We start from the raw sequence: 69660 nt of genomic DNA on the forward strand, positions 1-69660 counted from the left end.
TGACTTTCTGCAGAAGAGGCACAGCTCAAGTTTTTTGCCCTGGCTCTTCGGCTGTGGGAGCAGAGGCCAACCGTTCGTGCTCTACTGCCTGGGATGCTGGGCAACCGAGCACGGGTGCCAAAGAGGTTCCATTGTAATGGACTTTGAGTTGGGCAATGGAGGAGCGACAGCAATGCGGATGGCACCGTTGCATAGCTGAATTTCTGCAGAAGAGGCACAGCTCCAGTTTTTTGCCCTGGCTCTTTGGCTGTGGGAGCAGAGGCCAACCGTTCGTGCTCTACTGCCTGGGATGCTGGGCAGCCGAGCACGGGTGCCAAAGAGGTTCCATTGTAATGAACTTTGAGTTGGGAAATATAGGAGCGACAGCAATGCGGATGGCACCGTTGCAAAGCTGACTTTCTGCAGAAGAGGCACAGCTCCAGTTTTTTGCCCTGGCTCTTCGGCTGTGGGAGCAGAGGCCAACCGTTTGTGCTCTACTGCCTGGGATGCTGGGCAGCCGAGCACGGGTGCCAAAGAGGTTCCATTGTAATGGACTTTGAGTTGTGAAATGGAGGAGCGACAGCAATGCGGATGGCACCGTTGCAAAGCTGACTTTCTGCAGAAGAGGCAGAGCTCCAGTTTTTGCCCTGGCTCTTCGGCTGTGGAAGCAGAGGCCAGACGTTCGTGCTCTACTGCCTGGGATGCTGGGCAGCCGAGCACGGGTGCCAAAGAGGTTCCATTGTAATGGAGTTTGAGTTTGGCAATGGAGGAGCGACAGCAATGTGGATGGCACCTTTGCAAAGCTGACTTTCTGAAGAAGAGGCACAGCTCAAGTTTTTTGCCCTGGCTCTTCGCCTGTGGGAGCAGAGGCCAACCGTTTGTGCTCTACTCCCTGGGATGCTGGGCAGCCGAGCACGGGTGCCAAAGAGGTTCCATTGTAATGGACTTCGAGTTGTGAAATGGAGGAGCGACAGCAATGCGGATGGCACCGTTGCAAAGCTGACTTTCTGCAGAAGAGGCACAGCTCCAGTTTTTTGCCCTGGCTCTTCGGCTGTGGGAGCAGAGGCCAACCGTTCGTGCTCTACTGCCTGGGATGCTGGGCAGCCGAGCACGGGTGCCAAAGAGGTTCCATTGTAATGGACTTTGAGTTGGGAAATGGAGGAGCGACAGCAATGCGGATGGAACCGTTGCAAAGCTGACTTTCTGCAGAAGAGGCACAGCTCAAGTTTTTTGTCCTGGCTCTTCGGCTGTGGGAGCAGAGGCCAACCGTTCGTGCTCTACTCCCTGGGATGCTGGGCAACCGAGAACAGGTGCCAAAGAGGTTCCATTGTAATGGACTTTGAGTTGGGCAATGGAGGAGCGACAGCAATGCAGATGGAACCGTTGCAAAGCTGACTTTCTGCAGAAGACGCACAGATCCAGTTTTTTGCCCTGGCTCTTCGGCTGTGGGAGCAGAGGCCAAACGTTCATGCTCTACTCCCTGGGATGCTGGGCAACCGAGCACGGGTGCCAAAGAGGTTCCATTTTAATGGACTTTGAGTTGGGAAATGGAGGAGCGAGAGGAATGCGGATGGCACCGTTGCAAAGCTGACTTTCTGCAGAAGAGGCATAGCTCCAGTTTTTTGCCCAGGCTCTTCGGCTGTGGGAGCAGAGGCCAAACGTTCGTGCTCTACTGCCTGGGAATCTGGGCAGCCGAGCACGGGTGCCAAAGAGGTTCCATTGTAATGGACTTTGAGTTGGGCAATGGAGGAGCGACAGCAATGCGGATGGCACCGTTGCATAGCTGACTTTCTGCAGAAGAGGCACAGCTCCAGTTTTTTGCCCTGGCTCTTTGGCTGTGGGAGCAGAGGCCAACCGTTCGTGCTCTACTCCGTGGGATGCTGGGCAGCCGAGCACGGGTGCCAAAGAGGTTCCATTGTAATGAACTTTGAGTTGGGAAATATAGGAGCGACAGCAATGCGGATGGCACCGTTGCAAAGCTGACTTTCTGCAGAAGAGGCACAGCTCCAGTTTTTTGCCCTGGCTCTTCGGCTGTGGGAGCAGAGGCCAACCGTTTGTGCTCTACTGCCTGGGATGCTGGGCAGCCGAGCACGGGTGCCAAAGAGGTTCCATTGTAATGGACTTTGAGTTGTGAAATGGAGGAGCGACAGCAATGCGGATGGCACCGTTGCAAAGCTGACTTTCTGCAGAAGAGGCACAGCTCGAGTTTTTTGCCCAGGCTCTTCGGCTGTGGGAGCAGAGGCCAAACGTTCGTGCTCTACTCCCTGGGATGCTGGGCAGCCGAGCACGGGTGCCAAAGAGGTTCCATTGTAATGGAGTTTGAGTTTGGCAATGGAGGAGCGACAGCAATGCGGATGGCACTGTTGCAAAGCTGACTTTCTGCAGAAGAGGCAGAGGTCCAGTTTTTTGCCCTGGCTCTTCGGCTGTGGGAGCAGAGGCCAACCGTTCGTGCTCTAGTCCCTGGGATGCTGGGCAGCCGAGCACGGGTGCCAAAGAGGTTCCATTGTAATGGACTTTGAGTTGGGAAATGGAGGAGCGACAGCAATGCGGATGGCACTGTTGCAAAGCTGACTTTCTGCAGAAATGGCACTGCTCAAGATTTTTGCCCTGGCTGTTCGGCTGTGGGAGCAGTGGCCAAACGTTCGTGCTCTACTGCCTGGGATGCTGGGCAGCCGAGCACGGGTGCCAAAGAGGTTCCATTGTAATGGACTTTGAGTTGGGAAATCGAAGAGCGACAGCGATGCGGATGGCACCGTTGCAAAGCTGACTTTCTGCAGAAGAGGCACAGCTCAAGTTTTTTGCCCTGGCTGTTCGGCTGTGGGAGCAGAGGCCAACCGTTCGTGCTCTACTCCCTGGGATGCTGGGCAACCGAGCACGGGTGCCAAAGAGGTTCCATTGTAATGGACTTTGAGTTGGGAAATGGAGGAGCGACTGCAATGCGGATGGCACCGTTGCAAAGCTGACTTTCTGCAGAAGAGGCAGATCTCCAGTTTTTGCCCTGGCTCTTCGGCTGTGGGAGCAGAGGCCAGACGTTCGTGCTCTACTGCCTGGGATGCTGGGCAGCCGAGCACGGGTGCCAAAGAGGTTCCATTGTAATGGAGTTTGAGTTTGGCAATGGAGGAGCGACAGCAATGCGGATGGCACCTTTGCAAAGCTGACTTTCTGCAGAAGAGGCACAGCTCAAGTTTTTTGCCCTGGCTCTTCGGCTGTGGGAGCAGAGGCCAACCGTTTGTGCTCTACTGCCTGGGATGCTGGGCAGCCGAGCACGGGTGCCAAAGAGGTTCCATTGTAATGGACTTCGAGTTGTGAAATGGAGGAGCGACAGCAATGCGGATGGCACCGTTGCAAAGCTGACTTTCTGCAGAAGAGGCACAGCTCCAGTTTTTTGCCCTGGCTCTTCGGCTGTGGGAGCAGAGGCCAACCGTTCGTGCTCTACTGCCTGGGATGCTGGGCAGCCGAGCACGGGTGCCAAAGAGGTTCCATTGTAATGGACTTTGAGTTGGGAAATGGAGGAGCTAGAGGAATGCGGATGGAACCGTTGCAAAGCTGACTTTCTGCAGAAGACGCACAGCTCAAGTTTTTTGTCCTGGCTCTTCGGCTGTGGGAGCAGAGGCCAACCGTTCGTGCTCTACTCCCTGGGATGCTGGGCAACCGAGAACAGGTGCCAAAGAGGTTCCATTGTAATGGACTTTGAGTTGGGCAATGGAGGAGCGACAGCAATGCAGATGGCACCGTTGCAAAGCTGACTTTCTGCAGAAGAGGCACAGCTCCAGTTTTTTGCCCTGGCTCTTCGGCTGTGGGAGCAGAGGCCAAACGTTCATGCTCTACTGCCTGGGATGTTGGGCAACCGAGCACGGGTGCCAAAGAGGTTCCATTTTAATGGACTTTGAGTTGGGAAATGGAGGAGCGAGAGGAATGCGGATGGCACCGTTGCAAAGCTGACTTTCTGCAGAAGAGGCACAGCTCCAGTTTTTTGCCCTGGCTCTTCGGCTGTGGGAGCAGAGGCCAACCGTTCGTGCTCTACTGCCTGGGAATCTGGGCAGCCGAGCACGGGTGCCAAAGAGGTTCCATTGTAATGGACTTTGAGTTGGGCAATGGAGGAGCGACAGCAATGCGGATGGCACTGTTGCAAAGCTGACTTTCTGCAGAAGAGGCACAGCTCCAGTTTTTTGCACTGGCTCTTCGGCTGTGGGAGCAGAGGCCAACCGTTCGTGCTCTACTCCCTGGGATGCTGGGCAGCCGAGCACGGGTGCCAAAGAGGTTCCATTGTAATGGACTTTGAGTTGGGCAATGGAGGAGCGACAGCAATGCGGATGGCACTGTTGCAAAGCTGACTTTCTGCAGAAGAGGCACAGCTCAAGATTTTTGCCCTGGCTGTTCGGCTGTGGGAGCAGTGGCCAACCGTTCGTGCTCTACTGCCTGGTTTGCTGGGCAGCCGAGCACGGGTGCCAAAGAGGTTCCATTGTAATGGACTTTGAGTTGGGAAATCGAAGAGCGACAGTGATGTGGATGGCACTGTTGCAAAGCTGACTTTCTGCAGAAGAGGCACAGCTCAAGTTTTTTGCCCTGGCTCTTCGGCTGTGGGAGCAGAGGCCAACCGTTCGTGCTCTACTGCCTGGGATGATGGGCAACCGAGCACGGGTGCCAAAGAGGTTCCATTGTAATGGACTTTGAGTTGGGCAATGGAGGAGCGACAGCAATGCGGATGGCACCGTTGCATAGCTGAATTTCTGCAGAAGAGGCACAGCTCCAGTTTTTTGCCCTGGCTCTTTGGCTGTGGGAGCAGAGGCCAACCGTTCGTGCTCTACTCCGTGGGATGCTGGGCAGCCGAGCACGGGTGCCAAAGAGGTTCCATTGTAATGAACTTTGAGTTGGGAAATGGAGGAGCGACAGCAATGCGGATGGCACCGTTGCAAAGCTGACTTTCTGCAGAAGAGGCACAGCTCCAGTTTTTTGCCCTGGCTCTTCGGCTGTGGGAGCAGAGGCCAACCGTTTGTGCTCTACTCCCTGGGATGCTGGGCAGCCGAGCACGGGTGCCAAAGAGGTTCCATTGTAATGGACTTTGAGTTGTGAAATGGAGGAGCGACAGCAATGCGGATGGCACCGTTGCAAAGCTGACTTTCTGCAGAAGAGGCACAGCTCGAGTTTTTTGCCCAGGCTCTTCGGCTGTGGGAGCAGAGGCCAAACGTTCGTGCTCTACTCCCTGGGATGCTGGGCAGCCGAGCACGGGTGCCAAAGAGGTTCCATTGTAATGGAGTTTGAGTTTGGCAATGGAGGAGCGACAGCAATGCGGATGGCACTGTTGCAAAGCTGACTTTCTGCAGAAGAGGCAGAGGTCCAGTTTTTTGCCCTGGCTCTTCGGCTGTGGGAGCAGAGGCCAACCGTTCGTGCTCTACTGCCTGGGATGCTGGGCAGCCGAGCACGGGTGCCAAAGAGGTTCCATTGTAATGGACTTTGAGTTGGGAAATGGAGGAGCGACAGCAATGTGGATGGCACCGTTGCAAAGCTGACTTTCTGCAGAAGTGGCACAGCTCAAGATTTTTGCCCTGGCTGTTCGGCTGTGGGAGCAGTGGCCAAACGTTCGTGCTCTAGTCCCTGGGATGCTGGGCAGCCCAGCACGGGTGCCAAAGAGGTTCCATTGTAATGGACTTTGAGTTGGGAAATCGAAGAGCGACAGCGATGCGGATGGCACTGTTGCAAAGCTGACTTTCTGCAGAAGATGCACAGCTCAAGTTTTTTGCCCTGGCTCTTCGGCTGTGGGAGCAGAGGCCAACCGTTCGTGCTCTACTCCCTGGGATGCTGGGCAACCGAGCACGGGTGCGAAAGAGGTTCCATTGTAATGGACTTTGAGTTGGGAAATGGAGGAGCGACAGCAATGCGGATGGCACCGTTGCATAGCTGACTTTCTGCAGAAGAGGCAGAGCTCAAGTTTTTTGCCCTGGCTGTTCGGCTGTGGGAGCAGAGGCCAACCGTTCGTGCTCTACTCCCTGGGATGCTGGGCAGCCGAGCATGGGTGCCAAAGAGGTTCCATTGTAATGGCCTTTGAGTTGGGAAATGGAGGAGCGACAGCAATGCGGATGGCACCGTTGCAAAACTGACTTTCTGCAGAAGAGGCACAGCTCAAGTTTTTTGTCCTGGCTCTTCGGCTGTGGGAGCAGAGGCCAACCGTTCGTGCTCTACTCCCTGGGATGCTGGGCAACCGAGAACGGATGCCAAAGAGGTTCCATTGTAATGGACTTTGAGTTGGGAAATGGAGGAGCGACAGCAATGCGGATGGCACCGTTGCAAAGCTGACTTTCTGCAGAAGAGGCAGAGCTCCAGTTTTTTGCCCTGGCTCATCGGCTGTGGGATAAGAGTCGAAGTGTTCGTGCTCTACTGCCTGGGATGCTGGGCAGCCGAGCACGGGTGTCAAAGAGGTTCCATTGTAATGGACTTTGATTTGGGAAATCAAGGAGCGACAGCAATGCGGATGGCACCGTTGCAAAGCTGACTTTCTGCAGAAGAGGCACAGCTCCAGTTTTTTGTCCTGGATCTTCGGCTGTGGGAGCAGAGGCCAAACGTTCGTGCTCTACTGCCTGGGATGCTGGGCAGCCGAGCACGGGTGCCAAAGAGGTTCCATTGTAATGGACTTTGAGTTGGGAAATGGAGGAGTGACAGCAATGCGGATGGCACTGTTGCAAAGCTGACTTTTTGCAGAAGAGGCACAGCTCCAGTTTTTTGCCCTGGCTCTTCGGCTGTGGGAGCAGAGGCCAGACGTTCGTGCTCTACTGCCTGGGATGCTAGGCAAACGAGCACGGGTGCCAAAGAGGTTCCATTGTAATGGACTTTGAGTTGGGAAATGGAGGATCGACAGCGATGCGGATGGCACCGTTGCAAAGCTGACTTTCTGCAGAAGAGGCACAGCTCCAGTTTTTTGTCCTGGCTCTTCGGCTGTGGGAGCAGAGGCCAACCGTTCGTGCTCTACTGCCTGGGATGCTGGGCAGCCGAGCACGGGTGCCAAAGAGTTTCCATTGTAATGGACTTTGAGTTGGGAAATGGAGGAGCGACAGCAATGTGGATGGCACCGTTGCAAAGGTGACTTTCTGCAGAAGAGGCACACCTCAAGTTTATTGTCCTGGCTCTTTGGCTGTGGGAGCAGAGGCCAAACGTTCGTGCTCTACTCCCTGGGATGCTGGGCAGCCGAGCACGGGTGCCAAAGAGGTTCCATTGTAATGGATTTTGAGTTGGGAAATATAGGAGCGACAGCGATGCAGATGGCACCGTTGCAAAGCTGACTTTCTGCAGAAGAGGCACAGCTCCAGTTTTTTGCCCTGGCTCATCGGCTGTGGGATAAGAGTCGAAGTGTTCGTGCTCTACTGCCTGGGATGCTGGGCAGCCGAGCACGGGTGTCAAAGTGGTTCCATTGTAATGGACTTTGAGTTGGGAAATCAAGGAGCGACAGCAATGCGGATGGCACCGTTGCAAAGCTGACTTTCTGCAGAAGAGGCACAGCTCCAGTTTTTTGTCCTGGATCTTCGGCTGTGGGAGCAGAGGCCAAACGTTCGTGCTCTACTCCCTGGGATGCTGGGCAGCCGAGCACGGGTGCCAAAGAGGTTCCATTGTAATGGACTTTGAGTTGGGAAATGGAGGAGCGACAGCAATGCGGATGGCACCGTTGCAAAGCTGACTTTCTGCAGAAGAGGCACAGCTCCAGTTTTTTGTCCTGGCTCTTTGGCTGTGGGAGCAGAGGCCAAACGTTCGTGCTCTACTCCCTGGGATGCTGGGCAGCCGAGCAAGGGTGCCCAAGTTGTTCCATTGTAATGGACTTTGAGTTGGGCAATGGAGGAGCGACAGCAATGCGGATGGCACCGTTGCAAAGCTGACTTTCTGCAGAAGAGGCACAGCTCCAGTTTTTTGTCCTGGCTCTTCGGCTGTGGGAGCAGAAGCCAACCGTTCGTGCTCTACTGCCTGGGATGCTGGGCAGCTGAGCACGGGTGCCAAAGAGGTTCCATTGTAATGGACTTTGAGTTGGGAAATGGAGGAGCGAGAGGAATGCGGATGGCACCGTTGCAAAGCTGACTTTCTGCAGAAGAGGCACAGCTCCAGTTTTTTGTCCTGGCTCTTTGGCTGTGGGAGCAGAGGCCAAACGTTCGTGCTCTACTGCCTGGCAGGCTGGGCAGCCGAGCTCGGGTGCCAAAGAGGTTCCATTGTAATGGACTTTGAGTTGGGAAATGGAGGAGCGACAGCAATGCGGATGGCACCGTTGCAAAGCTGACTTTCTGCAGAAGAGGCACAGCTCCAGTTTTTTGCCCTGGCTCTTCGGCTGTGGGAGCAGAGGCGAAATGTTCGTGCTCTACTCCCTGGGATGCTGGGCAGCCGAGCACTGGTGCCAAGGTTGTTCCATTGTAATGGACATTGAGTTGGGAAATGGAGGAGCGACAGCGATGCGGATGGCACCGTTGCAAAGCTGACTTTCTGCAGAAGAGGCACAGCTCCAATTTTTTGCCCTGGCTCTTCGGCAGTGGGAACAGAGTCGAAACGTTCGTGCTCTACTCCCTGGGATGCTGGGCAGCCGAGCACGGGTGCCAAAGAGGTTCCATTGTAATGGACTTTGAGTTGGGCAATGGAGGAGCGACAGCAATGCGGATGGCACCGTTGCAAAGCTGACTTTCTGCAGAAGAGGCACAGCTCCATTTTTTTGTCCTGGCTCTTCGGCTGTGGGAGCAGAGGCCAACCATTCGTGCTCTACTGCCTGGGATGCTGGGCAGCTGAGCACGGGTGCCAAAGAGGTTCCATTGTAATGGACTTTGAGTTGGGAAATGGAGGAGCGACAGCGATGCGGATGGCACCGTTGCAAAGCTGACTTTCTGCAGAAGAGGCACAGCTCAAGTTTATTGTCCTGGCTCTTTGGCTGTGGGAGCAGAGGCCAAACGTTCGTGCTCTACTCCCTGGGATGCTGGGCAGCCGAGCACGGGTGCCAAAGAGGTTCCATTGTAATGGATTTTGAGTTGGGAAATATAGGAGCGACAGCGATGCAGATGGCACCGTTGCAAAGCTGACTTTCTGCAGAAGAGGCACAGCTCAAGTTTTTTGCCCTGGCTCATCGGCTGTGGGATAAGAGTCGAAGTGTTCGTGCTCTACTGCCTGGGATGCTGGGCAGCCGAGCACGGGTGTCAAAGTGGTTCCATTGTAATGGACTTTGAGTTGGGAAATCAAGGAGCGACAGCAATGCGGATGGCACCGTTGCAAAGCTGACTTTCTGCAGAAGAGGCACAGATCCAGTTTTTTGTCCTGGATCTTCGGCTGTGGGAGCAGAGGCCAAACGTTCGTGCTCTACTGCCTGGGATGCTGGGCAGCCGAGCACGGGTGCCAAAGAGGTTCCATTGTAATGGACTTTGAGTTGGGAAATGGAGGAGCGACAGCAATGCGGATGGCACCGTTGCAAAGCTGACTTTCTGCAGAAGAGGCACAGCTCCAGTTTTTTGTCCTGGCTCTTTGGCTGTGGGAGCAGAGGCCAAACGTTCGTGCTCTACTCCCTGGGATGCTGGGCAGCCGAGCAAGGGTGCCCAAGTTGTTCCATTGTAATGGACTTTGAGTTGGGCAATGGAGGAGCGACAGCAATGCGGATGGCACCGTTGCAAAGCTGACTTTCTGCAGAAGAGGCACAGCTCCAGTTTTTTGTCCTGGCTCTTCGGCTGTGGGAGCAGAAGCCAACCGTTCGTGCTCTACTGCCTGGGATGCTGGGCAGCTGAGCACGGGTGCCAAAGAGGTTCCATTGTAATGGACTTTGAGTTGGGAAATGGAGGAGCGAGAGGAATGCGGATGGCACCGTTGCAAAGCTGACTTTCTGCAGAAGAGGCACAGCTCCAGTTTTTTGTCCTGGCTCTTTGGCTGTGGGAGCAGAGGCCAAACGTTCGTGCTCTACTGCCTGGCAGGCTGGGCAGCCGAGCTCGGGTGCCAAAGAGGTTCCATTGTAATGGACTTTGAGTTGGGAAATGGAGGAGCGACAGCAATGCGGATGGCACCGTTGCAAAGCTGACTTTCTGCAGAAGAGGCACAGCTCCAGTTTTTTGCCCTGGCTCTTCGGCTGTGGGAGCAGAGGCGAAATGTTCGTGCTCTACTCCCTGGGATGCTGGGCAGCCGAGCACTGGTGCCAAGGTTGTTCCATTGTAATGGACATTGAGTTGGGAAATGGAGGAGCGACAGCGATGCGGATGGCACCGTTGCAAAGCTGACTTTCTGCAGAAGAGGCACAGCTCCAATTTTTTGCCCTGGCTCTTCGGCTGTGGGAACAGAGTCGAAACGTTCGTGCTCTACTCCCTGGGATGCTGGGCAGCCGAGCACGGGTGCCAAAGAGGTTCCATTGTAATGGACTTTGAGTTTGGCAATGGAGGAGCGACAGCAATGCGGATGGCACCGTTGCAAAGCTGACTTTCTGCAGAAGAGGCACAGCTCCATTTTTTTGTCCTGGCTCTTCGGCTGTGGGAGCAGAGGCCAACCATTCGTGCTCTACTGCCTGGGATGCTGGGCAGCTGAGCACGGGTGCCAAAGAGGTTCCATTGTAATGGACTTTGAGTTGGGAAATGGAGGAGCGACAGCGATGCGGATGGCACCGTTGCAAAGCTGACTTTCTGCAGAAGAGGCACACCTCAAGTTTATTGTCCTGGCTCTTTGGCTGTGGGAGCAGAGGCCAAACGTTCGTGCTCTACTCCCTGGGATGCTGGGCAGCCGAGCACGGGTGCCAAAGAGGTTCCATTGTAATGGATTTTGAGTTGGGAAATATAGGAGCGACAGCGATGCAGATGGCACCGTTGCAAAGCTGACTTTCTGCAGAAGAGGCACAGCTCAAGTTTTTTGCCCTGGCTCATCGGCTGTGGGATAAGAGTCGAAGTGTTCGTGCTCTACTGCCTGGGATGCTGGGCAGCCGAGCACGGGTGTCAAAGTGGTTCCATTGTAATGGACTTTGAGTTGGGAAATCAAGGAGCGACAGCAATGCGGATGGCACCGTTGCAAAGCTGACTTTCTGCAGAAGAGGCACAGATCCAGTTTTTTGTCCTGGATCTTCGGCTGTGGGAGCAGAGGCCAAACGTTCGTGCTCTACTCCCTGGGATGCTGGGCAGCCGAGCACGGGTGCCAAAGAGGTTCCATTGTAATGGACTTTGAGTTGGGCAATGGAGGAGCGACAGCAATGCGGATGGCACCGTTGCAAAGCTGACTTTCTGCAGAAGAGGCACAGCTCCATTTTTTTGTCCTGGCTCTTCCGCTGTGGGAGCAGAGGCCAACCATTCGTGCTCTACTGCCTGGGATGCTGGGCAGCTGAGCACGGGTGCCAAAGAGGTTCCATTGTAATGGACTTTGAGTTGGGAAATGGAGGAGCGACAGCGATGCGGATGGCACCGTTGCAAAGCTGACTTTCTGCAGAAGAGGCACAGCTCCAGTTTTTTGTCCTGGCTCTTTGGCTGTGGGAGCAGAGGCCAAACGTTCGTGCTCTACTGCCTGGGATGCTGGGCAGCCGAGCTCGGGTGCCAAAGAGGTTCCATTGTAATGGACTTTGAGTTGGGAAATGGAGGAGCGACAGCAATGCGGATGGCACCGTTGCAAAGCTGACTTTCTGCAGAAGAGGCAGAGCTCCAGTTTTTTGCCCTGGCTGTTCGGCTGTGGGAGCAGAGGCGAAATGTTCGTGCTCTACTCCCTGGGATGCTGGGCAGCCGAGCACTGGTGCCAAGGTTTTTCCATTGTAATGGACATTGAGTTGGGAAATGGAGGAGCGACAGCAATGCGGATGGCACCGTTGCAAAGCTGACTTTCTGCAGAAGAGGCACACCTCAAGTTTATTGTCCTGGCTGTTCGGCTGTGGGAGCAGAGGCCAAACGTTCGTGCTCTACTCCCTGGGATGCTGGGTAGCCGAGCACAGGTGCCAAAGAGGTTCCATTGTAATGGATTTTGAGTTGGGAAATGGAGGAGCGACAGCGATGCGGATGGCACCGTTGCAAAGCTGACTTTCTGCAGAAGAGGCACAGCTCCAGTTTTTTGTCCTGGATCTTCGGCTGTGGGAGCAGAGGCCAGACGTTCGTGCTCTACTCCCTGTGATGCTGGGCAGCCGAGCACGGGTGCCAAAGAGGTTCCATTGTAATGGAGTTTGAGTTGGGAAATATAGGAGCGACAGCAATGCGGATGGCACCGTTGCAAAGCTGACTTTCTGCAGAAGAGGCAGAGCTCCAGTTTTTTGTCCTGGCTCTTCGGCTGTGGGAGCAGAGACCAGACGTTCGTGCTCTACTCCCTGGGAAGCTGGGCAGCCGAGCACAGGTGCCAAAGAGGTTCCCTTGTAATGGACTTTGAGTTGGGAAATGGAGGAGCGACAGCAATGCGGATGGCACCGTTGCAAAGCTGACTTTCTGCAGAAGAGGCACAGCTCAAGTTTTTTGCCCTGGCTCTTCAGCTGTGGGAGCAGAGGCCAGACGTTCGTGCTCTACTGCCTGGGATGCTAGGCAGCCGAGCACAGGTGCCAAAGAAGTTCCATTGTAATGGACTTTGAGTTGGGAAATGGAGGAGCGACAGCGATGCGGATGGCACCGTTGCAAAGCTGACTTTCTGCAGAAGAGGCACAGCTCTAGTTTTTTGTCCTGGCTCTTCGGCTGTGGGAGCAGAGGCCAACCGTTCGTGCTCTACTGCCTGGGATGCTGGGCAGCCGAGCACGGGTGCCAAAGAGGTTCCATTGTAATGGACTTTGAGTTGGGAATTCGAGGAGTGACAGCGGTGGAGATGGCACCGTTGCAAAGCTGACTTTCTGCAGAAGAGGCACACCTCAAGTTTTTTGCCCTGGCTCTTCGGCTGTGGGATAAGAGGCGAAGTGTTCGTGCTCTACTCCCTGGGATGCTGGGCAGCCGAGCACGGGTGCCAAAGAGGTTCCATTGTAATGGATTTTGAGATGGGAAATGGAGGAGCGACAGCGATGCGGATGGCACCGTTGCAAAGCTGACTTTCTGCAGAAGAGGCACAGCTCCAGTTTTTTGTCCTGGATCTTCGGCTGTGGGAGCAGAGGCCAACCGTTCGTGCTCTACTGCCTGGGATGCTGGGCAGCCGAGCACGGGTGCCAAAGAGGTTCCATTGTAATGGAGTTTGAGTTGGGAAATATAGGAGCGACAGCAATGCGGATGGCACCGTTGCAAAGCTGACTTTCTGCAGAAAAGGCACAGCTCAAGTTTTTTGTCCTGGCTCTTCGGCTGTGGGAGCAGAGACCAGACGTTCGTGCTCTACTCCCTGGGAAGCTGGGCAGCCGAGCACAGGTGCCAAAGAGGTTCCATTGCAATGGACTTTGAGTTGGGAAATGGAGGAGCGACAGCAATGCGGATGGCACCGTTGCAAAGCTGAGTTTCTGCAGAAGAGGCACAGCTCAAGTTTTTTGCCCTGGCTCTTCAGCTGTGGGAGCAGAGGCCAGACGTTCGTGCTCTACTACCTGGGATGCTAGGCAGCCGAGCACGGGTGCCAAAGAAGTTCCATTGTAATGGACTTTGAGTTGGGAAATGGAGGAGCGACAGCAATGCGGATGGAACCGTTGCAAAGCTGACTTTCTGCAGAAGAGGCACAGCTCCAGTTTTTTGTCCTGGCTCTTCGGCTGTGGGAGCAGAGGCCAAACGTTCGTGCTCTACTCCCTGGGATGCTGGGCAGCCGAGCAAGGGTGCCCAAGTTGTTCCATTGTAATGGACTTTGAGTTGGGCAATGGAGGAGCGACAGCAATGCGGATGGCACCGTTGCAAAGCTGACTTTCTGCAGAAGAGGCACAGCTCAAGTTTTTTGTCCTGGCTCTTCGGCTGTGGGAGCAGAGGCGAAATGTTCGTGCTCTACTGCCTGGGATGCTGGGCAGCCGAGCACTGGTGCCAAGGTTGTTCCATTGTAATGGACATTGAGTTGGGAAATGGAGGAGCGACAGCAATGCGGATGGCACCGTTGCAAAGCTGACTTTCTGCAGAAGAGGCACACCTCAAGTTTAATGTCCTGGCTGTTCGGCTGTGGGAGCAGAGGCCAAACGTTCGTGCTCTACTCCCTGGGATGCTGGGTAGCCGAGCACGGGTGCCAAAGAGGTTCCATTGTAATGGATTTTGAGTTGGGAAATATAGGAGCGACAGCAATGCGGATGGCACCGTTGCAAAGCTGAATTTCTGCAGAAAAGGCACAGCTCAAGTTTTTTGTCCTGGCTCTTCGGCTGTGGGAGCAGAGACCAGACGTTCGTGCTCTACTCCCTGGGAAGCTGGGCAGCCGAGCACAGGTGCCAAAGAGGTTCCATTGCAATGGACTTTGAGTTGCGAAATGGAGGAGCGACAGCAATGCGGATGGCACCGTTGCAAAGCTGACTTTCTGCAGAAGAGGCACAGCTCCAGTTTTTTGTCCTGGCTCTTCAGCTGTGGGAGCAGAGACCAGACGTTCGTGCTCTACTGCCTGGGATGCTAGGCAGCCGAGCACGGGTGCCAAAGAGGTTCCATTGTAATGGACTTTGAGTTGGGAAATGGAGGAGCGACAGCGATGCGGATGGCACCGTTGCAAAGCTGACTTTCTGCAGAAGAGGCACAGCTCCAGTTTTTTGTCCTGGCTCTTCGGCTGTGGGAGCAGAGGCCAAACGTTCGTGCTCTACTCCCTGGGATGCTGGGCAGCCGAGCAAGGGTGCCCAAGTTGTTCCATTGTAATGGACTTTGAGTTGGGAAATGGAGGAGCGAGAGGAATGCGGATGGCACCGTTGCAAAGCTGACTTTCTGCAGAAGAGGCACAGCTCCAGTTTTTTGTCCTGGCTCTTAGGCTGTGGGAGCAGAAGCCAACCATTCGTGCTCTACTGCCTGGGATGCTGGGCAGCTGAGCACGGGTGCCAAAGAGGTTCCATTGTAATGGACTTTGAGTTGGGAAATGGAGGAGCGACAGCAATGCGGATGGCACCGTTGCAAAGCTGACTTTCTGCAGAAGAGGCACAGCTCCAGTTTTTTGTCCTGGCTCTTTGGCTGTGGGAGCAGAGGCCAAACGTTCGTGCTCTACTCCCTGGGATGCTGGGCAGCCGAGCAAGGGTGCCAAAGAGGTTCCATTGTAATGGACTTTGAGTTGGGCAATGGAGGAGCGACAGCAATGCGGATGGCACCGTTGCAAAGCTGACTTTCTGCAGAAGAGGCACAGCTCCAGTTTTTTGTCCTGGCTCTTCGGCTGTGGGAGCAGAAGCCAACCGTTCGTGCTCTACTGCCTGGGATGCTGGGCAGCTGAGCACGGGTGCCAAAGAGGTTCCATTGTAATGGACTTTGAGTTGGGAAATGGAGGAGCGAGAGGAATGCGGATGGCACCGTTGCAAAGCTGACTTTCTGCAGAAGAGGCACAGCTCCAGTTTTTTGTCCTGGCTCTTTGGCTGTGGGAGCAGAGGCCAAACGTTCGTGCTCTACTGCCTGGCAGGCTGGGCAGCCGAGCTCGGGTGCCAAAGAGGTTCCATTGTAATGGACTTTGAGTTGGGAAATGGAGGAGCGACAGCAATGCGGATGGCACCGTTGCAAAGCTGACTTTCTGCAGAAGAGGCACAGCTCCAGTTTTTTGCCCTGGCTCTTCGGCTGTGGGAGCAGAGGCGAAATGTTCGTGCTCTACTCCCTGGGATGCTGGGCAGCCGAGCACGGGTGCCAAGGTTGTTCCATTGTAATGGACATTGAGTTGGGAAATGGAGGAGCGACAGCGATGCGGATGGCACCGTTGCAAAGCTGACTTTCTGCAGAAGAGGCACAGCTCCAATTATTTGCCCTGGCTCTTCGGCAGTGGGAACAGAGTCGAAACGTTCGTGCTCTACTCCCTGGGATGCTGGGCAGCCGAGCACGGGTGCCAAAGAGGTTCCATTGTAATGGACTTTGAGTTGGGCAATGGAGGAGCGACAGCAATGCGGATGGCACCGTTGCAAAGCTGACTTTCTGCAGAAGAGGCACAGCTCCATTTTTTTGTCCTGGCTCTTCGGCTGTGGGAGCAGAGGCCAACCATTCGTGCTCTACTGCCTGGGATGCTGGGCAGCTGAGCACAGGTGCCAAAGAGGTTCCATTGTAATGGACTTTGAGTTGGGAAATGGAGGAGCGACAGCGATGCGGATGGCACCGTTGCAAAGCTGACTTTCTGCAGAAGAGGCACAGCTCCAGTTTTTTGTCCTGGCTCTTTGGCTGTGGGAGCAGAGGCCAAACGTTCGTGCTCTACTGCCTGGGATGCTGGGCAGCCGAGCTCGGGTGCCAAAGAGGTTCCATTGTAATGGACTTTGAGTTGGGAAATGGAGGAGCGACAGCAATGCGGATGGCACCGTTGCAAAGCTGACTTTCTGCAGAAGAGGCAGAGCTCCAGTTTTTTGCCCTGGCTGTTCGGCTGTGGGAGCAGAGGCGAAATGTTCGTGCTCTACTCCCTGGGATGCTGGGCAGCCGAGCACTGGTGCCAAGGTTTTTCCATTGTAATGGACATTGAGTTGGGAAATGGAGGAGCGACAGCAATGCGGATGGCACCGTTGCAAAGCTGACTTTCTGCAGAAGAGGCACACCTCAAGTTTATTGTCCTGGCTGTTCGGCTGTGGGAGCAGAGGCCAAACGTTCGTGCTCTACTCCCTGGGATGCTGGGTAGCCGAGCACGGGTGCCAAAGAGGTTCCATTGTAATGGATTTTGAGTTGGGAAATGGAGGAGCGACAGCGATGCGGATGGCACCGTTGCAAAGCTGACTTTCTGCAGAAGAGGCACAGCTCCAGTTTTTTGTCCTGGATCTTCGGCTGTGGGAGCAGAGGCCAGACGTTCGTGCTCTACTCCCTGTGATGCTGGGCAGCCGAGCACGGGTGCCAAAGAGGTTCCATTGTAATGGAGTTTGAGTTGGGAAATATAGGAGCGACAGCAATGCGGATGGCACCGTTGCAAAGCTGACTTTCTGCAGAAGAGGCAGAGCTCCAGTTTTTTGTCCTGGCTCTTCGGCTGTGGGAGCAGAGACCAGACGTTCGTGCTCTACTCCCTGGGAAGCTGGGCAGCCGAGCACAGGTGCCAAAGAGGTTCCCTTGTAATGGACTTTGAGTTGGGAAATGGAGGAGCGACAGCAATGCGGATGGCACCGTTGCAAAGCTGACTTTCTGCAGAAGAGGCACAGCTCAAGTTTTTTGCCCTGGCTCTTCAGCTGTGGGAGCAGAGGCCAGACGTTCGTGCTCTACTGCCTGGGATGCTAGGCAGCCGAGCACGGGTGCCAAAGAAGTTCCATTGTAATGGACTTTGAGTTGGGAAATGGAGGAGCGACAGCGATGCGGATGGCACCGTTGCAAAGCTGACTTTCTGCAGAAGAGGCACAGCTCCAGTTTTTTGTCCTGGCTCTTCGGCTGTGGGAGCAGAGGCCAAACGTTCGTGCTCTACTGCCTGGGATGCTGGGCAGCCGAGCACGGGTGCCAAAGAGGTTCCATTGTAATGGACTTTGAGTTGGGAATTCGAGGAGTGACAGCGGTGGAGATGGCACCGTTGCAAAGCTGACTTTCTGCAGAAGAGGCACACCTCAAGTTTTTTGCCCTGGCTCTTCGGCTGTGGGATAAGAGGCGAAGTGTTCGTGCCCTACTCCCTGGGATGCTGGGCAGCCGAGCACGGGTGCCAAAGAGGTTCCATTGTAATGGATTTTGAGTTGGGAAATGGAGGAGCGACAGCGATGCGGATGGCACCGTTGCAAAGCTGACTTTCTGCAGAAGAGGCACAGCTCCAGTTTTTTGTCCTGGATCTTCGGCTGTGGGAGCAGAGGCCAACCGTTCGTGCTCTACTGCCTGGGATGCTGGGCAGCCGAGCACGGGTGCCAAAGAGGTTCCATTGTAATGGAGTTTGAGTTGGGAAATATAGGAGCGACAGCAATGCGGATGGCACCGTTGCAAAGCTGACTTTCTGCAGAAAAGGCACAGCTCAAGTTTTTTGTCCTGGCTCTTCGGCTGTGGGAGCAGAGACCAGACGTTCGTGCTCTACTCCCTGGGATGCTGGGCAGCCGAGCACAGGTGCCAAAGAGGTTCCATTGCAATGGACTTTGAGTTGGGAAATGGAGGAGCGACAGCAATGCGGATGGCACCGTTGCAAAGCTGACTTTCTGCAGAAGAGGCACAGCTCAAGTTTTTTGCCCTGGCTCTTCAGCTGTGGGAGCAGAGGCCAGACGTTCGTGCTCTACTACCTGGGATGCTAGGCAGCCGAGCACGGGTGCCAAAGAAGTTCCATTGTAATGGACTTTGAGTTGGGCAATGGAGGAGCGACAGCAATGCGGATGGAACCGTTGCAAAGCTGACTTTCTGCAGAAGAGGCACAGCTCCAGTTTTTTGTCCTGGCTCTTCGGCTGTGGGAGCAGAGGCCAAACGTTCGTGCTCTACTCCCTGGGATGCTGGGCAGCCGAGCAAGGGTGCCCAAGTTGTTCCATTGTAATGGACTTTGAGTTGGGCAATGGAGGAGCGACAGCAATGCGGATGGCACCGTTGCAAAGCTGACTTTCTGCAGAAGAGGCACAGCTCAAGTTTTTTGTCCTGGCTCTTCGGCTGTGGGAGCAGAGGCGAAATGTTCGTGCTCTACTGCCTGGGATGCTGGGCAGCCGAGCACTGGTGCCAAGGTTGTTCCATTGTAATGGACTTTGAGTTGGGAAATGGAGGAGCGACAGCAATGCGGATGGCACCGTTGCAAAGCTGACTTTCTGCAGAAGAGGCACACCTCAAGTTTAATGTCCTGGCTGTTCGGCTGTGGGAGCAGAGGCCAAACGTTCGTGCTCTACTCCCTGGGATGCTGGGTAGCCGAGCACGGGTGCCAAAGAGGTTCCATTGTAATGGATTTTGAGTTGGGAAATATAGGAGCGACAGCAATGCGGATGGCACCGTTGCAAAGCTGAATTTCTGCAGAAGAGGCACAGCTCAAGTTTTTTGTCCTGGCTCTTCGGCTGTGGGAGCAGAGACCAGACGTTCGTGCTCTACTCCCTGGGAAGCTGGGCAGCCGAGCACAGGTGCCAAAGAGGTTCCATTGCAATGGACTTTGAGTTGGGCAATGGAGGAGCGACAGCAATGCGGATGGCACCGTTGCAAAGCTGACTTTCTGCAGAAGAGGCACAGCTCAAGTTTTTTGCCCTGGCTCTTCAGCTGTGGGAGCAGAGACCAGACGTTCGTGCTCTACTCCCTGGGATGCTAGGCAGCCGAGCACGGGTGCCAAAGAGGTTCCATTGTAATGGACTTTGAGTTGGGAAATGGAGGAGCGACAGCGATGCGGATGGCACCGTTGCAAAGCTGACTTTCTGCAGAAGAGGCACAGCTCAAGTTTTTTGTCCTGGCTCTTCGGCTGTGGGAGCAGAGGCCAAACGTTCGTGCTCTACTCCCTGGGATGCTGGGCAGCCGAGCAAGGGTGCCGAAGTTGTTCCATTGTAATGGACTTTGAGTTGGGAAATGGAGGAGCGAGAGGAATGCGGATGGCACCGTTGCAAAGCTGACTTTCTGCAGAAGAGGCACAGCTCCAGTTTTTTGTCCTGGCTCTTAGGCTGTGGGAGCAGAAGCCAACCATTCGTGCTCTACTGCCTGGGATGCTGGGCAGCTGAGCACGGGTGCCAAAGAGGTTCCATTGTAATGGACTTTGAGTTGGGAAATGGAGGAGCGAGAGGAATGCGGATGGCACCGTTGCAAAGCTGACTTTCTGCAGAAGAGGCACAGCTCCAGTTTTTTGTCCTGGCTCTTTGGCTGTGGGAGCAGAGGCCAAACGTTCGTGCTCTACTGCCTGGCAGGCTGGGCAGCCGAGCTCGGGTGCCAAAGAGGTTCCATTGTAATGGACTTTGAGTTGGGAAATATAGGAGCGACAGCAATGCGGATGGCACCGTTGCAAAGCTGACTTTCTGCAGAAGAGGCAGAGCTCCAATTTTTTGCCCTGGCTCTTCGGCTGTGGGAGCAGAGGCGAAATGTTCGTGCTCTACTCCCTGGGATGCTGGGCAGCCGAGCACTGGTGCCAAGGTTGTTCCATTGTAATGGACATTGAGTTGGGAAATGGAGGAGCGACAGCAATGCGGATGGCACCGTTGCAAAGCTGACTTTCTGCAGAAGAGGCACAGCTCCAATTTTTTGCCCTGGCTCTTCGGCAGTGGGAACAGAGTCCAAACGTTCGTGCTCTACTCCCTGGGATGCTGGGCAGCCGAGCACGGGTGCCAAAGAGGTTCCATTGTAATGGACTTTGAGTTGGGCAATGGAGGAGCGACAGCAATGCGGATGGCACCGTTGCAAAGCTGACTTTCTGCAGAAGAGGCACAGCTCCATTTTTTTGTCCTGGCTCTTCGGCTGTGGGAGCAGAGGCCAACCGTTCGTGCTCTACTCCCTGGGATGCTGGGCAGCCGAGCACGGGTGCCAAAGAGGTTCCATTGTAATGGACTTTGACTTGGGAAACGGAGGAGCGACAGCAATGCGGATGGCACCGTTGCAAAGCTGACTTTCTGCTGAAGAGGCACAGCTCCAGTTTTTTGTCCTGACTCTTCGGCTGTGGGAGCAGAGACCAACCGTTCGTGCTCTGCTGCCTGGGATTCTGGGCAGCCGAGCACGGGTGCCAAAGAGGTTCCATTGTAATGGACTTTGAGTTGGGCAATGGAGGAGCGACAGCAATGCGGATGGCACCGTTGCAAAGCTGACTTTCTGCAGAAGAGGCACAGCTCAAGTTTTGTGCCCTGGCTCTTCGGCTGTGGGAGCAGAGGCCAGACGTTCGTGCTCTACTGCCTGGGATGCTAGGCAAACGAGCACGGGTGCCAAAGAGGTTCCATTGTAATGGACTTTGAGTTGGGAAATGGAGGAGCGACAGCGATGCGGATGGCACCGTTGCAAAGCTGACTTTCTGCAGAAGAGGCACAGCTCCAGTTTTTTGTCCTGGCTCTTCGGCTGTGGGAGCAGAGGCCAGACGTTCGTGCTCTACTGCCTGGGATGCTAGGCAAACGAGCACGGGTGCCAAAGAGGTTCCATTGTAATGGACTTTGAGTTGGGAATTCGAGGAGTGACAGCGATGTGGATGGCACCGTTGCAAAGCTGACTTTCTGCAGAAGAGGCACACCTCAAGTTTTTTGTCCTGGCTCTTCGGCTGTGGGATAAGAGGCGAAGTGTTCGTGCTCTACTCCCTGGGATGCTGGGCAGCCGAGCACGGGTGTCAAAAAGGTTCCATTGTAATGGACTTTGAGTTGGGAAATGGAGGAGCGACAGCAATGCGGATGGCACCGTTGCAAAGCTGACTTTCTGCAGAAGAGGCAGAGCTCAAGTTTATTGTCCTGGCTCTTCGGCTGTGGGAGCAGAGGCCAACCGTTCGTGCTCTACTCCCTGGGATGCTGGGCAGCCGAGCACGGGTGCCAAAGAGGTTCCATTGTAATGGATTTTGAGTTGGGAAATGGAGGAGCGACAGCGATGCGGATGGCACCGTTGCAAAGCTGACTTTCTGCAGAAGAGGCACACCTCCAGTTATTTGTCCTGGATCTTCGGCTGTGGGAGCAGAGGCCAAACGTTCGTGCTCTACTCCCTGGGATGCTGGGCAGCCGAGCACGGGTGCCAAAGAGGTTCCATTGTAATGGATTTTGAGTTGGGAAATATAGGAGCGACAGCAATGCGGATGGCACCGTTGCAAAGCTGACTTTCTGCAGAAGAGGCAGAGCTCCAGTTTTTTGTCCTGGCTCTTCGGCTGTGGGAGCAGAGACCAGACGTTCGTGCTCTACTCCCTGGGAAGCTGGGCAGCCGAGCACAGGTGCCAAAGAGGTTCCATTGCAATGGACTTTGAGTTGGGAAATGGAGGAGCGACAGCAATGCGGATGGCACCGTTGCAAAGCTGACTTTCTGCAGAAGAGGCACAGCTCCAGTTTTTTGCCCTGGCTCTTCGGCTGTGGGAGCAGAGGCCAGACGTTCGTGCTCTACTCCCTGGGATGCTAGGCAGCCGAGCACGGGTGCCAAAGAAGTTCCATTGTAATGGACTTTGAGTTGGGAAATGGAGGAGCGACAGCGATGCGGATGGCACTGTTGCAAACTGACTTTCTGCAGAAGAGGCAGAGCTCCAGTTTTTTGTCCTGGCTCTTCGGCTGTGGGAGCAGAGGCCAAACGTTCGTGCTCTACTCCCTGGGATGCTGGGCAGCCGAGCACGGGTGCCCAAGATGTTCCATTGTAATGGACTTTGAGTTGGGCAATGGAGGAGCGATAGCGATGTGGATGGCACCGTTGCAAAGCTGACTTTCTGCAGAAGAGGCACAGCTCAAGTTTTTTGTCCTGGCTCTTCGGCTGTGGGAGCAGAAGCCAACCGTTCGTGCTCTACTGCCTGGGATGCTGGGCAGCCGAGCACGGGTGCCAAAGAGGTTCCATTGTAATGGACTTTGAGTTGGGAAATGGAGGAGCGAGAGGAATGCGGATGGCACCGTTGCAAAGCTGACTTTCTGCAGAAGAGGCACAGCTCCAGTTTTTTGTCCTGGCTCTTTGGCTGTGGGAGCAGAGGCCAAAAGTTCGTGCTCTACTGCCTGGGATCCTGGGCAGCCGAGCTCGGGTGCCAAAGAGGTTCCATTGTAATGAACTTTGAGTTGGGAAATGGAGGAGCGACAGCAATGCGGATGGCACCGTTGCAAAGCTGACTTTCTGCAGAAGAGGCAGAGCTCCAGTTTTTTGCCCTGGCTCTTCGGCTGTGGGAGCAGAGGCGAAATGTTCCTGCTCTACTGCCTGGGATGCTAGGCAAACGAGCACTGGTGCCAAGGTTGTTCCATTGTAATGGACATTGAGTTGGGAAATGGAGGAGTGACAGCAATGCGGATGGCACCGTTGCAAAGCTGACTTTCTGCAGAAGAGGCACAGCTCCAGTTTTTTGTCCTGGCTCTTTGGCTGTGGGAGCAGAGGCCAAACGTTCATGCTCTACTGCCTGGGAGGCTGGGCAGCCGAGCATGGGTGCCAAAGAGGTTCCATTGTAATGGACTTTGAGTTGGGAAATGGAGGAGTGACAGCGATGCGGATGGCACCGTTGCAAAGCTGACTTTCTGCAGAAGAGGCAGAGCTCGAGTTTTTTGTCCTGGCTCTTTGGCTGTGGGAGCAGAGGCCAGACGTTCGTGCTCTACTGCCTGGGATGCTGGGCAGCCGAGCACGGGTGCCAAAGTGGTTCCATTGTAATGGACTTTGAGTTGGGACATCGAGGAGCGACAGCAATGCAGATGGCACCGTTGCAAAGCTGACTTTCTGCAGAAGAGGCACACCTTAAGTTTATTGTCCTTGCTCTTCGGCTGTGGGAGCAGAGGCCAAACGTTCGTGCTCTACTCCCTGGGATGCTGGGCAGCCGAGCACGGGTGCCAAAGAGGTTCCATTGTAATGGATTTTGAGTTGGGAAATGGAGGAGCGACAGCGATGCGGATGGCACCGTTGCAAAGCTGACTTTCTGCAGAAGAGGCAGAGCTCCAGTTTTTTGCCCTGGCTCTTCGGCTCTGGGAGCAGAGGCGAAATGTTCGTGCTCTACTGCCTGGGATGCTGGGCAGCCGAGCACTGGTGCCAAGGTTGTTCCATTGTAATGGACATTGAGTTGGGAAATGGAGGAGCGACAGCAATGCGGATGGCACCGTTGCAAAGCTGACTTTCTGCAGAAGAGGCACAGCTCCAATTTTTTGCCCTGGCTCTTCGGCAGTGGGAACAGAGTCCAAACGTTCGTGCTCTACTCCGTGGGATGCTGGGCAGCCGAGCACGGGTGCCCAAGAGGTTCCATTGTATTGGACTTTGAGTTGGGCAATGGAGGAGCGACAGCAATGCGGATGGCACCGTTGCAAAGCTGACTTTCTACAGAAGAGGCACAGCTCCATTTTTTTGTCCTGGCTCTTCGGCTGTGGGAGCAGAGGCCAACCGTTCGTGCTCTACTCCCTGGGATGCTGGGCAGCCGAGCACGGGTGCCAAAGAGGTTCCATTGTAATGGACTTTGAGTTGGGCAATGGAGGAGCGATAGCAATGCGGATGGCACCGTTGCAAAGCTGACTTTCTGCAGAAGAGGCACAGCTCCATTTTTTGTCCTGGCTCTTCGGCTGTGGGATAAGAGGCGAAGTGTTCGTGCTCTACTGCGTGGGATGCTGGGCAGCCGAGCATGGGTGCCAAAGAGGTTCCATTGTAATGGACTTTGAGTTGGGAAATGGAGGAGTGACAGCGATGCGGATGGCACCGTTGCAAAGCTGACTTTCTGCAGAAGAGGCAGAGCTCGAGTTTTTTGTCCTGGCTCTTCGGCTGTGGGAGCAGAGGCCAGACGTTCGTGCTCTACTCCCTGGGATGCTGGGCAGCCGAGCACGGGTGCCAAAGTGGTTCCATTGTAATGGACTATGAGTTGGGACATCGAGGAGCGACAGCAATGCAGATGGCACCGTTGCAAAGCTGACTTTCTGCAGAAGAGGCACACCTTAAGTTTATTGTCCTGGCTCTTTGGCTGTGGGAGCAGAGGCCAAACGTTCGTGCTCTACTCCCTGGGATGCTGGGCAGCCGAGCACGGGTGCTAAAGAGGTTCCATTGTAATGGACTTTGAGTTGGGAAATGGAGGAGCGACAGCAATGCGGATGGCACCGTTGCAAAGCTGATTTTGTGCAGAAGAGGCACAGCTCAAGTTTTTTGTCCTGGCTCTTTAGCTGTGGGAGCAGAGACCAGACGTTCTTGCTCTACTCCCTGGGATGCTGGGCAGCCGAGCACGGGTGCCCAAGATGTTCCATTGTAATGGACTTTGAGTTGGGCAATGGAGGAGCGACAGCAATGCGGATGGCACCGTTGCAAAGCTGACTTTCTGCAGAAGAGGCAGAGCTCCAGTTTTTTGCCCTGGCTCTTCGGCTGTGGGAGCAGAGGCGAAATGTTCGTGCTCTACTCCCTGGGATGCTGGGCAGCCGAGCACTGGTGCCAAGGTTGTTCCATTGTAATGGACATTGAGTTGGGAAATGGAGGAGCGACAGCAATGCGGATGGCACCGTTGCAAAGCTGACTTTCTGCAGAAGAGGCACAGCTCCAATTATTTGCCCTGGCTCTTCGGCAGTGGGAACAGAGTCCAAACATTCGTGCTCTACTGCCTGGGATGCTGGGCAGCCGAGCACGGGTGCCAAAGAGGTTCCATTGTAATGGCCTTTGAGTTGGGCAATGGAGGAGCGACAGCAATGCGGATGGCACCGTTGCAAAGCTGACTTTCTGCAGAAGAGGCACAGCTCCATTTTTTTGTCCTGGCTCTTCGGCTGTGGGATAAGAGGCGAAGTGTTCGTGCTCTACTGCCTGGGATGCTGGGCAGCCGAGCACGGGTGCCAAAGAGGTTCCATTGTAATGGATTTTGAGTTGGGCAATGGAGGAGCGACAGCAATGTAGATGGCACCGTTGCAAAGCTGACTTTGTGCAGAAGAGGCACAGTTCTAGTTTTTTGTCCTGGCTCTTTGGCTGTGGGAGCAGAGACCAGACGTTCGTGCCCTACTGCCTGGGATGCTGGGCAGCCGAGCACGGGTGCCAAAGAGGTTCCATTGTAATGGACTTTGAGTTGGGCAATGGAGGAGCGACAGCAATGCGGATGGCACCGTTGCAAAGTTGACTTTCTGCAGAAGAGGCACAGCTCCATTTTTTTGTCCTGGCTCTTGGGCTGTGGGAGCAGAGGCCAGCCGTTCGTGCTCTACTGCCTGGGATGCTGGGCAGCCGAGCACGGGTGCCAAAGAGGTTCCATTGCAATGGACTTTGAGTTGGGCAATGGAGGAGCGATAGCAATGCGGATGGAACCGTTGCAAAGCTGACTTTCTGCAGAAGAGGCACAGCTCCAGTTTTTTTGTCCTGGCTCTTTGGCTGTGGGAGCAGAGACTAGACGTTCGTGCTCTACTCCGTGGGATGCTGGGCAGCCGAGCACGGGTGCCAAAGAGGTTCCATTGTAATGGACTTTGAGTTGGGACATCGAGGAGCGACAGCGATGTGGATGGCACCGTTGCAAAGCTGACTTTCTGCAGAAGAGGCACAGCTCAAGTTTATTGTCCTGGCTGTTCGGCTGTGGGAGCAGAGGCCAAACGTTCGTGCTCTACTCTCTGGGATGCTGGGCAGCCGAGCACGGGTGCCAAAGAGGTTCCATTGTAATGGATTTTGAGTTGGGAAATGGAGGAGCGACAGCAATGCGGATGGCACCGTTGCAAAGCTGACTTTGTGCAGAACAGGCACAGCTCAAGTTTTTTGTCCTGGCTCTTTAGCTGTGGGAGCAGAGACCAGACGTTCTTGCTCTACTGCCTGGGATGCTGGGCAGCCGAGCACGGGTGCCCAAGATGTTCCATTGCAATGGACTTTGAGTTGGGCAATGGAGGAGCGACAGCAATGCGGATGGCACCGTTGCAAAGCTGACTTTCTGCAGAAGAGGCAGAGCTCCAGTTTTTTGCCCTGGCTCTTCGGCTGTGGGAGCAGAGGCGAAATGTTCATGCTCTACTCACTGGGATGCTGGGCAGCCGAGCACGGGTGCCAAAGAGGTTCCATTGTAATGGACTTTGAGTTGGGAATTCGAGGAGGGACAGCGATGTGGATGGCACCGTTGCAAAGCTGACTTTCTGCAGAAGAGGCAGAGCTCCAGTTTTTTGCCCTGGCTCTTCGGCTGTGGGAGCAGAGGCCAACCGTTCGTGCTCTACTGCCTGGGATGCTGGGCAGCCGAGCACGGGTGCCAAAGAGGTTCCATTGTAATGGATTTTGAGTTGGGAAATCGAGGAGCGATAGCAATGCAGATGGCACCTTTGCAAAGCTGACTTTGTGCAGAAGAGGCACAGTTCTAGTTTTTTGTCCTGGCTCTTTGGCTGTGGGAGCAGAGACCAGACGTTCGTGCCCTACTGCCTGGGATGCTGGGCAGCCGAGCACGGGTGCCAAAGAGGTTCCATTGCAATGGACTTTGAGTTGGGAAATGGAGGAGCGATAGCAGTGCGGATGGCACCGCTGCAAAGCTGGCTTTCTGCAGAAGAGGCACAGCTCCAGCTTTTTGCCCTGGCTCTTCGGCTGTGGGAGCAGAGGCCAGACGTTCGTGCTCTACTGCCTGGGATGCTAGGCAGCCGAGCACGGGTGCCAAAGATGTTCCATTGTAATGGACTTTGAGTTGGGCAATGGAGGAGCGACAGCAATGCGGATGGCACCGTTGCAAAGCTGACTTTCTGCAGAAGAGGCACAGCTCCATTTTTTTGTCCTGGCTCTTCGGCTGTGGGAACAGAGGCCAACCGTTCGTGCTCTACTCCCTGGGATGCTGGGCAGCCGAGCACGGGTGCCCAAGAGGTTCCATTGTAATGGACTTTGAGTTGGGAAATGGAGGAGCGAGAGGAATGCGGATGGCACCGTTGCAAAGCTGACTTTCTGCAGAAGAGGCACACCTCAAGTTTATTGTCCTGACTGTTCGGCTGTGGGAGCAGAGACCAGACGTTCGTGCTCTACGCCCTGGGATGCTGGGCAGCCGAGCACGGGTGCCGAAGAGGTTCCATTGTAATGGATTTTGAGTTGAGAAATATAGGAGCGACAGCGATGCAGATGGCATTGTTGCAAAGCTGACTTTCTGCAGAAGAGGCACAGCTCAAGTTTTTTGCCCTGGCTCTTCGGCTGTGGGATAAGAGTCGAAGTGTTCGTGCTCTACTGCCTGGGATGCTGGGCAGCCGAGCACGGGTGTCAAAGTGGTTCCATTGTAATGGATTTTGAGTTGGGACATCGAGGAGCGACAGCAATGCGGATGGCACCGTTGCAAAGCTGACTTTCTGCAGAAGAGGCAGAGCTCAAGTTTTTTGCCCTGGCTCTTCGGCTGTGGGAGCAGAGGTCAAACGTTCGTGCTCTACTGCCTGGGATGCTGGGCAACCGAGCACGGGTGCCAAAGAGGTTCCATTGTAATGGACTTTGAGTTGGGAAATGGAGGAGCGACAGCAATGCGGATGGCACCGTTGCAAAGCTGACTTTCTGCAGAAGAGGCACAGCTCCAGTTTTTTGTCCTGGCTCTTCGGCTGTGGGAGCAGAGGCCAAACGTTCGTGCTCTACTCCCTGTGATGCTGGGCAGCCGAGCACGGGTGCCCAAGATGTTCCATTGTAATGGACTTTGAGTTGGGAAATGGAGGAGCGACAGCAATGCGGATGGCACCGTTGCAAAGCTGACTTTCTGCAGAAGAGGCACAGCTCCAGTTTTTTGCCCTGGCTCTTTGGCTGTGGGAGCAGAGGCCAAACGTTCGTGCTGTACTGCCTGGGATGCTGGGAAGCCGAGCACGGGTGCCAAAGAGGTTCCATTGTAACGGACTTTGAGTTGGGAATTAGAGGAGCGACAGCGATGCGGATGGCACCGTTGCAAAGCTGACTTTCTGCAGAAGAGGCACAGCTCCAGTTTTTTGCCCTGGCTCTTCGGCTGTGGTAGCAGAGGCGAAATGTTCGTGCTCTACTCCCTGGGATGCTGGGCAGCCGAGCACTGGTGCCAAGGTTGTTCCATTGTAATGGACATTGAGTTGGGAAATGGAGGAGCGACAGCAATGCGGATGGCACCATTGCAAAGCTGTCTTTCTGCAGAAAAGGCACAGCTCCAATTTTTTGCCCTGGCTCTTCGGCAGTGGGAGCATTGTCCAAACGTTTGTGCTCTACTCCCTGGGATGCTGGGCAACCGAGCACGGGTGCCAAAGAGGTTCCATAGTAATGGACTTTGAGTTGGGCAATGGAGGAGCGACAGCAATGCGGATGGCACCGTTGCAAAGCTGACTTTCTGCAGAAGAGGCACAGCTCCATTTTTTTGTCCTGGCTCTTTGGCTGTGGGAGCAGAGGCCAGCCGTTCGTGCTCTACTGCCTGGGATGCTGGGCAGCCGAGCACGGGTGCCAAAGAGGTTCCATTGTAATGGACTTTGAGTTGGGCAATGGAGGAGCGATAGCAATGCGGATGGAATCGTTGCAAAGCTGACTTTCTGCAGAAGAGGCACAGTTCCAGTTTTTTTGTCCTGGCTCTTTGGCTGTGGGAGCAGAGACTAGACGTTCGTGCTCTACTCCGTGGGATGCTGGGCAGCCGAGCACGGGTGCCCAAGAGGTTCCATTGTAATTGACTTTGAGTTGGGAATTCGAGGAGTGACAGCGATGCGGATGGCACCGTTGCAAAGCTGACTTTCTGAAGAAGAGGCAGAGCTCGAGTTTTTTGTCCTGGCTCTTCGGCTGTGGGAGCAGAGACCAGACGTTCGTGCTCTGCTGCCTGGGATGCTGGGCAGCCGAGCACGGGTGCCAAAGTGGTTCCATTGTAATGGACTTTGAGTTGGGACATCGAGGAGCGACAGCGATGTGGATGGCACCGTTGCAAAGCTGACTTTCTGCAGAAGAGGCACAGCTCAAGTTTATTGTCCTGGCTGTTCGGCTGTGGGAGCAGAGGCCAAACGTTCGTGCTCTACTGCCTGGGATGCTGGGAAGCCGAGCACGGGTGCCAAAGAGGTTCCATTGTAATGGATTTTGAGTTGGGAAATGGAGGAGCGACAGCAATGCGGATGGCACCGTTGCAAAGCTGACTTTCTGCAGAAGAGGCACAGCTCAAGTTTTTTGTCCTGGCTCTTTAGCTGTGGGAGCAGAGACCAGACGTTCTTGCTCTACTGCCTGGGATGCTGGGCAGCCGAGCACGGGTGCCAAAGTGGTTCCATTGTAATGGACTTTGAGTTGGGACATCGAGGAGCGACAGCGATGTGGATGGCACCGTTGCAAAGCTGACTTTCTGCAGAAGAGGCACAGCTCCAGTTTTTTGCCCTGGCTCTTCGGCTGTGGGAGCAGAGGCGAAATGTTCATGCTCTACTCCGTGGGATGCTGGGCAGCCGAGCACGCGTGCCAAAGAGGTTCCATTGTAATGGACTTTGAGTTGGGAATTCGAGGAGGGACAGCGATGTGGATGGCACCGTTGCAAAGCTGACTTTCTGCAGAAGAGGCACAGCTCCAGCTTTTTGCCCTGGCTCTTCGGCTGTGGGATAAGAGGCGAAGTGTTCGTGCTCTACTGCCTGGGATGCTGGGCAGCCGAGCACGGGTGCCAAAGAGGTTCCATTGTAATGGATTTTGAGTTGGGAAATCGAGGAGCGATAGCAATGTAGATGGCACCTTTGCAAAGCTGACTTTCTGCAGAAGAGGCACAGTTCTAGTTTTTTGTCCTGGCTCTTTGGCTGTGGGAGCAGAGACCAGACGTTCGTGCCCTACTGCCTGGGATGCTGGGCAGCCGAGCACGGGTGCCAAAGAGGTTCCATTGCAATGGACTTTGAGTTGGGAAATGGAGGAGCGACAGCAGTGCGGATGGCACCGCTGCAAAGCTGGCTTTCTGCAGAAGAGGCACAGCTCCAGCTTTTTGCCCTGGCTGTTCGGCTGTGGGAGCAGAGGCCAGACGTTCGTGCTCTACTCCCTGGGATGCTAGGCAGCCGAGCACGGGTGCCAAAGAGGTTCCATTTTAATGGACTTTGAGTTGGGAAATGGAGGAGCAACAGCGATGCGGATGGCACCGTTGCAAAGCTGACTTTCTGCAGAAGAGGCACAGCTCAAGTTTTTTGTCCTGGCTCTTTGGCTGTGGGAGCAGAGGCCAAACGTTCGTGCTCTACTGCCTGGGATGCTGGGCAGCCGAGCACGGGTGCCAAAGAAGTTCCATTGTAATGGACTTTGAGTTGGGAAATGGAGGAGCGACAGCAATGCAGATGACACCATTGCAAAGCTGACTTTCTGCAGAAGAGGCACAGCTCCAGTTTTTTGTCCTGGCTCTTTGTCTGTGGGAGCAGAGGCCAAACGTTCATGCTCTACTGCCTGGGAGGCTGGGCAACCGAGCTCGGGTGCCAAAGAGGTTCCATTGTAATGGCCTTTGAGTTGGGAAATGGAGGAGCGACAGCAATGCGGATGGCACCGTTGCAAAGCTGACTTTCTGCAGAAGAGGCACAGCTCCAGTTTTTTGCCCTGGCTCTTCGGCTGTGGGACCAGAGGCGAAATGTTCGTGCTCTACTGCCTGGGATGCTGGGCAGCCGAGCACGGGTGCCGAGGTTGTTCCATTGTAATGGACATTGAGTTGGGAAATGGAGGAGCGACAGCAATGTGGATGACACCGTTGCAAAGCTGACTTTCTGCAGAAGAGGCACAGCTCAAGTTTATTGTCCTGGCTCTTCGGCTGTGGGAGCAGAGGCCAAACGTTCGTGCTCTACTCCCTGGGATGCTGGGCAGCCGAGCACGGGTGCCAAAGAGGTTCCATTGTAATGGATTTTGAGTTGGGAAATGGAGGAGCGACAGCAATGCGGATGGCACCGTTGCAAAGCTGACTTTGTGCAGAAGAGGCACAGTTCCAGTTTTTTGTCCTGGCTCTTTGGCTGTGGGAGCAGAGACCAGACGTTCGTGATCTACTGCCTGGGATGCTGGGCAGCCGAGCACGGGTGCCAAAGAGGTTCCATTGCAATGGACTTTGAGTTGGGAAATGGAGGAGCGACAGCAATGCGGATGGCACCGTTGCAAAGCTGACTTTCTGCAGAAGAGGCACAACTCCAGCTTTTTGCCCTGGCTCTTCGGCTGTGGGAGCAGAGGCCAAACGTTCGTGCTCTACTCCCTTGGATGCTAGGCAAACGAGCACGGGTGCCAAAGAGGTTCCATTGTAATGGACTTTGAGTTGGGAAATGGAGGAGCGACAGCGATGCGGATGGCACCTTTGCAAAGCTGACTTTCTGCAGAAGAGGCACAGCTCCAGTTTTTTGTCCTGGCTCTTCGGCTGTGGGAGCAGAGGCCAAACGTTCGTGCTCTACTCCCTGGGATGCTTGGCAGCCGAGCACGGGTGCCCAAGAGGTTCCATTGTAATGGACTTTGAGTTGTGCAATGGAGGAGCGACAGCGGTGCGGATGGCACTGTTGCAAAGCTGACTTTCTGCAGAAGAGGCACAGCTCCAGTTTTTTGCCCTGGCTCTTCGGCTGTGGGAGCAGAGGCCAACCGTTCGTGCTCTACTCCCTGGGATGCTGGGCAGCCGAGCACGGGTGCCAAAGAGGTTCCATTGTAATGGACATTGAGTTGGGAAATGGAGGAGCAACTCCAATGCGGATGGCACCGTTGCAAAGCTGACTTTCTGCAGAAGAGGCACAGCTCCAGTTTTTTGTCCTGTCTCTTCGGCTGTGGGAGCAGAGGCCAAACGTTCGTGCTCTACTCCGTGGGATGCTGGGCAGCCGAGCACGGGTGCCAAAGAGATTCCATTGTAATGGACTTTGAGTTGGGAAATGGAGGAGCGACAGCAATGTGGATGGCACTGTTGCAAAGCTGACTTTCTGCAGAAGAGGCACAGCTCCAGTTTTTTGTCCTGGCTCTTCTGCTGTGGGAGCAGAGGCCAACCGTTCGTGCTCTACTGCCTGGGATGCTGGGCAGCCGAGCACGGGTGCCAAAGAGGTTCCATTGTAATGGACTTTGAGTTGGGAAATGGAGGAGCGACAGCAATGTGGATGGCACCGTTGCAAAGCTGACTTTCTGCAGAAGAGGCAGAGCCCAAGTTTTTTGCCCTGGCTCTTCGGCTGTGGGAGAAGAGATCAAACGTTCGTGCTCTACTCCCTGGGATGCTGGGCAGCCGAGCACGGGTTCCAAAGAGGTTCCATTGTAATGGACTTTGAGTTGGGAAATGGAGGAGCGACAGCGGTGCGGATGGCACCGTTGCAAAGCTGACTTTCTGCAGAAGAGGCACAGCTCCAGTTTTTTGTCCTGGCTCTTCGGCTGTGGGAGCAGAGGCCAGATGTTCGTGCTCTACTCCCTGGGATGCTGGGCAGCCGAGCACGGGTGCCAAAGAGGTTCCATTGTAATGGACTTTGAGTTGGGAAATGGAGGAGCGACAGTGGTGCGGATGGCACCGTTGCAAAGCTGACTTTCTGCAGAAGAGGCACAGCTCCAGTTTTTTGCCCTGGCTGTTCGGCTGTGGGAGCAGAGGCCAACCGTTCGTGCTCTACTCCCTGGGATGCTGGGCAGCCGAGCACGGGTGCCAAAGATGTTCCATTGTAATGGACCTTGAGTTGGGAAATGGAGGAGCGAGAGGAATGCGGATGGCACCGTTGCAAAGCTGACTTTCTGCAGAAGAGGCACAGCTCCATTTTTTTGTCCTGGCTCTTCGGCTGTGGGAGCAGAGGCCAAACGTTCGTGCTCTACTGCCTGGGATGCTGGGCAGCCGAGCACGGGTGCCAAAGAGGTTCCATTGTAATGGACTTTGAGTTGGGAAATGGAGGAGCGACAGCAATGCGGATGGCCCCGTTGCAAAGCTGACTTTCTGCAGAAGAGGCACAGCTCCAGTTTTTTGCCCTGGCTCTTCGGCTGTGGGAGCAGAGGCCAACCGTTCGTGCTCTAACCCTGGGATGCTGGGCAGCCGAGCACGGGTGCCAAAGAGGTTCCATTGTAATGGACTTTGAGTTGGAAAATGGAGGAGCGACTGCAATGCGGATGGCACCGTTGCAAAGCTGACTTTCTGCATAAGAGGCACAGCTCGAGTTTTTTGTCCTGGCTCTTCGGCTGTGGGAGCAGAGGCCAAACGTTCGTGCTCTACTCCCTGGGATGCTGGGCAGCCGAGCACGGGTGCCAAAGAGGTTCCATTGTAATGGACTTTGAGTTGGGAAATGGAGGAGCGACAGCAATGCGGATGGCACCGTTGCAAAGCTGACATTCTGCAGAAGAGGCACAGCTCCAGTTTTTTGCCCTGGCTCTTCGGGTGTGGGAGCAGAGGCCAGACGTTCGTGCTCTACTGCCTGGGATGCTGGGCAGCCGAGCACGGGTGCCAACGAGGTTCCATTGTAATGCACTTTGAGTTGGGATATGGAGGAGGAAACGCAATGCGGATGGCACCGTTGCAAAGCTGACTTTCTGCAGAAGAGGCACAGCTCAAGTTTTTTGCCCTGGCTCTTCGGCTGTGGGAGCAGATGTCAAACGTTCGTGCTCTACTCCCTGGGATGCTGGGCAGCCGAGCACAGGTGCCAAAGAGGTTCAATTGTAATGGACTTTGAGTTGGGAAATGGAGGAGTGACTGCAATGCGGATGGCACCGTTGCAAACCTGACTTTCTGCAGAAGAAGCACAGCTCCAGATTTTTGCCCTGGCTCTTCGGCTGTGGGAGCAGAGGCCAAACGTTCGTGCTCTACTCCCTGGGATGCTGGGCAGCCGAGCACGGGTGCCAAAGAGATTCCATTGTAATGGACTTTGAGTTGGGAAATGGAGGAGCGACAGCAATGCGGATGGCACCGTTGCAAAGCTGACTTTCTGCAGAAGAGGCACAGCTCCATTTTTTTGTCCTGGCTTTTCGGCTGTGGGAGCAGAGGCCAGACGTTCGTGCTCTACTCCCTGGGATGCTGGGCAGCCGAGCACGGGTGCCAAAGAGGTTCCATTGTAATGGACTTTGAGTTGGGAAATGGAGGAGCGACAGCAATGTGGATGGCACCGTTGCAAAGCTGACTTTCTGCAGAAGAGGCACAGCTCGAGTTTTTTGCCCTGGCTCTTCGGCTGTGGGAGCAGAGGCCAACCCTTCGTGCTCTACTCCCTGGGATGCTGGGCAGCCGAGCACGGGTGCCAAAGAGGTTCCATTGTAATGGACTTTGAGTTGGGAAATGGAGGAGCGACAGCAATGCGGATGCACCGTTGCAAAGCTGACTTTCTGCAGAAGATGCACAGCTCCAGTTTTGTGCCCTGGCTCTTCGGCTGTGGGAGCAGAGGCCAAACGTTCGTACTCTACTGCCTGGGATGCTGGGCAGCCGAGCACGGGTGCCAAAGAGGTTCCATTGTAATGGACTTTGAGTTGGGAATTCGAGGAGCGACAGCGGTGCGGACGGCACCGTTGCAAAGCTGACTTTCTGCAGAAGAGGCAGAGCTCAAGTTTTTTGTCCTGGCTATTCGGCTGTGGGAGCAGAGGCCAAACGTTTGTGCTCTACTGCCTGGGATGCTGGGCATCCGAGCACGGGTGCCAAAGAGGTTCCATTTTAATGGACTTTGAGTTGGGAAATGGAGGAGCGACAGCAATGCGGATGGCACCGTTGCAAAGCTGACTTTCTGCAGAAGAGGCACAGCTCCAGTTTTTTGTCCTGGCTCTTCGGCTGTGGGAGCAGAGGCCAATCGTTCGTGCTCTACTGCCTGGGATGCTCGGCAGCCGAGCACGGGTGCCAAAGAGGTTCCATTGTAATGGACTTTGAGTTGGGAAATGGAGGAGCGACAGCAATGCGGATGGCACCGTTGCAAAGCTGACTTTCTGCAGAAGAGGCACAGCTCCAGCTTTTTGCCCTGGCTCTTCGGCTGTGGGAGCAGAGGCCAGACGTTCGTGCTCTACTGCCTGGGATGCTGGGCAGCCGAGCACGGGTGCCAAAGTGGTTCCATTGTAATTGACTTTGAGTTGGGAGATCGAGGAGCGACAGCGATGTGGATGGCACCGTTGCAAAGCTGACTTTCTGCAGAAGAGGCACAGCTCCAGTTTTTTGCCCTGGCTCTTCGGCTGTGGGAGCAGAGGCCAACCGTTCGTGCTCTACTTCCTGGGATGCTGGGCAGCCGAGCACGGGTGCCAAAGAGGTTCCATTGTAATGGACTTTGAGTTGGGAAATGGAGGAGCGAGAGGAATGCGGATGGCACCGTTGCAAAGCTGACTTTCTGCAGAAGAGGCACAGCTCAAGTTTTTTGTCCTGGCTCTTTGGCTGTGGGAGCAGAGGCGAAATGTTCGTGCTCTACTCACTGGGATGCTGGGCAGCCGAGCACGGGTGCCAAGGTTGTTCCATTGTAATGGACATTGAGTTGGGAAATGGAGGAGCGACAGCAATGTGGATGGCACCGTTGCAAAGCTGACTTTCTGCAGAAGAGGCACAGCTCCAGTTTTTTGTCCTGGCTCTTCGGCTGTGGGAGCAGAGGCCAAACGTTCGTGCTCTACTCCCTGGGATGCTGGGCAGCCGAGCACGGGTGCCAAAGAGGTTCCATTGTAATGGACTTTGAGTTGGGAAATGGAGGAGCGACAGCAATGAGGATGGCACCGTTGCAAAGCTGACTTTGTGCAGAAGAGGCACAGTTCCAGTTTTTTGTCCTGGCTCTTTGGCTGTGGGAGCAGAGACCAGACGTTCGTGCTCTACTGCCTGGGATGCTGGGCAGCCGAGCACGGGTGCCAAAGAGGTTCCATTGCAATGGACTTTGAGTTGGGAAATGGAGGAGCGACAGGGATGCGGATGGCACCTTTGCAAAGCTGACTTTCTGCAGAAGAGGCAGAGCTCCAGCTTTTTGCCCTGGCTCTTCGGCTGTGGGAGCAGAGGCCAAACGTTCGAGCTCTACTCCCTGGGATGCTTGGCAGCCGAGCACGGGTGCCAAAGAGGTTCCATTGTAATGGACTTAGAGTTGGGCAATGGAGGAGCGACAGCGGTGCGGATGGCACCGTTGCAAAGCTGACTTTCTGCAGAAGAGGCACAGCTCCAGTTTTTTGCCCTGGCTCTTCGGCTGTGGGAGCAGAGACCAGACGTTCGTGCTCTACTCCCTGGGATGCCGGGCAGCCGAGCAAGGGTGCCAAAGAGGTTCCATTGTAATGGACTTTGAGTTGGGACATCGAGGAGCGACAGCGATGTGGATGGCACCGTTGCAAAGCTGACTTTCTGCAGAAGAGGCACAGCTCAAGTTTTTTGCCCTGGCTGTTCGGCTGTGGGAGCAGAGGCCAACCGTTCGTGCTCTACTCCCTGGGATGCTGGGCAGCCGAGCACGGGTGCCAAAGAGGTTCCATTGTAATGGACTTTGAGTTGGGAAATGGAGGAGCGAGAGGAATGCGGATGGCACCGTTGCAAAGCTGACTTTCTGCAGAAGAGGCACAGCTCAAGTTTTTTGTCCTGGCTCTTTGGCTGTGGGAGCAGAGGCCAAACGTTCGTGCTCTACTGCCTGGGATGCTGGGCAACCGAGCATGGGTGCCAAAGAGGTTCCATTGTAATGGCCTTTGAGTTGGGAAATGGAGGAGCGACAGCAATGCGGATGGCACCGTTGCAAAGCTGACTTTCTGCAGAAGAGGCACAGCTCCAGTTTTTTGCCCTGGCTCTTCGGCTGTGGGAGCAGAGGCGAAATGTTCGTGCTCTACTCACTGGGATGCTGGGCAGCCGAGCACGGGTGCCAAGGTTGTTCCATTGTAATGAACATTGAGTTGGGAAATGGAGGAGCGACAGCAATGTGGATGGCACCGTTGCAAAGCTGACTTACTGCAGAAGAGGCACAGCTCAAGTTTTATTGTCCTGGCTCTTCGGCTGTGGGAGCAGAGGCCAAACGTTCGTGCTTTTCTCCCTGGGATGCTGGGCAGCCGAGCACGGGTTCCAAAGAGGTTCCATTGTAATGGATTTTGAGTTGGGCAATGGAGGAGCGACAGCAATGCGGATGGCACTGTTGCAAAGCTGACTTTCTGCAGAAGAGGCACAGCTCCAGTTTTTTGTCCTGGCTCTTTGGCTGTGGGAGCAGAGACCAGACGTTCGTGCTCCACTGCCTGGGATGCTGGGCAGCCGAGCACGGGTGCCAAAGAGGTTCCATTGCAATGGACTTTGAGTTGGGAAATGGAGGAGCGACAGCGATGCGGATGGCACCGTTGCAAAGCTGACTTTCTGCAGAAGAGGCACAGCTCCAGTTTTTTGCCCTGGCTCTTTGGCTGTGGGAGCAGAGGCCAACCGTTCGTGCTCTACTGCCTGGGATGCTGGGCAGCCGAGCACGGGTGCCCAAGAGGTTCTATTGTAATGGACTTTGAGTTGGGATATCAAGGAGCGACAGCGATGCGGATGGCACCGTTGCAAAGCTGACTTTCTGCAGAAGAGGCACAGCTCCAGTTTTTTGCCCTGGCTCTTCGGCTGTGGGAGCAGAGGCGAAATGTTCGTGCTCTAATCTCTGGGATGCTGGGCAGCCGAGCACGGGTGCCAAAGAGGTTCCATTGTAATGGACTTTGAGTTGGGAAATGGAGGAGCGACAGCAATGTGGATGGCACCGTTGCAAAGCTGACTTTCTGCAGAAGAGGCACAGCTCCAATTTTTTGCCCTGGCTCTTCGGCTGTGGGAGCAGAGGGCAGACGTTCGTGCTCTACTCCCTGGGATGCTGGGCAGCCGAGCACGGGTGCCAAAGAGGTTCCATTGTAATGGACTTTGAGTTGGGAAATGGAGGAGCGACAGCAATGCGGATGCACCGTTGCAAAGCTGACTTTCTGCAGAAGATGCACAGCTCCAGTTTTGTGCCCTGGCTCTTCGGCTGTGGGAGCAGAGGCCAAACGTTCGTACTCTACTGCCTGGGATGCTGGGCAGCCGAGCACGGGTGCCAAAGAGGTTCCATTTTAATGGACTTTGAGTTGGGAAATGGAGGAGCGACAGCGGTGCGGACGGCACCGTTGCAAAGCTGACTTTCTGCAGAAGAGGCAGAGCTCAAGTTTTTTGTCCTGGCTATTCGGCTGTGGGAGCAGAGGCCAAACGTTTGTGCTCTACTGCCTGGGATGCTGGGCATCCGAGCACCGGTGCCAAAGAGGTTCCATTTTAATGGACTTTGAGTTGGGAAATGGAGGAGCGACAGCAATGCGGATGGCACCGTTGCAAAGCTGACTTTCTGCAGAAGAGGCACAGCTCCATTTTTTTGTCCTGGCTCTTCGGCTGTGGGAGCAGAGGCCAAACGTTCGTGCTCTACTGCCTGGGATGCTGGGCAGCCGAGCACGGGTGCCAAAGAGGTTCCATTGTAATGGACTTTGAGTTGGGAAATGGAGGAGCGACAGCAATGCGGATGGCACCGTTGCAAAGCTGACTTTCTGCAGAAGAGGCACAGCTCCAGCTTTTTGCCCTGGCTCTTCGGCTGTGGGAGCAGAGGCCAGACGTTCGTGCTCTACTCCCTGGGATGCTGGGCAGCCGAGCACGGGTGCCAAAGTGGTTCCATTGTAATTGACTTTGAGTTGGGAGATCGAGGAGCGACAGCGATGTGGATGGCACCGTTGCAAAGCTGACTTTCTGCAGAAGAGGCACAGCTCCAGTTTTTTGCCCTGGCTCTTCGGCTGTGGGAGCAGAGGCCAACCGTTCGTGCTCTACTTCCTGGGATGCTGGGCAGCCGAGCACGGGTGCCAAAGAGGTTCCATTGTAATGGACTTTGAGTTGGGAAATGGAGGAGCGAGAGGAATGCGGATGGCACCGTTGCAAAGCTGACTTTCTACAGAAGAGGCACAGCTCAAGTTTTTTGTCCTGGCTCTTTGGCTGTGGGAGCAGAGGCGAAATGTTCGTGCTCTACTCACTGGGATGCTGGGCAGCCGAGCACGGGTGCCAAGGTTGTTCCATTGTAATGGACATTGAGTTGGGAAATGGAGGAGCGACAGCAATGTGGATGGCACCGTTGCAAAGCTGACTTTCTGCAGAAGAGGCACAGATCCAGTTTTTTGTCCTGGCTCTTCGGCTGTGGGAGCAGAGGCCAAACGTTCGTGCTCTACTCCCTGGGATGCTGGGCAGCCGAGCACGGGTTCCAAAGAGGTTCCATTGTAATGGACTTTGAGTTGGGAAATGGAGGAGCGACAGCAATGAGGATGGCACCGTTGCAAAGCTGACTTTGTGCAGAAGAGGCACAGTTCCAGTTTTTTGTCCTGGCTCTTTGGCTGTGGGAGCAGAGACCAGACGTTCGTGCTCTACTGCCTGGGATGCTGGGCAGCCGAGCACGGGTGCCAAAGAGGTTCCATTGCAATGGACTTTGAGTTGGGAAATGGAGGAGCGACAGGGATGCGGATGGCACCTTTGCAAAGCTGACTTTCTGCAGAAGAGGCAGAGCTCCAGCTTTTTGCCCTGGCTCTTCGGCTGTGGGAGCAGAGGCCAAACGTTCGAGCTCTACTCCCTGGGATGCTTGGCAGCCGAGCACGGGTGCCAAAGAGGTTCCATTGTAATGGACTTAGAGTTGGGCAATGGAGGAGCGACAGCGGTGCGGATGGCACCGTTGCAAAGCTGACTTTCTGCAGAAGAGGCACAGCTCGAGTTTTTTGCCCTGGCTCTTCGGCTGTGGGAGCAGAGACCAGACGTTCGTGCTCTACTCCCTGGGATGCCGGGCAGCCGAGCAAGGGTGCCAAAGAGGTTCCATTGTAATGGACTTTGAGTTGGGACATCGAGGAGCGACAGCGATGTGGATGGCACCGTTGCAAAGCTGACTTTCTGCAGAAGAGGCACAGCTCAAGTTTTTTGCCCTGGCTGTTCGGCTGTGGGAGCAGAGGCCAACCGTTCGTGCTCTACTGCCTGGGATGCTGGGCAGCCGAGCACGGGTGCCAAAGAGGTTCCATTGTAATGGACTTTGAGTTGGGAAATGGAGGAGCGAGAGGAATGTGGATGGCACCGTTGCAAAGCTGACTTTCTGCAGAAGAGGCACAGCTCAAGTTTTTTGTCCTGGCTCTTTGGCTGTGGGAGCAGAGGCCAAACGTTCGTGCTCTACTGCCTGGGATGCTGGGCAACCGAGCATGGGTGCCAAAGAGGTTCCATTGTAATGGCCTTTGAGTTGGGAAATGGAGGAGCGACAGCAATGCGGATGGCACCGTTGCAAAGCTGACTTTCTGCAGAAGAGGCACAGCTCCAGTTTTTTGCCCTGGCTCTTCGGCTGTGGGAGCAGAGGCGAAATGTTCGTGCTCTACTCACTGGGATGCTGGGCAGCCGAGCACGGGTGCCAAGGTTGTTCCATTGTAATGAACATTGAGTTGGGAAATGGAGGAGCGACAGCAATGTGGATGGCACCGTTGCAAAGCTGACTTTCTGCAGAAGAGGCACAGCTCAAGTTTATTGTCCTGGCTCTTCGGCTGTGGGAGCAGAGGCCAAACGTTCGTGCTTTTCTCCCTGGGATGCTGGGCAGCCGAGCACGGGTTCCAAAGAGGTTCCATTGTAATGGATTTTGAGTTGGGCAATGGAGGAGCGACAGCAATGCGGATGGCACTGTTGCAAAGCTGACTTTCTGCAGAAGAGGCACAGCTCCAGTTTTTTGTCCTGGCTCTTTGGCTGTGGGAGCAGAGACCAGACGTTCGTGCTCCACTGCCTGGGATGCTGGGCAGCCGAGCACGGGTGCCAAAGAGGTTCCATTGCAATGGACTTTGAGTTGGGAAATGGAGGAGCGACAGCGATGCGGATGGCACCGTTGCAAAGCTGACTTTCTGCAGAAGAGGCACAGCTCCAGTTTTTTGCCCTGGCTCTTCGGCTGTGGGAGCAGAGGCCAACCGTTCGTGCTCTACTCCCTGGGATGCTGGGCAGCCGAACACGGGTGCCAAAGAGGTTCCATTGTAATGGACTTTGAGTTGGGCAATGGAGGAGCGACAGCAATGCGGATGGCACCGTTGCAAAGCTGACTTTCTGCAGAAGAGGCACAGCTCCATTTTTTTGTCCTGGCTCTTCGGCTGTGGGAGCAGAGGCCAAACGTTCGTGCTCTCCTCCCTGGGATGCTGGGCAGCCGAGCACGGGTGCCGAAGAGGTTCCATTGTAATGGACTTTGAGTTGGACAAAGGAGGAGCGATAGCAATGCGGATGGCACCGTTGCAAAGCTGACTTTCTGCAGAAGAGGCACAGTTCCAGTTTTTTGTCCTGGCTCTTTGGCTGTGGGAGCAGAGACTAGACGTTCGTGCTGTACTGCCTGGGATGCTGGGCAGCCGAGCACGGGTGCCAAAGAGGTTCCATTGTAATGGACTTTGAGTTGGGAATTCGAGGAGGGACAGCGATGTGGATGGCACCGTTGCAAAGCTGACTTTCTGCAGAAGAGGCACAGGTCCAGTTTTTTGCCCTGGCTCTTCGGCTGTGGGATAAGAGACGAAGTGTTCGTGCTCTACTCCCTGGGATGCTGGGCAGCCGAGCACGGGTGCCAAAGAGGTTCCATTGTAATGGATTTTCAGTTGGGAAATCGAGGAGCGACAGCAATGCGGATGGCACCGTTGCAAAGCTGACTTTCTGCAGAAGAGGCACAGTTCTAGTTTTTTGTCCTGGCTCTTTGGCTGTGGGAGCAGAGACCAGACGTTCGTGCTCTACTGCCTGGGATGCTGGGCAGCCGAGCACGGGTGCCAAAGAGGTTCCATTGTAATGGACTTTGAGTTGGGAAATGGAGGAGCGATAGCAATGCAGATGACACCATTGCAAAGCTGACTTTCTGCAGAAGAGGCACAGCTCCATTTTTTTGCCCTGGCTCTTCGGCTGTGGGAGCAGAGGCCAACCGTTCGTGCTCTACTCCCTGGGATGCTGGGCAGCCGAGCACGGGTGCCAAAGAGGTTCCATTGTAATGGACTTTGAGTTGGGAAATGGAGGAGCGACAACAATGCGGATGGCACTGTTGCAAAGCTGACTTTCTGCAGAAGAGGCACAGCTCAAGTTTTTTGTCCTGGCTCTTTGGCTGTGGGAGCAGATGTCAAACGTTCGTGCTCTACTCCCTGGGATGCTGGGCAACCGAGCTCGGGTGCCAAAGAGGTTCCATTGTAATGGCCTTTGAGTTGGGAAATGGAGGAGTGACAGCAATGCGGATGGCACCGTTGCAAAGCTGACTTTCTGCAGAAGAGGCACAGCTCCAGTTTTTTGCCCTGGCTCTTCGGCTGTGGGAGCAGAGGCAAAATGTTCGTGCTCTACTCCCTGGGATGCTGGGCAGCCGAGCACGGGTGCCAAGGTTGTTCCATTGTAATGGACATTGAGTTGGGAAATGGAGGAGCGACAGCAATGCGGATGGCACCGTTGCAAAGCTGACTTTCTGCAGAAGAGGCACAGCTCAAGTTTATTGTCCTGGCTCTTCGGCTGTGGGAGCAGAGGCCAAACATTCGTGCTCTACTCCCTGGGATGCTGGGCAGCCGAGCACGGGTGCCCAAGAGGTTCCATTGTAATGGATTTTGAGTTGGGAAATGGAGGAGCGACAGCAATGCGGATGGCACCATTGCAAAGCTGACTTTGTGCAGAAGAGGCACAGTTCCAGTTTTTTGTCCTGGCTCTTTGGCTGTGGGAGCAGAGACCAGACGTTCGTGCTCTACTGCCTGGGATGCTGGGCAGCCGAGCACGGGTGCCAAAGAGGTTCCATTGTAATGGACTTTGAGTTGGGAAATGGAGGAGCGACAGCAATGCGGATGGCACCGTTGCAAAGCTGACTTTCTGCAGAAGAGGCACAGCTCCAGTTTTTTGTCCTGGCTCTTGGGCTGTGGGAGCAGAGGCCAAACGTTCGTGCTCTACTCCCTGGGATGCTTGGTAGCCGAGCACGGGTGCCCAAGAGGTTCCATTGTAATGGACTTTGAGTTGGGCAATGGAGGAGCGACAGCGGTGCGGATGGCACCGTTGCAAAGCTGACTTTCTGCAGAAGAGGCAGAGCTCCAGTTTTTTGCCCTGGCTCTTCGGCTGTGGGAGCAGAGACCAGACGTTCGTGCTCTACTGCCTGGGATGCCGGGCAGCCGAGCACGGGTGCCAAAGAGGTTCCATTGTAATGGACTTTGAGTTGGGCAATGGAGGAGCGACAGCGATGTGGATGGCACCGTTGCAAAGCTGACTTTCTGCAGAAGAGGCACAGCTCAAGTTTTTTGCCCTGGCTGTTCGGCTGTGGGAGCAGAGGCCAACCGTTCGTGCTCTACTGCCTGGGATGCTGGGCAGCCGAGCACGGGTGCCAAAGAGGTTCCATTGTAATGGACTTTGAGTTGGGAAATGGAGGAGCGACAGCAATGCGGATGGCACCGTTGCAAAGCTGACTTTCTGCAGAAGAGGCACAGCTCCAGTTTTTTGTCCTGGCTCTTCGGCTGTGGGAGCAGAGGCCAACCATTTGTGCTCTACTGCCTGGGATGCTGGGCAGCCGAGCACGGGTGCCAAAGAGGTTCCATTGTAATGGACTTTGAGTTGGGAATTGGAGGAGCGAGAGGAATGCGGATGGCACCGTTGCAAAGCTGACTTTCTGCAGAAGAGGCACAGCTCCAGTTTTTTGTCCTGGCTCTTTGGCTGTGGGAGCAGAGGCCAAACGTTCGTGCTCTACTGCCTGGGAGGCTGGGCAGCCGAGCACGGGTGCCAAAGAGGTTCCATTGTAATGGACTTTGAGTTGGGAAATGGAGGAGCGACAGCAATGCGGATGGCACCGTTGCAAAGCTGACTTTGTGCAGAAGAGGCACAGCTCAAGTTTTTTGTACTGGCTCTTTAGCTGTGGGAGCAGAGACCAGACGTTCTTGCTCTACTGCCTGGGATGATTTGCAGCCCAGCACGGGTGCCAAAGAGGTTCCATTGCAATGGACTTTGAGTTGGGAAATGGAGGAGCGACAGCAATGCGGATGGCACCGTTGCAAAGCTGACTTTCTGCAGAAGAGGCACAGCTCCAGTTTTTTGCCCTGGCTCTTCGGCTGTGGGAGCAGAGGCCAAACGTTCGTGCTCTACTCCCTGGGATGCTGGGCAGCTGAGCACGGGTGCCAAAGAGGTTCCATTGTAATGGACTTTGAGTTGGGAATTCGAGGAGGGACAGCGATGTGGATGGCACCGTTGCAAAGCTGACTTTCTGCAGAAGAGGCACAGGTCGAGTTTTTTGCCCTGGCTCTTCGGCTGTGGGATAAGAGGCGAAGTGTTCGTGCTCTACTCCCTGGGATGCTGGGCAGCCGAGCACGTGTGCCAAAGAGGTTCCATTGTAATGGATTTTGAGTTGGGAAATCGAGGAGCGACAGCAATGTAGATGGCACCGTTGCAAAGCTGACTTTGTGCAGAAGAGGCACAGTTCTAGTTTTTTGTCCTGGCTCTTTGGCTGTGGGAGCAGAGACCAGACGTTCGTGCCCTACTGCCTGGGATGCTGGGCAGCCGAGCACGGGTGCCAAAGAGGTTCCATTGCAATGCACTTTGAGTTGGGAAATGGAGGAGCGACAGCAATGCGGATGGCACCGTTGCAAAGCTGACTTTCTGCAGAAGAGGCACAGCTCCAGCGTTTTGCCCTGGCTCTTCGGCTGTGGGAACAGAGTCCAGACGTTCGTGCTCTACTCCCTGGGATGCTAGGCAGCCGAGCACGGGTGCCAAAGAGGTTCCATTGTAATGGACTTTGAGTTGGGAAATGGAGGAGCAACAGCAATGCGGATGGCACCGTTGCAAAGCTGACTTTCTGCAGAAGAGGCACAGCTCCAGTTTTTTGTCCTGGCTCTTTGGCTGTGGGAGCAGAGGCCAACCGTTCATGCTCTGCTCCCTGGGATGCTGGGCAGCCGAGCACGGGTGCCAAAGAGGTTCCATTGTAATGGACTTTGAGTTGGGAAATGGAGGAGCAACAGCGATGCGGATGGCACCGTTGCAAAGCTGACTTTCTGCAGAAGAGGCACAGCTCCAGTTTTTTGTCCTGGCTCTTTGGCTGTGGGAGCAGAGGCCAACCGTTCATGCTCTGCTCCCTGGGATGCTGGGCAGCCGAGCACGGGTGCCAAAGAGGTTCCATTGTAATGGACTTTGAGTTGGGAAATGGAGGAGCGACAGCAATGCAGATGACACCGTTGCAAAGCTGACTTTCTGCAGAAGACGCACAGCTCCAGTTTTTTGCCCTGGCTCTTCGGCTGTGGGAGCAGAGGCCAGACGTTCGTGCTCTACTCCCTGGGATGCTGGGCAGCCGAGCACGGGTGCCAAAGAGGTTCCATTGTAATTGACTTTGAGTTGGGAGATCGAGGAGCGACAGCGATGTGGATGGCACCGTTGCAAAGCTGACTTTCTGCAGAAGAGGCACAGCTCCAGTTTTTTGCCCTGGCTCTTCGGCTGTGGGAGCAGAGGCCAACCGTTCGTGCTCTACTTCCTGGGATGCTGGGCAGCCGAGCACGGGTGCCAAAGAGGTTCCATTGTAATGGACTTTGAGTTGGGAAATGGAGGAGCGAGAGGAATGCGGATGGCACCGTTGCAAAGCTGACTTTCTGCAGAAGAGGCACAGCTCAAGTTTTTTGTCATGGCTCTTTGGCTGTGGGAGCAGAGGCCAACCGTTCGTGCTCTACTCCCTGGGAGGCTGGGCAACCGAGCTCGGGTGCCAAAGAGGTTCCATTGTAATGGCCTTTGAGTTGGGCAATGGAGGAGCGACAGCAATGCGGATGGCACCGTTGCAAAGCTGACTTTCTGCAGAAGAGGCACAGCTCCAGTTTTTTGCCCTGGCTCTTCGGCTGTGGGAGCAGAGGCCAGACGTTCGTGCTCTACTCCCTGGGATGCTGGGCAGCCGAGCACGGGTGCCAAAGTGGTTCCATTGTAATTGACTTTGAGTTGGGAGATCGTGGAGCGACAGCGATGTGGATGGCACCGTTGCAAAGCTGACTTTCTGCAGAAGAGGCACAGCTCAAGTTTTTTGCCCTGGCTCTTCGGCTGTGGGAGCAGAGGCCAACCGTTCGTGCTCTACTTCCTGGGATGCTGGGCAGCCGAGCACGGGTGCCAAAGAGGTTCCATTGTAATGGACTTTGAGTTCGGAAATGGAGGAGCGAGAGGAATGCGGATGGCACCGTTGCAAAGCTGACTTTCTGCAGAAGAGGCACAGCTCAAGTTTTTTGTCCTGGCTCTTTGGCTGTGGGAGCAGAGGCGAAATGTTCGTGCTCTACTCACTGGGATGCTGGGCAGCCGAGCACGGGTGCCAAGGTTGTTCCATTGTAATGGACATTGAGTTGGGAAATGGAGGAGCGACAGCAATGTGGATGGCACCGTTGCAAAGCTGACTTTCTGCAGAAGAGGCACAGCTCAAGTTTTTTGTCCTGGCTCTTCGGCTGTGGGAGCAGAGACCAGACGTTCGTGCTCTACTGCCTGGGATGCTGGGCAGCCGAGCACGGGTGCCAAAGAGGTTCCATTGCAATGGACTTTGAGTTGGGAAATGGAGGAGCGACAGCGATGCGGATGGCACCGTTGCAAAGCTGACTTTCTGCAGAAGAGGCACAGCTCCAGTTTTTTGTCCTGGCTCTTTGGCTGTGGGAGCAGAGGCCAAACGTTCGTGCTCTACTGCCTGGGATGCTGGGCAACCGAGCTCGGGTGCCAAAGAGGTTCCATTGTAATGGCCTTTGAGTTGGGAAATGGAGGAGCGACAGCGATGCGGATGGCACCGTTGCAAAGCTGACTTTCTGCAGAAGAGGCACAGCTCAAGTTTTTTGTCCTGGCTCTTCGGCTGTGGGAGCAGAGGCCAAACGTTCGTGCTCTACTCCCTGGGATGCCTGGCAGCCGAGCACGGGTGCCAAAGAGGTTCCATTGTAATGGATTTTGAGTTGGGAAATGGAGGAGCGACAGCAATGCGGATGGCACCGTTGCAAAGCTGACTTTCTGCAGAAGAGGCACAGTTCCAGTTTTTTGTCCTGGCTCTTTGGCTGTGGGAGCAGAGACCAGACGTTCGTGCTCTACTCCCTGGGATGCTGGGCAGCCGAGCACGGGTGCCAAAGAGGTTCCATTGCAATGGACTTTGAGTTGGGAAATGGAGGAGCGACAGCAATGCGGATGGCACCGTTGCAAAGCTGACTTTCTGCAGAAGAGGCACAGCTCCATTTTTTTGCCCTGGCTCTTCGGCTGTGGGAGCAGAGGCCAAACGTTCGTGCTCTACTCCCAGGGATGCTAGGCAAACGAGCACGGGTGCCAAAGAGGTTCCATTGTAATGGACTTTGAGTTGGGAAATGGAGGAGCGACAGCGATGCGGATGGCACCGTTGCAAAACTGACTTTCTGCAGAAGAGGCACAGCTCCAGTTTTTTGTCCTGGCTCTTTGGCTGTGGGAGCAGAGGCCAAACGTTCGTGCTCTACTCCCTGGGATGCTTGGCAGCCGAGCACGGGTGCCAAAGAGGTTCCATTGCAATGGACTTTGAGTTGGGAAATGGAGGAGCGAGAGGAATGCGGATGGCACCGTTGCAAAGCTGACTTTCTGCAGAAGAGGCACAGCTCCAGTTTTTTGCCCTGGCTCTTCGGCTGTGGGAGCAGAGGCCAAACGTTCGAGCTCTACTCCCTGGGATGCTTGGCAGCCGAGCACGGGTGCCAAAGAGGTTCCATTGTAATGGACTTTGAGTTGGGACATTGAGGAGCGACAGCGATGTGGATGGCACTGTTGCAAAGCTGACTTTCTGCAGAAGAGGCACAGCTCAAGTTTTTTGCCCTGGCTGTTCGGCTGCGGGAGCAGAGGCCAACCGTTCGTGCTCTACTCCCTGTGATGCTGGGCAACCGAGCACGGGTGCCAAAGAGGTTCCATTGTAATGGACTTTGAGTTGGGAAATGGAGGAGCGACAGCAATGCAGATGACACCCTTGCAAAGCTGACTTTCTGCAGAAGAGGCACAGCTCCAGTTTTTTGCCCTGGCTCTTCGGCTGTGGGAGCAGAGGCCAGACGTTCGTGCTCTACTCCCTGGGATGCTGGGCAGCCGAGCACGGGTGCCAAAGTGGTTCCATTGTAATTGACTTTGAGTTGGGAGATCGAGGAGCGACAGCGATGTGGATGGCACCGTTGCAAAGCTGACTTTCTGCAGAAGAGGCACAGCTCCAGTTTTTTGTCCTGGCTCTTCGGCTGTGGGAGCAGAGGCCAACCGTTCGTGCTCTACTCCCTGGGAAGCTGGGCAGCCGAGCACGGGTGCCAAAGAGGTTCCATTGTAATGGACTTTGAGTTGGGAAATGGAGGAGCGAGAGGAATGCGGATGGCACCGTTGCAAAGCTGACTTTCTGCAGAAGAGGTACAGCTCCAGTTTTTTGTCCTGGCTCTTTGGCTGTGGGAGCAGAGGCGAAATGTTCGTGCTCTACTCACTGGGATGCTGGGCAGCCGAGCACGGGTGCCAAGGTTGTTCCATTGTAATGGACATTGAGTTGGGAAATGGAGGAGCGACAGCAATGTGGATGGCACCGTTGCAAAGCTGACTTTCTGCAGAAGAGGCACAGCTCAAGTTTATTGTCCTGGCTCTACGGCTGTGGGAGCAGAGGCCAAACGTTCGTGCTCTACTCCCTGGGATGCTGGGCAGCCGAGCACGGGTTCCAAAGAGGTTCCATTGTAATGGATTTTGAGTTGGGCAATGGAGGAGCGACAGCAATGCGGATGGCACCGTTGCAAAGCTGACTTTGTGCAGAAGAGGCACAGTTCCAGTTTTTTGTCCTGGCTCTTTGGCTGTGGGAGCAGAGACCAGACGTTCGTGCTCTAGTGCCTGGGATGCTTGGCAGCCGAGCACGGGTGCCAAAGAGGTTCCATTGCAATGGACTTTGAGTTGGGAAATGAGGAGCGACAGCGATGCGGATGGCACCGTTGCAAAGCTGACTTTCTGCAGAAGAGGCACAGCTCCAGTTTTTTGCCCTGGCTCTTCGGCTGTGGGAGCAGAGGCCAGACGTTCGTGCTCTACTCCCTGGGATGCTGGGCAGCCGAGCACGGGTGCCAAAGTGGTTCCATTGTAATTGACTTTGAGTTGGGACATTGAGGAGCGACAGCGATGTGGATGGCACCGTTGCAAAGCTGACTTTCTGCAGAAGAGGCACAGCTCCAGTTTTTTGCCCTGGCTGTTCGGCTGCGGGAGCAGAGGCCAACCGTTCGTGCTCTACTCCCTGTGATGCTGGGCAGCCGAGCACGGGTGCCAAAGAGGTTCCATTGTAATGGACTTTGAGTTGGGAAATGGAGGAGCGACAGCAATGCAGATGACACCCTTGCAAAGCTGACTTTCTGCAGAAGAGGCACAGCTCCAGTTTTTTGCCCTGGCTCTTCGGCTGTGGGAGCAGAGGCCAGACGTTCGTGCTCTACTGCCTGGGATGCTGGGCAGCCGAGCACGGGTGCCAAAGTGGTTCCATTGTAATTGACTTTGAGTTGGGAGATCGAGGAGCGACAGCGATGTGGATGGCACCGTTGCAAAGCTGACTTTCTGCAGAAGAGGCACAGCTCCAGTTTTTTGTCCTGGCTCTTCGGCTGTGGGAGCAGAGGCCAACCGTTCGTGCTCTACTCCCTGGGAAGCTGGGCAGCCGAGCACGGGTGCCAAAGAGGTTCCATTGTAATGGACTTTGAGTTGGGAAATGGAGGAGCGAGAGGAATGCGGATGGCACCGTTGCAAAGCTGACTTTCTGCAGAAGAGGCACAGCTCCAGTTTTTTGTCCTGGCTATTTGGCTGTGGGAGCAGAGGCCAAACGTTCGTGCTCTACTGCCTGGGATGCTGGGCAACCGAGCTCGGGTGCCAAAGAGGTTCCATTGTAATGGCCTTTGAGTTGGGAAATGGAGGAGCGACAGCAATGCGGATGGCACCGTTGCAAAGCTGACTTTCTGCAGAAGAGGCACTGTTCCAGTTTTTTGTCCTGGCTCTTTGGCTGTGGGAGCAGAGACCAGACGTTCGTGCTCTAGTGCCTGGGATGCTGGGTAGCCGAGCACGGGTGCCAAAGAGGTTCCATTGCAATGGACTTTGAGTTGGGAAATGGAGGAGCGACAGCGATGCGGATGGCACCGTTGCAAAGCTGACTTTCTGCAGAAGAGGCACAGCTCCAGCTTTTTGCCCTGGCTCTTCGGCTGTGGGAGCAGAGGCCAAACGTTCGTGCTCTACTCCCAGGGATGCTAGGCAAACGAGCACGGGTGCCAAAGATGTTCCATTGTAATGGACTTTGAGTTGGGAAATGGAGGAGCGACAGCGATGCGGATGGCACCGTTGCAAAGCTGACTTTCTGCAGAAGAGGCACAGCTCCAGTTTTTTGTCCTGGCTCTTTGGCTGTGGGAGCAGAGGCCAAACGTTCGTGCTCTACTCCCTGGGATGCTTGGCAGCCGAGCACGGGTGCCCAAGAGGTTCCATTGTAATGGACTTTGAGTTGGGCAATGGAGGAGCGACAGCGGTGCGGATGGCACCGTTGCAAAGCTGACTTTCTGCAGAAGAGGCACAGCTCCAGTTTTTTGCCCTGGCTCTTCGGCTGTGGGAGCAGAGACCAGACGTTCGTGCTCTACTCCCTGGGATGCCGGGCAGCCGAGCAAGGGTGCCAAAGAGGTTCCATTGTAATGGACTTTGAGTTGGGACATCGAGGAGCGACAGCGATGTGGATGGCACCGTTGCAAAGCTGACTTTCTGCAGAAGAGGCACAGCTCAAGTTTTTTGCCCTGGCTGTTCGGCTGTGGGAGCAGAGGCCAACCGTTCGTGCTCTACTCCCTGTGATGCTGGGCAGCCGAGCACGGGTGCCAAAGAGGTTCCATTGTAATGGACTTTGAGTTGGGAAATGGAGGAGCGACAGCAATGCAGATGACACCCTTGCAAAGCTGACTTTCTGCAGAAGAGGCACAGCTCAAGATTTTTGTCATGGCTCTTTGGCTGTGGGAGCAGAGGCCAACCGTTCGTGCTCTACTGCCTGGGATGCTGGGCAGCCGAGCACGGGTGCCAAAGAGGTTCCATTGTAATGGCCTTTGAGTTGGGAAATGGAGGAGCGACAGCAATGCGGATGGCACCGTTGCAAAGCTGACTTTCTGCAGAAGAGGCACAGCTCAAGTTTTTTGTCCTGGCTCTTTGGCTGTGGGAGCAGAGGCGAAATGTTCGTGCTCTACTCCCTGGGATGCTGGGCAGCCGAGCACGGGTGCCAAGGTTGTTCCATTGTAATGGACTTTGAGTTGGGAAATGGAGGAGCGACAGCAATGTGGATGGCACCGTTGCAAAGCTGACTTTCTGCAGAAGAGGCACAGCTCAAGTTTTTTGTCCTGGCTCTTCGGCTGTGGGAGCAGAGGCCAAACGTTCGTGCTCTACTCCCTGGGATGCTGGGCAGCCGAGCACGGGTGCCAAAGAGGTTCCATTGTAATGGATTTTGAGTTGGGAAATGGAGGAGCGACAGCAATGCGGATGGCACCGTTGCAAAGCTGACTTTGTGCAGAAGAGGCACAGTTCCAGTTTTTTGTCCTGGCTCTTTGGCTGTGGGAGCAGAGACCAGACGTTCGTGCTCTACTGCCTGGGATGCTGGGCAGCCGAGCACGGGTGCCAAAGAGGTTCCATTGCAATGGACTTTGAGTTGGGAAATGGAGGAGCGACAGCAATGCGGATGGCACCGTTGCAAAGCTGACTTTCTGCAGAAGAGGCACAGCTCCAGTTTTTTGCCCTGGCTCTTCGGCTGTGGGAGCAGAGGCCAAACGTTCGTGCTCTACTGCCTGGGATGCTGGGCAGCCGAGCACGGGTGCCAAAGAGGTTCCATTGTAATGGACTTTGAGTTGGGAAATGGAGGAGCGACAGCGATGCGGATGGCACCGTTGCAAAGCTGACTTTCTGCAGAAGAGGCACAGCTCCAGTTTTTTGTCCTGGCTCTTTGGCTGTGGGAGCAGAGGCCAAACGTTCGTGCTCTACTACCTGGGATGCTTGGCAGCCGAGCACGGGTGCCCAAGAGGTTCCATTGTAATGGACTTTGAGTTGGGCAATGGAGGAGCGACAGCGGTGCGGATGGCACCGTTGCAAAGCTGACTTTCTGCAGAAGAGGCACAGCTCCAGTTTTTTGCCCTGGCTCTTCGGCTGTGGGAGCAGAGACCAGACGTTCGTGCTCTACTCCCTGGGATGCCGGGCAGCCGAGCAAGGGTGCCAAAGAGGTTCCATTGTAATGGACTTTGAGTTGGGCAATGGAGGAGCGACAGCGATGTGGATGGCACCGTTGCAAAGCTGACTTTCTGCAGAAGAGGCACAGCTCAAGTTTTTTGCCCTGGCTCTTCGGCTGTGGGAGCAGAGGCCAACCGTTCGTGCTCTACTCCCTGGGATGCTGGGCAGCCGAGCACGGGTGCCAAAGAGGTTCCATTGTAATGGACTTTGAGTTGGGAAATGGAGGAGCGACAGCAATGCAGATGACACCCTTGCAAAGCTGACTTTCTGCAGAAGAGGCACAGCTCCAGTTTTTTGCCCTGGCTGTTCGGCTGTGGGAGCAGAGGCCAACCGTTCGTGCTCTACTCCCTGGGATGCTGGGCAGCCGAGCACGGGTGCCAAAGTGGTTCCATTGTAATTGACTTTGAGTTGGGAGATCGAGGAGCGACAGCGATGTGGATGGCACCGTTGCAAAGCTGACTTTCTGCAGAAGAGGCACAGCTCCAGTTTTTTGCCCTGGCTCTTCGGCTGTGGGAGCAGAGGCCAACCGTTCGTGCTCTACTCCCTGGGATGCTGGGCAGCCGAGCACGGGTGCCAAAGAGGTTCCATTGTAATGGACTTTGAGTTGGGTAATGGAGGAGCGAGAGGAATGCGGATGGCACCGTTGCAAAGCTGACTTTCTGCAGAAGAGGCACAGCTCAAGTTTTTTGTCCTGGCTCTTTGGCTGTGGGAGCAGAGGCCAAACGTTCGTGCCCTACTGCCTGGGATACTGGGCAACCGAGCTCGGGTGCCAAAGAGGTTCCATTGTAATGGCCTTTGAGTTGGGAAATGGAGGAGCGACAGCAATGCGGATTCCACCGTTGCAAAGCTGACTTTCTTCAGAAGAGGCACAGCTCAAGTTTTTTGTCCTGGCTCTTTGGCTGTGGGAGCAGAGGCGAAATGTTCGTGCTCTACTCACTGGGATGCTGGGCAGCCGAGCACGGGTGCCAAGGTTGTTCCATTGTAATGGACATTGAGTTGGGAAATGGAGGAGCGACAGCAATGTGGATGGCACCGTTGCAAAGCTGACTTTCTGCAGAAGAGGCACAGCTCAAGTTTTTTGTCCTGGCTCTTCGGCTGTGGGAGCAGAGTCCACACGTTCGTGCTCTACTCCCTGGGATGCTGGGCAGCCGAGCACGGGTGCCAAAGAGGTTCCATTGTAATGGACTTTGAGTTGGGAAATGGAGGAGCGACAGCAATGCAGATGACACCCTTGCAAAGCTGACTTTCTGCAGAAGAGGCACAGCTCCAGTTTTTTGCCCTGGCTCTTCGGCTGTGGGAGCAGAGGCCAGACGTTCGTGCTCTACTCCCTGGGATGCTGGGCAGCCGAGCACGGGTGCCAAAGTGGTTCCATTGTAATGGACTCTGAGTTGGGACATCGTGGAGCGACAGTGATGTGGATGGCACCGTTGCAAAGCTGACTTTCTGCAGAAGAGGCACAGCTCCAGTTTTTTGCCCTGGCTCTTCGGCTGTGGGAGCAGAGGCCAACCGTTCGTGCTCTACTCCCTGGGATGCTGGGCAGCCGAGCACGGGTGCCAAAGAGGTTCCATTGTAATGGACTTTGAGTTTTGAAATGGAGGAGCGAGAGGAATGCGGATGGCACCGTTGCAAAGCTGACTTTCTGCAGAAGAGGCACAGCTCAAGTTTTTTGTCCTGGCTCTTTGGCTGTGGGAGCAGAGGCCAAACGTTCGTGCTCTAGTGCCTGGGATGCTGGGCAACCGAGCTCGGGTGCCAAAGAGGTTCCATTGTAATGGCCTTTGAGTTGGGAAATGGAGGAGCGACAGCAATGCGGATGGCACCGTTGCAAAGCTGACTTTCTGCAGAAGAGGCACAGCTCCAGTTTTTTGCCCTGGCTCTTCGGCTGTGGGAGCAGAGGCGAAACGTTAGTGCTCTACTCACTGGGATGCTGGGCAGCCGAGCACGGGTGCCAAGGTTGTTCCATTGTAATGGACATTGAGTTGGGAAATGGAGGAGCGACAGCAATGCGGATGGCACCGTTGCAAAGCTGACTTTCTGCAGAAGAGGCACAGCTCAATTTTATCGTCCTGGCTCTTTGGCTGTGGGAGCAGAGGCCAAACGTTCGTGCTCTACTCCCTGGGATGCTGGGCAGCCGAGCACGGGTGCCAAAGAGGTTCCATTGTAATGGATTTTGAGTTGGGAAATGGAGGAGCGACAGCAATGCGGATGGCACCGTTGCAAAGCTGACTTTCTGCAGAAGAGGCACAGTTCCAGTTTTTTGTCCTGGCTCTTTGGCTGTGGGAGCAGAGACCAGACGTTCGTGCTCTACTGCCTGGGATGCTGGGCAGCTGAGCACGGGTGCCAAAGAGGTTCCATTGCAATGGACTTTGAGTTGGGCAATGGAGGAGCGATAGCAATGCGGATGGCACCGTTGCAAAGCTGACTTTCTGCAGAAGAGGCACAGCTCCAGCTTTTTGTCCTGGCTCTTCGGCTGTGGGAGCAGAGGCCAAACGTTCGTGCTCTACTCCCAGGGATGCTAGGCAAACGAGCACGGGTGCCAAAGAGGTTCCATTGTAATGGACTTTGAGTTGGGAAATGGAGGAGCGACAGCGATGCGGATGGCACCGTTGCAAAGCTGACTTTCTGCAGAAGAGGCACAGCTCCAGTTTTTTGCCCTGGCTCTTTGGCTGTGGGAGCAGAGGCCAACCGTTCGTGCTCTACTGCCTGGGATGCTTGGCAGCCGAGCACGGGTGCCAAAGAGGTTCCATTGTAATGGACTTTGAGTTGGGCAATGGAGGAGCGACAGCGGTGCGGATGGCACCGTTGCAAAGCTGACTTTCTGCAGAAGAGGCACAGCTCCAGTTCTTTGCCCTGGCTCTTCGGCTGTGGCAGCAGAGACCAGACGTTCGTGCTCTACTCCCTGGGATGCCGGGCAACTGAGCACGGGTGCCAAAGAGGTTCCATTGTAATGGACTTTGAGTTGGGAAATGGAGGAGCGACAGCAATGCGGATGGCACCGTTGCAAAGTTGACTTTCTGCAGAAGAGGCACAGCTCCAGTTTTTTGTCCTGGCTCTTCGGCTGTGGGAGCAGAGGCCAACCGTTCGTGCTCTACTCCCTGTGATGCTAGGCAGCCGAGCACGGGTGCCAAAGAGGTTCCATTGTAATGGACTTTGAGTTGGGAAATGGAGGAGCGACAGCAATGCGGATGGCACCGTTGCAAAGCTGACTTTCTGCAGAAGAGGCACAGCTCAAGTTTTTTGTCCTGGCTCTTCGGCTGTGGGAGCAGAGGCCAACCGTTTTTGCTCTACTGCCTGGGATGCTGGGCAGCCGAGCACGGGTGCCAAAGAGGTTCCATTGTAATGGACTTTGAGTTGGGAAATGGAGGAGCGAGAGGAATGCGGATGGCACCGTTGCAAAGCTGACTTTCTGCAGAAGAGGCACAGCTCCAGTTTTTTGCCCTGGCTCTTCGGCTGTGGGAGCAGAGGCCAACCGTTCGTGCTCTACTCCCTGGGATGCTGGGCAGCCGATCACGGGTGCCAAGGTTGTTCCATTGTAATGGACATTGAGTTGGGAAATGGAGGAGCGACAGCAATGCGGATGGCACCGTTGCAAAGCTGACTTTCTGCAGAAGAGGCACAGCTCCAATTTTTTGCCCTGGCTCTTCGGCAGTGGGAACAGAGTCCAAACGTTCGTGCTCTACTGCCTGGGATGCTGGGCAGCCGAGCAAGGGTGCCAAAGAGGTTCCATTGTAATGGACTTTGAGTTGGGAAATGGAGGAGCGAGAGGAATGCGGATGGCACAGTTGCAAAGCTGACTTTCTGCAGAAGAGGCACAGCTCCAGTTTTTTGCCCTGGCTCTTCGGCTGTGGGAGCAGAGGCCAACCGTTCGTGCTCTACTCCCTGGGATGCTGGGCAGCCGAGCACGGGTGCCAAAGAGGTTCCATTGTAATGGACTTTGAGTTGGGCAATGGAGGAGCGATAGCAATGCGGATGGCACCGTTGCAAAGCTGACTTTCTGCAGAAGAGGCACAGTTCCAGTTTTTTGTCCTGGCTCTTTGGCTGTGGGAGCAGAGACTAGACGTTCGTGCTCTACTGTCTGGGATGCTGGGCAGCCGAGCACGGGTGCCAAAGAGGTTCCATTGTAATGGACTTTGAGTTGGGAATTCGAGGAGTGACAGCGATGCGGATGGCACCGTTGCAAAGCTGACTTTGTGCAGTAGAGGCACAGCTCAAGTTTTTTGTCCTGGCTCTTTAGCTGTGGGAGCAGAGACCAGACGTTCGTGCTCTACTGCCTGGGATGCTGGGCAGCCGAGCACGGGTGCCAAAGAGGTTCCATTGCAATGGACTTTGAGTTGGGAAATGGAGGAGCGACAGCAGTGCGGATGGCACTGTTGCAAAGCTGACTTTCTGCAGAAGAGGCACAGCTCCAGTTTTTTGCCCTGGCTCTTCGGCTGTGGGAGCAGAGACCAAACGTTCATGCTCTACTCCCTGGGATGCTGGGCAGCCGAGCACGGGTGCCAAAGAGGTTCCATTGTAATGGACTTTGAGTTGGGAATTCGAGGAGGGACAGCGATGTGGATGGCACCGTTGCAAAGCTGACTTTCTGCAGAAGAGGCACAGGTCCAGTTTTTTGCCCTGGCTCTTCGGCTGTGGGAGCAGAGGCCAAACGTTCGTGCTCTACTTCCTAGGATGCTGGGCAGCCGAGCACGGGTGCCAAAGTGGTTCCATTGTAATGGATTTTGAGTTGGGAAATGGAGGAGCGACAGCAATGTAGATGGCACCGTTGCAAAACTGACTTTCTGCAGAAGAGGCACAGTTCTAGTTTTTTGTCCTGGCTCTTCGGCTGTGGGAGCAGAGACCAGACGTTCGTGCTCTACTCCCTGGGATGCTGGGCAGCCGAGCACGGGTGCCAAAGAGGTTCCATTGTAATGGACTTTGAGTTGGGAAATGGAGGAGCAACAACGATGCAGATGGCACCGTTGCAAAGCTGACTTTCTGCAGAAGAGGCACAGCTCAAGTTTTTTGTCCTGGCTCTTCGGCTGTGGGAGCAGAGGCCAAACGTTCGTGCTCTACTCCCTGGGATGCTGGGCAGCCGAGCACGGGTGCCAAAGAGGTTCCATTGTAATGGACTTTGAGTTGGGAAATGGAGGAGCGACAGCAATGCAGATGGCACCATTGCAAAGCTGACTTTCTGCAGAAGAGGGACAGCTCCAGTTTTTTGCCCTGGCTCTTCGGCTGTGGGAGCAGAGGCCAACCGTCCGTGCTCTACTGCCTGGGATGCTGGGCAGCAGAGCACGGGTGCCAAAGAGGTTCCATTGTAATGGACTTTGAGTTGGGAAATGGAGGAGCGACAACAATGCGGATGGCACCGTTGCAAAGCTGACTTTCTGCAGAAGAGGCACAGCTCCAGTTTTTTGCCCTGGCTCTTCGGCTGTGGGAGCAGAGGCGAAATGTTCGTGCTCTACTCACTGGGATGCTGGGCAGCCGAGCACGGGTGCCATGGTTTTTCCATTGTAATGGACTTTGAGTTGGGAAATGGAGGAGCGACAGCAATGCGGATGGCACCGTTGCAAAGCTGACTTTCTGCAGAAGAGGCACATGTCCAGTTTTTTGCCCTGGCTCTTCGGCTGTGGGAGCAGAGGCCAGATGTTCCTGCTCTACTGCCTGGGATGCTGGGCAGCCGAGCACGGGTGCCAAAGAGGTTCCATTGTAATGGACTTTGAGTTGGGACATCGAGGAGAGACAGCGATGTGGATGGCACCGTTGCAAAGCTGACTTTCTGCAGAAGAGGCACAGCTCCAGTTTTTTGCCCTGGCTCTTCGGCTGTGGGAGCAGAGGCCAACCGTTCGTGCTCTACTCCCTGGGATGCTGGGCAGCCGAGCACGGGTGCCAAAGAGGTTCCATTGTAATGGACTTTGAGTTGGGAAATCGAGGAGCGACAGCAATGCGGATGGCACCGTTGCAAAGCTGACTTTCTGCAGAAGAGGCACAGCTCCAGTTCTTTGCCCTGGCTCTTCGGCTGTGGCAGCAGAGACCAGACGTTCGTGCTCTACTCCCTGGGATGCCGGGCAACTGAGCACGGGTGCCAAAGAGGTTCCATTGTAATGGACTTTGAGTTGGGAAATGGAGGAGCGACAGCAATGCGGATGGCACCGTTGCAAAGTTGACTTTCTGCAGAAGAGGCACAGCTCCAGTTTTTTGTCCTGGCTCTTCGGCTGTGGGAGCAGAGGCCAACCGTTCGTGCTCTACTCCCTGGGATGCTAGGCAGCCGAGCACGGGTGCCAAAGAGGTTCCATTGTAATGGACTTTGAGTTGGGAAATGGAGGAGCGACAGCAATGCGGATGGCACCGTTGCAAACCTGACTTTCTGCAGAAGAGGCACAGCTCAAGTTTTTTGCCCTGGCTCTTCGGCTGTGGGAGCAGAGGCCAACCGTTCGTGCTCTACTGCCTGGGATGCTGGGCAGCCGAGCAAGGGTGCCAAAGAGGTTCCATTGTAATGGACTTTGAGTTGGGAAATGGAGGAGCGACAGCAATGCGGATGGCATTGTTGCAAAGCTGACTTTCTGCAGAAGAGGCACAGTTCCAGTTTTTTGCCCTGGCTCTTCGGCTGTGGGAGCAGAGGCCAACCGTTCGTGCTCTAGTCCCTGGGATGCTGGGCAGCCGAGCACGGGTGCCAAAGAGGTTCCATTGTAATGGACTTTGAGTTGGGAAATGGAGGAGCGACAGCAATGCGGATGGCACCGTTGCAAAGCTGACTTTCTGCAGAAGAGGCACAGCTCCAGTTTTTTGCCCTGGCTCTTCGGCTGTGGGAGCAGAGGCCAACCGTTCGTGCTGTACTGCCTGGGATGCTGGGCAGCCGAGCACGGGTGCCAAAGAGGTTCCATTGTAATGGACTTTGAGTTGGGAAATGGAGGATCGACAGCGATGTGGATGGCACCGTTGCAAAGCTGACTTTCTGCAGAAGAGGCACAGCTCCAGTTTTTTGTCCTGGCTCTTCGGCTGTGGGAGCAGAGACCAGACGTTCGTGCTCTACTGCCTGGGATGCTGGGCAGCCGAGCACGGGTGCCAAAGTGGTTCCATTGTAATGGACTCTGAGTTGGGACATCGAGGAGCGACAGCGATGTGGATGGCACCGTTGCAAAGCTGACTTTCTGCAGAAGAGGCACAGTTCCAGTTTTTTGCCCTGGCTCTTCGGCTGTGGGAGCAGAGGCCAACTGTTCGTGCTCTACTCCCTGGGATGCTGGGCAGCCGAGCACGGGTGCCAAAGAGGTTCCATTGTAATGGAGTTTGAGTTTGGCAATGGAGGAGTGACAGCAATGCAGATGGCACCGTTGCAAAGCTGACTTTCTGCAGAAGAGGCACAGCTCAAGTTTTTTGCCCTGGCTCTTCGGCTGTGGGAGCAGAGGCCAACCGTTCGTGCTCTACTCCCTGGGATGCTGGGCAGCCGAGCACGGGTGCCAAAAAGGTTCCATTGTAATGCACTTTGAGTTGGGAAATGGAGGAGCGACAGCAATGCGGATGGCACCGTTGCAAAGCTGACTTTCTGCAGAAGAGGCAGAGCTCCAGTTTTTTGTCCTGGCTCTTCGGCTGTGGGAGCAGAGGCCAACCGTCCGTGCTCTACTCCCTGGGATGCTGGGCAGCCGAGCACGGGTGCCAAAGAAGTTCCATTGTAATGGACTTTGAATTGGGAAATGGAGGAACGACAGCAATGTGGATGGCACCGTTGCAAAGCTGACTTTCTGCAGAAGAGGCAGATCTCAGGATTTTTGCCCTGGCTCTTCGGCTGTGAGAGCAGAGGTCAACCGTTCGTGCTCTACTGCCTGGGATGCCTGGCAGCTGAGCACGGGTGCCAAAGAGGTTCCATTGTAATGGACTTTGAGTTGGAAAATCGAGGAACGACAGCAATGTGGATGACACCGTTGCAAAGCTGACTTTCTGCAGAAGAGGCACAGCTCCAGTTTTTTGTCCTGGCTCTTCGGCTGTGGGAGCAGAGGCCAGACGTTCGTGCTCTACTGCCTGGGATGCTGGGCAGCCGAGCACGGGTGCCAAAGAGGTTCCATTGTAATGGAGTTTGAGTTGGGAATTCGAGGAGCGACAGCGGTGCGGATGGCACCGTTGCAAAGCTGACTTTCTGCAGAAGAGGCACAGCTCAAGTTTTTTGTCCTGGCTCTTCGGCTGTGGGAGCAGAGGCCAACCGTTTGTGCTCTACTGCCTGGGATGCTGGGCAGCCGAGCAAGGGTGCCAAAGAGGTTCCATTGTAATGGACTTTGAGTTGGGAAATGGAGGAGCAACAACAATGCGGATGGCACCGTTGCAAAGCTGACTTTCTGCAGAAGAGGCACAGCTCAAGTTTTTTGTCCTGGCTCTTCGGCTGTGGGAGCAGAGGCCAACCGTTCGTGCTCTACTGCCTGGGATGCTGGGCAGCCGAGCAAGGGTGCCAAAGAGGTTCCATTGTAATGGACTTTGAGTTGGGAAATGGAGGAGCGACAACAATGCGGATGGCACCGTTGCAAAGCTGACTTTCTGCAGAAGAGGCACAGCTCCAGTTTTTTGCCCTGGCTCTTCGGCTGTGGGAGCAGAGGCCAACCGTTCGTGCTCTAGTCCCTGGGATGCTGGGCAGCTGAGCACGGGTGCCAAAGATGTTCCATTGTAATGGACTTTGAGTTGGGAAATGGAGGAGCGACAGCAATGCGGATGGCACTGTTGCAAAGCTGACTTTCTGCAGAAGAGGCACAGCTCGAGTTTTTTGCCCTGGCTCTTCGGCTGTGGGAGCAGAGGCCAAACGTTCGTGCTCTACTCCCTGGGATGCTGGGCAGCCGAGCACGGGTGCCAAAGAGGTTCCATTGTAATGGACTTTGAGTTGGGAAATGGAGGAGCGACAGCGGTGCGGATGGCACCGTTGCAAAGCTGACTTTCTGCAGAAGACGCACAGCTCCAGTTTTTTGCCCTGGCTCTTCGGCTGTGGGAGCAGAGGCCAACCGTTCGTGCTCTACTGCCTGGGATGCTGGGCAGCCGAGCACGGGTGCCAAAGAGGTTCCATTTTAATGGACTTTGAGTTGGGAAATGGAGGAGCGACAACAATGCGGATGGCACCGTTGCAAAGCTGACTTTCTGCAGAAGAGGCACAGCTCAAGTTTTTTGCCCTGGCTCTTCGGCTGTGGGAGCAGAGGCCAACCGTTCGTGCTCTAGTCCCTGGGATGCTGGGCAGCCGAGCACGGGTGCCAAAGAGGTTCCATTGTAATGGACTTTGAGTTGGGAAATGGAGGAGCGACAGCAGTGCGGATGGCACCGTTGCAAAGCTGACTTTCTGCAGAAGAGGCACAGCTCCAGTTTTTAGCCCTGGCTCTTCGGCTGTGGGAGCAGAGGCCAACCGTTCGTGCTCTACTGCCTGGGATGCCTGGCAGCTGAGCACGGGTGCCAAAGAGGTTCCATTGTAATGGACTTTGAGTTGGAAAATCGAGGAACGACAGCAATGTGGATGACACCGTTGCAAAGCTGACTTTCTGCAGAAGAGGCACAGCTCCAGTTTTTTGCCCTGGCTCTTCGGCTGTGGGAGCAGAGGCCAGACGTTCGTGCTCTACTGCCTGGGATGCTGGGCAGCCGAGCACGGGTGCCAAAGAGGTTCCATTGTAATGGACTTTGAGTTGGGAAATCGAGGAGCGACAGCAGTGCGGATGGCACCGTTGCAAAGCTGACTTTCTGCAGAAGAGGCACAGCTCAAGTTTTTTGCCCTGGCTCTTCGGCTGTGGGAGCAGAGGCCAACCGTTCGTGCTCTACTGCCTGGGATGCTGGGCAGTCGAGCAAGGGTGCCAAAGAGGTTCCATTGTAATGGACTTTGAGTTGGGAAATGGAGGAGCGACAACAATGCGGATGGCACCGTTGCAAAGCTGACTTTCTGCAGAAGAGGCACAGCTCAAGTTTTTTGTCCTGGCTCTTCGGCTGTGGGAGCAGAGGCCAACCGTTCGTGCTCTACTGCCTGGGATGCTGGGCAGCCGAGCAAGGGTGCCAAAGAGGTTCCATTGTAATGGACTTTGAGTTGGGAAATGGAGGAGCGACAGCAATGCGGATGGCACTGTTGCAAAGCTGACTTTCTGCAGAAGAGGCACAGCTCGAGTTTTTTGCCCTGGCTCTTCGGCTGTGGGAGCAGAGGCCAACCGTTCGTGCTCTACTGCCTGGGATGCTGGGCAGCCGAGCACGGGTGCCAAAGAGGTTCCATTGTAATGGACTTTGAGTTGGGAAATCGAGGAGCGACAGCAATGCGGATGGCACTGTTGCAAAGCTGACTTTCTGCAGAAGAGGCACAGCTCCAGTTTTTTGTCCTGGCTCTTCGGCTGTGGGAGCAGAGGCCAAACGTTCGTGCTCTACTGCCTGGGATGCTGGGCAGCCGAGCACGGGTGCCAAAGAGGTTCCATTGTAATGGACTTTGAGTTGGGAAATGGAGGAGCGACAGCAATGCGGATGGCACCGTTGCAAAGCTGACTTTCTGCAGAAGAGGCACAGCTCCAGTTTTTTGCCCTGCCTCTTTGGCTGTGGGAGCAGAGGCCAAACGTTCGTGCTCTACTCCGTGGGATGCTGGGCAGCCGAACACGGGTGCCAAAGAGGTTCCATTGTAATGGACTTTGAGTTGGGAAATCGAGGAACGACAGCAATGCAGATGGCACCGTTGCAAAGCTGACTTTCTGCAGAAGAGGCAAAGCTCCAGTTTTTTGCCCTGGCTCTTCGGCTGTGGGCGCAGATGCCAGACATTCGTGCTCTACTGCCTGGGATGCTGGGCAGCAGAGCACGGGTGCCAAAGAGGTTCCATTGTAATGGACTTTGAGTTGGGAAATGGAGGAGCGACAGCAATGCGGATGGCACCGTTGCAAAGCTGACTTTCTGCAGAAGAGGCACAGCTCCAGTTTTTTGCCCTGGCTCTTCGGCTGTGGGAGCAGAGGCCAACCGTCCGTGCTCTACTCCCTGGGATGCTGGGCAGCCGAGCACGGGTGCCAAAGAGGTTCCATTGTAATGGACTTTGAATTGGGAAATGGAGGAACGACAGCAATGTGGATGGCACCGTTGCAAAGCTGACTTTCTGCAGAAGAGGCAGATCTCAAGATTTTTGCCCTGGCTCTTCGGCTGTGAGAGCAGAGGTCAACCTTTGGTGCTCTTCTGCCTGGGATGCTGGGCAGCCGAGCACGGGTGCCAAAGAGGTTCCATTGTAATGGACTTTGAGTTGGGAAATGGAGGAGCGACAGCAATGCGGATGGCACCGTTGCAAAGCTGACTTTCTGCAGAAGAGGCACAGCTCCAGTTTTTTGCCCTGGCTCTTCGGCTGTGGGAGCAGAGGCCAACCGTTCGTGCTCTACTCCCTGGGATGCTGGGCAGCCGAGCACGGGTGCCAAAGAGGTTCCATTGTAATGGACTTTGAGTTGGGAAATGGAGGAGCGACAGCAATGCGGATTGCACCGTTGCAAAGCTGACTTTCTGCAGAAGAGGCACAGCTCCAGTTTTTTGCCCTGGCTCTTCGGCTGTGGGAGCAGAGGCCAGACGTTCGTGCTCTACTGCCTGGGATGCTGGGCAGCCGAGCACGGGTGCCAAAGAGGATCCATTGTAATGCACTTTGAGTTGGGAAATGGAGGAGCAACAGCAATGCGGATGGCACCGTTGCAAAGCTGACTTTCTGCAGAAGAGGCACAGCTCCAGTTTTTTGCCCTGGCTCTTCGGCTGTGGGAGCAGAGGCCAACCGTTCGTGCTCTACTCCCTGTGATGATGGGCAGCCGAGCTCGGGTGCCAAAGAGGTTCCATTGTAATGGACTTTGAGTTGGAAAATGGAGGAGCGACAGTGGTGCGGATGGCACCGTTGCAAAGCTGACTTTCTGCAGAAGAGGCACAGCTCCAGTTTTTTGCCCTGGCTCTTCGGCTGTGGGAGCAGAGTCCAGACGTTCGTGCTCTACTGCCTGGGATGCTGGGCAGCCGAGCACGGGTGCCAAAGAGCTTCCATTGTAATGGACTTTGAGTTGGGAAATCGAGGAGCGACAGCGGTGCGGATGGCACCGTTGCAAAGCTGACTTTCTGCAGAAGAGGCACAGCTCGAGTTTTTTGCCCTGGCTCTTCGGCTGTGGGAGCAGAGACCAGACGTTCGTGCTCTACTGTCTGGGATGCTGGGCAGCCGAGCACGGGTACCAAAGAGGTTCCATTGTAATGGACTTTGAGTTGGGAAATGGAGGAGCGACAGCAATGCGGATGGCACCGTTGCAAAGCTGACTTTCTGCAGAAGAGGCACAGCTCAAGATTTTTGCCCTGGCTCTTCGGCTGTGGGAGCAGAGGTCAACCGTTTGTGCTCTACTCCCTGGGATGCTGGGCAGCCGAGCACGGGTGCCAAAGAGGTTCCATTGTAATGGACTTTGAGTTGGGAAATGGAGGAGCGACAGCAATGCGGATGGCACCGTTGCAAAGCTGACTTTCTGCAGAAGAGGCACAGCTCAAGTTTTTTGCCCTGGCTCTTCGGCTGTGGGAGCAGAGGCCAACCGTTCGTGCTGTAATCCCTGGGATGCTGGGCAGCCGAGCACGGGTGCCAAAGAGGTTCCATTGTAATGGACTTTGAGTTGGGAAATGGAGGAGCGACAGCAATGCGGATGGCACCGTTGCAAAGCTGACTTTCTGCAGAAGAGGCACAGCTCCAGTTTTTTGCCCTGGCTCTTCGGCTGTGGGAGCAGAGGCCAGACGTTCGTGCTCTACTGCCTGGGATGCTGGGCAGCCGAGCACGGGTGCCAAAGAGGATCCATTGTAATGCACTTTGAGTTGGGAAATGGAGGAGCAACAGCAATGCGGATGGCACCGTTGCAAAGCTGACTTTCTGCAGAAGAGGCACAGCTCCAGTTTTTTGCCCTGGCTCTTCGGCTGTGGGAGCAGAGGCCAACCGTTCGTGCTCTACTCCCTGGGATGCCTGGCAGCCGAGCACGGGTGCCAAAGAGGTTCCATTGTAATGGACTTTGAGTTGGAAAATCGAGGAACGACAGCAATGTGGATGACATCGTTGCAAAGCTGACTTTCTGCAGAAGAGGCACAGCTCCAGTTTTTTGCCCTGGCTCTTCGGCTGTGGGAGCAGAGGCCAACCGTTCGTGCTCTACTGCCTGGGATGCTGGGCAGCCGAGCACGGGTGCCAAAGAGGTTCCATTGTAATGGACTTTGAGTTGGTAAATCGAGGAGCGACAGCGGTGCGGATGGCACCGTTGCAAAGCTGACTTTCTGCATAAGAGGCACAGCTCAAGTTTTTTGCCCTGGCTCTTTGGCTGTGGGAGCAGAGGCCAACCGTTCGTGCTCTACTGCCTGGGATGCTGGGCAGCCGAGCAAGGGTGCCAAAGAGGTTCCATTGTAATGGACTTTGAGTTGGGAAATGGAGGAGCGACAACAATGCGGATGGCACCGTTGCAAAGCTGACTTTCTGCAGAAGAGGCACAGCTCAAGTTTTTTGTCCTGGCTCTTCGGCTGTGGGAGCAGAGGCCAACCGTTCGTGCTCTACTCCCTGGGATGCTGGACAGCCGAGCACGGGTGCCAAAGAGGTTCCATTGTAATGGACTTTGAGTTGGGAAATGGAGGAGCGACAACAATGCGGATGGCTCCGTTGCAAAGCTGACTTTCTGCAGAAGAGGCACAGCTCCAGTTTTTTGCCCTGGCTCTTCGGCTGTGGGAGCAGAGGCCAACCGTTCGTGCTCTAGTCCCTGGGATGCTGGGCAGCTGAGCACGGGTGCCAAAGAGGTTCCATTGTAATGGACTTTGAGTTGGGAAATGGAGGAGCGACAGCAATGCGGATGGCACTGTTGCAAAGCTGACTTTCTGCAGAAGAGGCACAGCTCAAGTTTTTTGCCCTGGCTCTTCGGCTGTGGGAGCAGAGGCCAAACGTTCGTGCTCTACTGCCTGGGATGCTGGGCAGCCGAGCAAGGGTGCCAAAGAGGTTCCATTGTAATGGACTTTGAGTTGGGAAATGGAGGAGCGACAGCAATGCGGATGGCCCCGTTGCAAAGCTGACTTTCTGCAGAAGAGGCACAGCTCAAGTTTTTTGCCCTGGCTCTTCGGCTGTGGGAGCAGAGGCCAACCGTTCGTGCTCTAGTCCCTGGGATGCTGGGCAGCCGAGCACGGGTGCCAAAGAGGTTCCATTGTAATGGACTTTGAGTTGGGAAATGGAGGAGCGACAGCAATGCGGATGGCACTGTTGCAAAGCTGACTTTCTGCAGAAGAGGCACAGCTCGAGTTTTTTGCCCTGGCTCTTCGGCTGTGGGAGCAGAGGCCAACCGTTCGTGCTCTACTGCCTGGGATGCTGGGCAGCCGAGCACGGGTGCCAAAGAGGTTCCATTGTAATGGACTTTGAGTTGGGAAATGGAGGATCGACAGCGATGTGGATGGCACCGTTGCAAAGCTGACTTTCTGCAGAAGAGGCACAGCTCCAGTTTTTTGTCCTGGCTCTTCGGCTGTGGGAGCAGAGACCAGACGTTCGTGCTCTACTCCCTGGGATGCTGGGCAGCCGAGCACGGGTGCCAAAGTGGTTCCATTGTAATGGACTTTGAGTTGGGAAATGGAGGAGCGACAACAATGCGGATGGCACCGTTGCAAAGCTGACTTTCTGCAGAAGAGGCACAGCTCCAGTTTTTTGCCCTGGCTCTTCGGCTGTGGGAGCAGAGGCCAACCGTTCGTGCTCTAGTCCCTGGGATGCTGGGCAGCGGAGCACAGGTGCCAAAGAGGTTCCATTGTAATGGACTTTGAGTTGGGAAATGGAAGAACGACAGCAATGCGGATGGCACTGTTGCAAAGCTGACTTTCTGCAGAAGAGGCACAGCTCGAGTTTTTTGCCCTGGCTCTTCGGCTGTGGGAGCAGAGGCCAACCGTTCGTGCTCTACTCCCTGGGATGCCGGGCAGCCGAGCACGGGTGCCAAAGAGGTTCCATTGTAATGGACTTTGAGTTGGGAAATGGAGGAGCGACAGCGGTGCGGATGGCACCGTTGCAAAGCTGACTTTCTGCAGAAGAGGCACAGCTCCAGTTTTTTGCCCTGGCTCTTCGGCTGTGGGAGCAGAGTCCACACGTTCGTGCTCTACTGCCTGGGATGCTGGGCAGCCGAGCACGGGTGCCAAAGAGGTTCCATTGTAATGGACTTTGAGTTGGGAAATGGAGGAGCGACAGCAATGCGGATGGCACTGTTGCAAAGCTGACTTTCTGCAGAAGAGGCACAGCTCCAGTTTTTTGCCCTGGCTCTTCGGCTGTGGGAGCAGAGGCCAACCGTTCGTGCTCTACTCCCTGGGATGCCTGGCAGCTGAGCACGGGTGCCAAAGAGGTTCCATTGTAATGGACTTTGAGTTGGAAAATCGAGGAACGACAGCAATGTGGATGACACCGTTGCAAAGCTGACTTTCTGCAGAAGAGGCACAGCTCCAGTTTTTTGCCCTGGCTCTTCGCCTGTGGGAGCAGAGGCCAGACGTTCGTGCTCTACTGCCTGGGATGCTGGGCAGCCGAGCACGGGTGCCAAAGAGGTTCCATTGTAATGGACTTTGAGTTGGGAAATCGAGGAGCGACAGCGGTGCGGATGGCACCGTTGCAAAGCTGACTTTCTGCAGAAGAGGCACAGCTCCAGTTTTTTGCCCTGGCTCTTCGGCTGTGGGAGCAGAGGCCAACCGTTCGTGCTCTAGTCCCTGGGATGCTGGGCAGCTGAGCACGGGTGCCAAAGAGGTTCCATTGTAATGGACTTTGAGTTGGGAAATGGAGGAGCGACAGCAATGCGGATGGCACTGTTGCAAAGCTGACTTTCTGCAGAAGAGGCACAGCTCAAGTTTTTTGCCCTGGCTCTTAGGCTGTGGGAGCAGAGGCCAAACGTTCGTGCTCTACTGCCTGGGATGCTGGGCAGCCGAGCAAGGGTGCCAAAGAGGTTCCATTGTAATGGACTTTGAGTTGGGAAATGGAGGAGCGACAGCAATGCGGATGGCACCGTTGCAAAGCTGACTTTCTGCAGAAGAGGCACAGCTCAAGTTTTTTGTCCTGGCTCTTCGGCTGTGGGAGCAGAGGCCAACCGTTCGTGCTCTACTGCCTGGGATGCTGGGCAGCCGAGCACGGGTGCCAAAGAGGTTCCATTGTAATGGACTTTGAGTTGGGAAATGGAGGAGCGACAGCAATGCGGATGGCACCGTTGCAAAGCTGACTTTCTGCAGAAGAGGCACAGCTCCAGTTTTTTGCCCTGGCTCTTCGGCTGTGGGAGCAGAGGCCAACCGTTCGTGCTCTAGTCCCTGGGATGCTGGGCAGCCGAGCACGGGTGCCAAAGAGGTTCCATTGTAATGGACTTTGAGTTGGGAAATGGAGGAGCGACAGCAATGCGGATGGCACTGTTGCAAAGCTGACTTTCTGCAGAAGAGGCACAGCTCGAGTTTTTTGCCCTGGCTCTTCGGCTGTGGGAGCAGAGGCCAACCGTTCGTGCTCTACTGCCTGGGATGCTGGGCAGCCGAGCACGGGTGCCAAAGAGGTTCCATTGTAATGGACTTTGAGTTGGGAAATGGAGGATCGACAGCGATGTGGATGGCACCGTTGCAAAGCTGACTTTCTGCAGAAGAGGCACAGCTCCAGTTTTTTGTTCTGGCTCTTCGGCTGTGGGAGCAGAGACCAGACGTTCGTGCTCTACTCCCTGGGATGCTGGGCAGCCGAGCACGGGTGCCAAAGTGGTTCCATTGTAATGGACTCTGAGTTGGGACATCGAGGAGCGACAGCGATGTGGATGGCACCGTTGCAAAGCTGACTTTCTGCAGAAGAGGCACAGCTCCAGTTTTTTGCCCTGGCTCTTCGGCTGTGGGAGCAGAGGCCAACTGTTCGTGCTCTACTGCCTGGGATGCTGGGCAGCCGAGCACGGGTGCCAAAGAGGTTCCATTGTAATGGAGTTTGAGTTTGGCAATGGAGGAGTGACAGCAATGCAGATGGCACCGTTGCAAAGCTGACTTTCTGCAGAAGAGGCACAGCTCAAGTTTTTTGCCCTGGCTCTTCGGCTGTGGGAGCAGAGGCCAACCGTTCGTGCTCTACTCCCTGGGATGCTGGGCAGCCGAGCACGGGTGCCAAAGAGGTTCCATTGTAATGGACTTTGAGTTGGGAAATGGAGGAGCGACAGCAATGCGGATGGCACCGTTGCAAAGCTGACTTTCTGCAGAAGAGGCAGAGCTCCAGTTTTTTGTCCTGGCTCTTCGGCTGTGGGAGCAGAGGTTAAACGTTTGTGCTCTACTCCCTGGGATGCTGGGCAGCCAAGCACGGGTGCCAAAGATGTTCCATTGTAATGGACTTTGAATTGGGAAATGGAGGAACGACAGCAATGTGGATGGCACCGTTGCAAAGCTGACTTTCTGCAGAAGAGGCAGATCTCAGGATTTTTGCCCTGGCTCTTCGGCTGTGAGAGCAGAGGTCAACCGTTCGTGCTCTAC

The sequence above is a fragment of the Psittacula echo genome, assembly GCF_963264785.1.
Source record: "Psittacula echo genome assembly, chromosome: 25".
Classification (NCBI taxonomy): Eukaryota; Metazoa; Chordata; class Aves; order Psittaciformes; family Psittacidae; genus Psittacula; species Psittacula echo.